Here is a 58,004-nt window from a genome sequence, read left to right as displayed (position 1 = left end):
CAGAAAGGCTGTAAAAGAGAAGAATGGAAGTGTGGCAATGATCGAGTCAAAGTCCAGACCTCAAGCTGACTGAAATGCTGTGGCGAGACCTTAAAAAAAGCAGTGCAAATGCCTGCAAACCTCAATAAAGTGAAGCAACATAAAGACAAATGAGCTAAAGTTGTTCCATAACAATGTGAAAGACTGATGAAGTCACATAGATAGTGATTGCTTTAAGTTGCTGCTGACAGCAGTTCTACTTGCAGCTAATTTATTTTTCACAGAACTGTATATCGTTAGTGCAAGAAAGTTTGCAGTAAGGATTGTTTTGATATTTTGTTCATATCCCATAATTTCCTATGACGGATTAGTCTGTCCATGACATAGGAGTCTTAAGTCTTGCGCGAATCAAGGGAAAGGGAAAGTCAGGTTTCTTTTTACACTGGTTTTCTTCATGTAAACCTACTATGAAGCGTGATCACTGGAGTGCCGGTTTCTGCAGCTGGTCTGATCCCTGGACCATGTCAGAATCTTTTATCTGCCTGTATTTATGATGCATGGTTGTCTCAACTGGAAATTTTGTGAGTTGCTCATTTTTAAGGAGCCAAAATGTTATCTTAGTGATATTAGACTGCATACTGATGTTTTGGCCAACCTACCCTTACATATTTTTTAACCTTAGAGGTTCTATATCACTTCACAGTGTATTTATACACATACTCACGCACAAGCAGCCATTCAAAGCCCTGGCCTGGCACCGGGAACAATTTAGGCTTCAGTATGTCCAAGACCAGTCTGTTTTTTGCTTGTTTGTATAATTAGATTCCTTACAGTGGAAAGTCATGCTACATTAGACACAACCCAGGCCAAAACAGGCCAGACACAATGCTTTTCTATTGATCCTCCAAGTTTGGAGAGGAGGTTTTCATCACAGAAGAGACCACTCCCTTCAGGAGAAGAATGATTCATCATAGGATAAAGGTGATATCTCAAAACAACTTTGTAGAATCTGCCTTTATGCCTCTTTCTAAGGAGAAAAGGGACCCAAACAATGCCTGCAAAATACCTCCAGAAGCATAACAGGGAGCAGCCTCTGACCTCCTCTCTGTAGATGTCAGGAACTCATCAGGTATAGATATATCCCTGTTACTATGCTACAAAAATGTAACAAAAAGGTTGAGTTAAACAATAAACAGCTAAATCGATAAACAGCTAAAAGATAAAAGTTCTTTATTCTGTTTTGCTATTGGGTTTCTTTGTTATTCCATATTGGCTGAGTGAATATCAGTATGATCGAATTCATTTGGCTGAATGCACTGATACTATCAAACATACCCATCATGATGATGTACCAGCATCATCTTGGTTCTTTTAAAGAGACAGGCACACTTCGTGCTGCCTCCCATCTCTTCCTCTCTCCCACTCTGAGCTTTTTTCCCTCCAAAGCAGTGCTTCAGTCTGCTCACCCTGTGCACTGATGTAGAGTGAGGCTGCATTAAGACTGGAAAGAGTGGCTCCCTTTTTTCACTCTGATTTGATTTAGGTTGGACTCCTTATGTAATGTAGATTTTATATAACAATGGCTTGAAAATATATGTCAGAGGGACACCATGGGCAATGCAATGCAGAGCGTTTATTAGTCGTTGAGGGACACACTCACACAGACACAGAGGCGTGCACACCCTCACTCTGTAGCTCCTGCAGAGATCTTCCTGCTTTGGCAATGCTGAGTCTGACTAACAACGATGCAGTTCTGCAGAAAGGTGCTTTGCCAGCCGTGTAGTGCCAGAGTCACTTCACCAGAGGAGGACATGGAATACAAGATGGGGAGCTGCATCGGAATCCCACACGGCAAGGTAAACAGAGGAGAGGTGGAAAACTGTGGGGCTGTCAGAGACTGGCTGCAGCATTGCATCCATGTCTGTGGGACTGAGCAGGGGATAGCATGGGAGAAGAACCATAGCAGGTTTTACTGGTCAAGTGCTGAGTCTTTACTGAGGAGAAAGCGGGGAGAGGGAAGGTGCATTCAAGTGTTGGAGGAGGGGCGATGTCAGCAGTAAAAAAGGAGCTGCAGAGACAGATCAGGGAGTAGGGAAAGGAGGAGCTGAGTATAAACGTGAGAGTGTGAGGCTGATCGTAGTCGAGGAAAGATGGGAGACAGACTGACAAGAGAAGGGATTGTTTACATCTGCAGATTCATTTAGTCCATAGCCTACAAATAAAGAAAATCTATAACAAGTGTGTTTGGTGAACAATGCGTGTACTGTTATTTATAGGGATGATGCTATCAGCACACACTGGGGCGCTTGGCTGAAAATAGCCTTTGAAGATGGCAGATGAGAGGATCCAAAAAACATTTAAAGCCTCTCTGTTGTCAAATCTGTAACTGGGGCTCCTGTTTGTTATTCTTCCCATCTGTCAGGTTGCTGTGTGAGTGTGTTGGTGTTGTCCTTACACGTCAGTCACAGGGAAATCTACAGGGAGGTGTTGGACTTAAAAGAGGACCACCAGACTGAAATCGAGGGGATCAGTAGATGTTAAGGTGTAGATATTAAAGGATGCTACAGGTGGTTTGGACACTTTAACGCCATCTGCAGCCTCTTATGTGACAAGTGAGGTCTGACATGCCGTCCTCCTCTCCATAACGTGTGTCTTTGTTTACAATCCCTCGGCCCACTGACTCCCTGAGCAGACATGGCTTCCCCAGCTCCAGTTCGGTCTCCTCCCCTCCCTCCCTCCCTTGATCCTGTCCCAACTTCTGTCCCTGTCCTGCGTCCAGTGCAAAAAATAGCAACAGAGGAACCGGGGCTCCTCAGAAGACAGGACAGAAACACTGGCCTTGAGTCTGACAGTAAACACAGGTTGGAGGGGTTTGTCAAAGCTGGGGGGCACACACTGTAGCAGAAAAAAGACTTTTGTTTGGCGTGGTGAGTAGTTTTTTGGTGAGTTGCAGCTGTGTTAAAACTTTGGATTATATTACGGTGACATTGTTAAAACCTGTACTGAGATTAGTGTGACTGTATTCGATTAAGTGTGAGTGTTTACGGTTACTGGTGGTGTGATGGTGAATATGGGTTTAATCACAAATGTATCAACTTTATATGCACATCAATGCTTTGCAAAGTTCTGAGAAATTACGTGTTGTGTTGTTTAGTTTGGCGGTTTGTTTGCCCGCTGATGGACAAACTCATATTTGTCTGACCAAAGACATTCATGGCTCTGAGCCAAACCCGTGAACTTAAAAGATTACTCACGTTGAGTGATGGTCAGGCCGTGATGAGGTGAGAAGAGACCTGGCAACAGCCTAATCACATGATTTCCCCTCAGTGCTTTCTGGGCTGCCAAAAAGCCCCGAAACACTGCTGCCACTTAAAGTGCACACGTGTCACTATAGGGGCTGAAATTACACCCCAATCACACAAATAGCAAGCAGGCGAGCAGGGCCGATAAGCTGCCGCAGCACAGAATAGGTGTGATTTAATATGTGAGGATAGGATGTCCATTTTGTCTTTTGTTTTAATGTAAAAATGTGAGACAAAAAATGATTTCAGGCCATGCTTTGACTGCACGGATGGACTATACGGCCTCTGCGTTCTTTTGGAAATCTAGTTTGTGTGACAAAATTGTGCATAAGACTGTAATAAACGTCAACAGCAGTGAACAGGGCAAATATCTATTTATAAAGTCTTGCATATTCAGGTCAGTGCTTTCTGACTAAACAGAGCTACCACGCAGTCCCTGCAGTCATACAGGGAATGCATTAACGGGCCTTTCCCTTTCACGGCTCAGCTGCATTACAGACAACACAAAAGTATCCTCACGAGACAGGGAGATGATTGTGAGAGAATATTTCTGCATCTGATGTATCCTCCAATGTGCTGATGCATGGATGCTCTGATGCTGGGAGTCCGTTTGTTTCATGTCTTTTAGACACGAGGTTATACAAAGTTACTGCAGCTGGAGATTAATCTAACTAATACACATTTCATGTTTAGAACAATTAAAAAAAATAATTCAACTGTCCTTCTACCAACGAAGCTCCAGCTTTCCCACATTTAAGGCCACATCAGCAGACTTGAAACCTGCACTTTGGTCTTGGTGTAAGGTTCTTGCATCAGACATCCCTAATCTCTAAAACAACACACACTTACAATTCCCCCTCACTCCACAGAAGTTTAACCTCATACCAAAGACTTTTAATCCTGTGACGCAGGAGTCTGTGACTACTGAGGGACGGCTGTTCAGACTCCAGGTCTCCTTGTTGACCTTGCTGTACGCTGATGGTGTCTCTGTTGCTAGTTTCTTACAGCCAGCTGATGTGAGAGGCTGTTGCTCTGGGCAGTTGTGGCCCTGCAGCTGGGTAAGCCATGGGGAACGAGAGCAGCATGACTGAGACATTGGTAAGGGCAAGCTTGCAGACGTTGGATAGCTAGGATCTCTACTTGCTGCTATGCACACCTTGAGCTCTTTTAACTAACACAGTCGCATGATTACTAACTTTTTGCTTCGGTGAAATACACGGGCTTTAAATGCTGAGGCTTGTCTAATGAGCATTTAGATAAGATAACATGGCTTGTCTTATTTTGTGATTTACCCTCGTAAAGCTGCGATAACGATAAAGATCAGATGTGTTATTTAATGACTCACAGCATGTGTCTTAATCTATGCCCATTGCTACACACCCTAATAATAATTCATGCCTTTATGATGTTTAGAAGGCCGTTGCGTGTCTCATTATTGCAATGTTGCTGTTGTGCACTTCTAATAACAAAGACAAACATACCAGAAGAAGGACACCTATAGAAAAACGGGAATTTAAAATGTGACTGAAGGACTTCAGAAGTGGAATTCTGGATTACCCTAATAGGATTAATTTAAACATTTGACTCATGAGCTATATGCTCCAGCACTAAGTACTCACAGACTGACTGAGCTTAACATGCTACTCCTCTTAAAAAAAATAGTGGCGAGTTGTTTTCAGTGCACTCTGCATGCAACTGCTTCTATCTAATGTAAAGTTGTTCCTTTAAAAATCTCTTTGTGAACCATTTCATTCCCTCGTTACAGCCAGAAGAGGGCGCTGCAGAAAATGTTGTTCTGTTGCCACCTAAGGAAAGTCAAAATGACTCCGTGCAGGTACAATGTGTGTGTGTACGTGTGACTGCCACTTTGATAATATTAGCTTGTGTGTGGGTACGATATTTGTAGTGCTCACAGGAACGGATGGCTGTGGCTTTTGTTCTTGTTTTTGCTTTTTTGTTTTTTTTGTTTTGGGGTGGGGTATTACCACTCAAACTGTGCCTGTTCGTAGCAACTTTCACCATAACCCATTCATGCCATGTGAAAGGTGAAAGTTGTTGTTTTTTTTTCATGGTAAAACCTTTAAAAACAGTGAACTGTCATATCAGTATGTTTAATCATGTGGTGATGACGCACGTGAACCTCATCGAAAGGTCATATTTAAAGCAGGAAGCTGCGGTCAATGCAGGAAGAAATTGTGGTGCACATTCATAAGTTTTTTTTAAACTACTCAACTATTATTGTGTGATGTGCAATGAACAATGTAATGAACGTTTATGCATATAAACATTATTTAACATGTTTTCAATAGAGTGTAATATTAGATGAAAAAGACAGAGAAAATGAAAAAAGAAAAGCAAGAATATCATAGCATTTATCATTTTAAAGATTTGATATAAAATTTCAATTTGTTCACGATAATTTGAGGCGTGGTTTCATAATTCTGCTTTGCATAAGAAATGTGGCTATACACAAAATAACATTACAGCACAATTAGTAATTTTTGTTTTATAAAATTAGGCCAAATCAGATTCTTCTTGGTTGTTATTTTTATATTTTCATTATTATTAAACTCTAGTCTTATGTCAGTCAGAGTTTTAAAATGAGTCTGTTGATTGAGTTTTTATTAAATTCTTGTTTTGCCTTCTGTGGAATAGTTTATCTTCTTATGGAGCTGTTGTTAAGTTTCTTATCCAGAATTGACATCCCTTGATTGACAGCGGGGTGAGCTGTGGCTCTAAAGGGCATACATGCCCACGTTTACGTGTAACCACAGCTTCCTAGAGCGTAACCTGATCCTCTCTTTGGGGGTCACTGCAGGCCTGACTCTTGGCCCAATTCCCAGCATTCACCTGCAGAGGCACTGTCAATGCTACCAACCACAAGACACAGCAGCAAGAGAAAGGGGGAGGAGGTGAATAGGGAAGGAAAGAAAAGAAAAGAGGGAAAGTTCTTAGACTAGGAGGAGGAGACAGAAGGAGAGCTGAGTGGAAAGAGTTTACAGTAGAGGGGGAGGAGAATGCTCAGCACTTCCACGAGGCCAGCACAAGTCAAGTTAGTCAGTCTCAGCAGCAGCAGCAGGTTTGGTAGTGTAGTGTTTCTAGAGACCACACACACACATACACACACTGGAAGAAACAGAGGAGGCTCATGGAAATTTAAAGGGGGAGCGGCAGTGACTCTACAAAGAGGACAGGGCTGTGGAGAGGAGGAGAAGGAAGTACAGGAGAGGAGGAGCGGGAGCGTCAGCAGCATGTGTTGCAGCATGTTTGTGTTCTCGACTGCCCTCCTTCAAAACACAGAGCCCTGCAGAGCCTGCCTGCACAGTGTGAGCATAGTATAAGGGTAGCAGAGAAGCTGCACTGCACTGTAGAGTCACCTTCAGGACAGTGGAGCACACTGCTGGGTAAGTGCAAGAGAGATGAAATGAGATAAAGCTCGTAGGACGTGCAATCAAAGGTGTGTTTTATACAGGAGGGTGGATGGAGTGGATATGTTGAGTCGGTTTTGTGTGTCTGTGGGTGAAGAGGGGACCTGTTCCTTCTTCAGCACTCCTCTTTAATGTTTACAGCAGTCATGTGTGAAGCATTAAGGCTTTTTTTCAGGGCTCGAGCATTGACGTTTTGAATAGAGAGTATTTGCTGCACAGGCAGTAATAGCCAGTCAGCCTCGCTGTCTCTCACTGTGGCTTTTCGTTTAGTTCCTGTGGGTTAAATATTAACAAAAGGTGCTTTCTGCGTAGGGATCGAACAAACAAAGAGCAGGTGTGATTTTCCACCTTCTTGACCTTTTAAGAAATGTTGAATGAGTGTTTGCTGTAAACTTTGGCGTGCTTTTCCTCGTCATTCTCTCATTTGAGAAAAGGTACGGGTTGTATGTTTTCTGTCTTTTGCATGACAGGCAGGAAACAGGAAACTCGACACATGGCAACATACAGTTTTCTCATGACTGTGCTGATCCCAGCGTGCATCACTGTTAAGGAGTGAAGGAACTGTTTTAACACCTGATTATATAACATTCATCCAGAAAATAGGAGCAGCAGGGAGATCACAGACATTCAGAGTGACACTCATACCTGCAGCAGGCCTTTTTTTTGCATCCGGTTTCTTTTAATGTTTTATCTTCTCTTCTGCAGCCAGTTGTGTAGCTGGGTTTTTTTTGCTACAACGAGAAAAAAAAGAATCTAAATTAGAACATTTAAAAATAAACTAAGACGGCATGACACCATTCTTGTGCAAATGTCTTTTAAAAGTCTAGCACACAATTTTTGTGTGTGTTCATGCAAGCACATTCTGTGCTTAACATGTCCCACAAAGGAGGCTCTTTGTGGTCACACAGGTGAGGCCAGTGACTCAGAGCCTGCAGCCCAAATTTATTTGTTAATGTGTCTCCAGTTTCCACATTAAGGAAATACAGCGCTAAAGCGAAGCTCCAGCGTAAGTTGGTGTTTTTCTAGTCGGTCTTGAATATATTTTTTTGTTTCTGGCTTGAAATAGTTTGCAGCATTACTGTAATCACATCATATGAGTGAAGACGCTAAAGCAAGTGTATATAAGGTCAAACTTGCTCTCGTGTAAGTGCTGCATTGAATTGATTTAACCTTCGTTTCTGCTTGCAATGACTGCACGCCAGCTATGAGTGATTCATAAATAATCAATGTGCTTTAATACTGAATCTCAGCAGATCCTCAAAGGATATCATTACCACTGTGTGGCTGTATCCATACTCACACGTGAAATCAACTCACTGGCTAAAATCAGGATCTCTGTGTAAAAAAGGAAACACTAAATATAACAGGCAGGGCTGTGTTAGATCTCTAAATCTGGACACGCGAAACAAATGAAGAGAAATAAGAAAAATAACCTCCGACTCTCCACCTCCATCCACAGACAAGAGCACCCCAGCTCTATTGCATTGCAGCTTAGCTGAGTGTTGTGCACCGTGAGGCTGTTATTGTCCTCATAGCGAGTGCTGTGGCTGTGGCTATACCCTTTCCAACTGACTGTTGAACAATCAGGAAATAAAAAGCAGATGAGAGTTCAGATTATTTCATTTACTGTATTTCAGGTTGCTTGGAAAAATGATTGGCTCAGATAAAGACACATCTGAAGCAGAAGATATCATCCAAAATACCTGCTCTTGTCTGTGCTGCTTAATTATGCTTGTCACCATCCAGCAAAACTGGTTTGGCTTTAATGATTATTATTTCAACACCTTGGGAAAAAATACATTTGTATTTCCTCAGAGGTGTTTGTGAGGTGGAAAGTACTTCTGATGACAATATTTTTCAATTCATTAGTTGTTTTTTGTCCCATTCAGAGGACATGCTCAAATGTGGGGTGTAAACAAAGCTGCAGAGATTAAACTGCAGTGAGCCGGGATAAATGCTTGGATTTAATACTGGAAATAATCTTTTAATAGCATAAGAAAAGCACGTTGAGAGACGTATCAGATAAGACGTCTGAGTGGAAGGACGTAGTTCAGCCAGTGTGGCCTTTACATTATAACAAACAAACACATGGGTGGAGTTATCTGCTCATGTGATGTCTGGCTTTGAGCATTAATTTGTGGGTGTTCCCGTGTTTGCCCGCGACATGATCACACTTGCTTAAGTATACACGTGTGTGTGTGTGTTGTGTGGCAGACTCCCTCGTGTAGCTCACTGGTATCCTTCACCGTTCCTGCAGGCTGAAGCTCGAGCCGAGAGTTCGACCCAGAGGGACGACGGAGCGCTACTGACCGAGGTTTCCACCAGCCAGCACAGCCTGCTGTCTCAGCCCGTGCTGCCAGACATCCCAGTCATCACCGGGGTGGAGGAGAGCCGAGGCACGGCCGCAGACCAGGAGGACAAGGAGGAGCTTGAGTTTCCTCACGACCTGCTGCCCAGTTTAGATTTCAGCAGCGAGCTCAACATCTGGGAGTCCTCACTGGGGTAAGTGGAGGGGTTACACACACATACACACAGACTTTTACACTTCAGAAGACATAACTTCCTGGATACTTACTCTAACCATAATCACTACTCCTCTAACCTGAAGCCCTGCACTCACCCTAAACAAAATCTTCCCCCTTAAATTGAATCTTTTATATAATTGGTGACATCTGGTGGCGTTACATAACAGATCTGCGCCCAAACACAGACTGTACTTGTAACACCACAACCATTTTGGGATGGTTCCAAGTTATGCCGATTTACAGAGGTCCTTTTAACTACTCTGACTTAAGAATTGAGGTAATGCTCTGGCAATTTGTTTTTGGCTTTATCATGCATAATCAGATGAGGATTATCAGGTTTGATTTGCTGCTACAAGTGGCAAAAAATCATTGAGACAGAGCTGATTCTTAGTGCTGGTGGCAGAATTGATAGTGCAAGATTAAACCTGGCAGTTTTGTCAATGTCATCATAAACATCAGTGACGATCACAAAATGAAGAAAGACTCATTCTAGAAAGACTCTTTAGTACTGAGGAATGTAAACGGCTACAATTGTTTGGTTTCTTTGTCTACTTGCCGATAAAAGTAAGTATTCTTCTTTTTCCATTAGTGACAAATAGGCCTCATAAATGACTACCCACGCATTTTTTTGCTGGCTTTGTGTACCGCAGGTGATTTTAAAGGCCTGAAAAATGAATTTTCCTTTTTCTCCTTCTCACGACTTGAACAGATTCGTGTGTTTGGGATATTTTTTTGTCATAACTTTCTGGTTTTTCTCAAGTTTCTCTTTTTCTAGTTTAAAGTGAGCAATACTGAAAACATATATCTCCGAAAAAAAGGATAGAAGTTTGGGAAAAATATCAAAATAAGCTGACATGTTAACATATTTTCTTATATTGCCAGAACTGTCCGTCAGTTGTTCCTAATACTTCTCATAATAAATATTAAATGTAGATTCAGTTTGCCCTTAGAGCTTTAATTGTCTGTGTAATAATAGACAGTTAAATATATACCCGATCAGAATGCTCTGTTAGCTGGAACATCTGCAGTTTCCATGTATTTCCTTCATCGTTACATTTTTTTACATATAAAGGGAAAAGGGGTCCAACCTAGACTAGCAAGGAGTAACTAATAAAGTGGCCAGTATGTGCATACACTAATAATACTGTATAATACGTTAAATATTACTTTTTTTATGGCTGTGAGGAAACACACTTGTAACAGTTTATTTAGTCAGAGTGAAAGCAAACCTGTTGTTGATTTGCTTCATGTGTGAATATGTCTGCATATGTGTGTGTGGGTTTGTGTTAGCAGAGCTAAAACCAGCTCAGGTGACAGGAAATGTGAACAGGTGAACCCCCTGCTGGCGGGTCTGCAGCATCACATAGAAGTCAGTCAACTGTTTCAAGATACAAGGTACCTCATAGGTTCAGCATGATGATGGCTAGACGGCTGTCCTCTGTGCTGTCAGCAGAAGGCGTGGTGATAAAGAGTGAAATTAGGGAGCATGGAGAGGAACAAGAAGTTGGCAGGGTGATCTAATGTTTCTAACTTATGCTCGAGCGTGATGGGTATGATTGCTGTGGCTCTGCAGCAATCACGCCTTAACATGGTCTGATGTGGTCAGTGTTGCCTGCTTTTATCTAAAGTTAAATGCACTAATTCTTCTGATGCTTTGATGTCTTCTGTCAACCAGAAGTATAAGTATCATTGCTTGATGTGAATTTGTAAAAATGTACAGGTAAAACAAGTGAAAAGCTTTGAATAACTAGAAATATCAAAACTTCAGAAAGGACAAATCATTTGAAAAAGCAGAGTTCCTGCTTTGTTGCGTAGTAAAACTGGACACCTGCACACAGTTTAGTCTGTTTTGCTTCTCCACCCTTTAGCAGAGACTGCCAAGTGAACATGTGAGGACAGACGCTGTGTTTACAAGGATCTGGCAGAGTCTTTATGCAGAAGTCATGTGTGACTGTGTTAACCAATCCCTCGTAGTGATCCTCGGTGATATTCCTACTCGCTTTATCGGAACTTCTTTAGAAAAGAATGCGTTAAAATAACGAAACTTGAACGGACTATGCTATGACGATTATAGCTTAATAATGATGGTTATTCTCTGTAGTCAGACAGCGTGAAAGATTAAAATGGTCCCTCATTTTCCTTTAATGCAGGTAATGTTTTAGCAGTGACTCAGCAGGTGCAGATGAATGGCATTAAAGTAGCACGAATGCTAAATTATTTAGGCTATAAAACTGTTTCCAATAACCCAGAAACTACCCATCACTGTAATCAGGATGAATGACTTGACACTATTTCTCATTATATATAATCAAACTAATGTATGATGAGACTACAGTAAATAATTTATAGTTCCAATAAGAAATTAAATCATTTTAATTAGATGATAAATTTCGCTAGGCTTTTAAGCTTTTGATACACACTGAAAATAAGAAAATCATACCAAAAAACTGAGATGCTGAAGGCGTGTTGCAGCAGGGTTTGAAATAGGTGAGTAAAACTGCACAAATGCTACTTACTGCAATGAATTTTGGAGTGCATGTCCATTAACAACCGTCTTGTATTCTTATAAACGGCTGATATTATTTCTTGTAAGAGAATCTGTATCTTAGAAAAGGCATCCCGGGTGCAGTTGTGTGTCATCTGTGCATGTCACAGAGTGCTGTGTCAGAGCATGGCCTTCTACTGGGCAGCTGTTTCTGTGTACTCCTAACTCTGTCACCCTACCCTTGCCTCAGGCCTCACGGCTGCGACCCACTTGTCGCAGATGTCCAGCTCTTAACTCAGCCTGCTGCCACACCTTACCCGGGTAACAGACCCCTGGCCCCTTCCCCATCCACATTCTTAGACCGGGAACTCCAAGAGGCCTTCCAAGAATGTGAAGAACAACTGGTGTCACTGGGCATAGTCACTCCCACTCAGCCTTGCAGCCCCGAGCCCGGGACGTGGTGCAATGAAGGGAATACAACCGGAAAAGTGATGGCTAACAAGTCCAGTGAGTCATCGTCTCCACCTCCAATCGTTGTCCAGCTAGGACATAGCAACGGGGGCCATGGAAACAGGAATGCACATGGAAACAGTGAGACAGCAGACAGTCAGAAGGATACAGTTGTGTTTAGTTTTAGGGATTACATACTAGGCACTGTGAATAATGATGGGACAGCAGAGACTGAAAACCTGAAAGCAGAAAAAGAAATTAAGACAGATGAAGAGAAGGAAGCACCCACGCATATACAATTAGAAATGCCAACATATTCAGCTGGAGAACAACCAAAACAGGCTGTGTTTAGTGATCATACAAACGATCTAAGACAGGGAAATGCTAATTCCAGTGCATCTGTGGGGGGGAGTAGCACTGTAGACTCTGATGTAGTGATTAGGAAGAAAGACACGGAGGCAAAGACAGACAAAGAAGAAAATCTAAGGTATGATTTCAGTGCTGGTGTTTGTTTTGAAACAAAGGTAGGTAATTCAGCTATGGAAACATCAGAGCGTAGCCCTCGTTTAAGGGATAGAGACGCATTACCAGAGCTGCAATCAAAAGGACAGACAGGAGCAGGCAAGCACACTGTGGAGCAGGAATCAGACCCATACAAGCAGAGTTCAGCTGGTGATAAACAGGCCGCCCAGAGCAAAGAGGCAAAGAAAAAGAGACACAGGAAAAAGAAAAAGATGGAGAAAAGCCCGGAAACTGGGCAGGAGGCACGCACAGCAGTGCAATCTGAAAATGAAGTCATAGATGCTGGAAATCCCACCGATTCACCTTCAGGTCCTGTGATTTGTGGGCAACACCCTGACAACAGGCTTGATTACAAGGAGCAGCTTGAAGGAAAACCCACATCCAGCTCCCTACTATCATCTCCTCATAGCAGTCAGGATCATCTTACTCCCTCAGCCTGTTCACCTGCACCCATGCGGGCTCTTTTGCAGAAGCCTCATCAATCAGACAACCACAATGATCCCCTAAGCAGCATAAATAAAAGCTCCAATGAAAGCCTGCAGTGGGGGCAACATGTAACCGGAGGTGAAACCAGCAACCAAAATATACCCGTGACACATGTCCAAAATACAGCGATCAATCAAGCTGCTTCTAGTGATAAGAGATCAGATACACAAACATGCCAGGCTTCAGTTACAGAAGCAAAAATACTCACACCCGAGAATCACGTCCCACTCTCCAACAGCCGAACTTGTGTGGGAGAGAGTTGCATGGAGAGCGTCCTTGAAGAGGCTTTAGCGGTGGTTACTGCGTTGCCACTGACAACACCCACACTGCCAGAAGTGATAGAAAGCGAGGGAGAGGGAGAAAGCGTGAGGTGTGATTTAGTGGAGAGAGTAGCTGCTAGAGCAGTTGCAGAGAGTGAGGAAGGAGTAGAGGAGAGAGGGACAGAAAAGTGCCTCATTTCTGCAGACGGAGAGAGGGACGAAGTCCTGGGCAGCCCTTCTCGGCTCGCGTTAATCTGTTCCCAGGCAAAATGCTCACTTGCATTGTCAGCCAAAGAGGGACCGGCTGCAGCTGAGGAAAGCTGCACCAGCAAAATGCCACACAACTCGGCCGAGAGCGAAATCAAGGCACCGAGAGAGGCGACCGCTCGGAGTTCGCGCAGAGAGCTGTCACCGGCCGAAGAGGGAGATGCAGAAAAGGAGCCACAGTGCTTAGAGGCTTTTATCAATACTTCTCCCCTTGGGCTACTTACTGGTTCTGATTGTCAGGATCACATTGCCGCGGGATCAAAGAGAGAAGGAGAGGGAGGAGGAGAGGAGGTGGTAGAGAAAGGAGGGCTGGTGAGAGAGCACAGTTCATTCAGCCAGCCAGAAGGCTCTGCTAGTGGGCTGTCATCTGCTCAGACTGAAAGGTGTCCGCCCACCGATGTTGCCGAGTCACAGCTGAAATCACAGAGCTGGAGGGAGTCGATCGCTACCATCACTGAGAGCATCTGCACCGAAGAGGAGCGTCTCTGTCGACCCCGCCGGGAGCACCGTGGCGCAACAATTTCACCTCTCCTCCTTGACGCTGAGCAGAGCTACAGTAAAACAAGCGGAGGCAGACGGGCCGATCTCGATCAGAAGTTAGTGTCAGAGGAAGGGCTGGCTCTGGGACGCACTTTCGAGGAGTCATCCGTCACAGAGACAAACTACAGTCGAGTCTTCCCGTCTTTAATCTCACGCCAGCATTTGATCACTTCAGAGCAAATCCCAGTTAAGCAACAAGCGAGCAACAATCAACAGGTTCAGCCTAGTAGCACAACAGAAGCAGAGACAGTCGAAAGTGCAGCCAAGCTTCAAGTCGAAGCCTATAGCCAGAGCAACAGTGGTAGCACCGCTATGTCTGAAGTCGGTGTGTATCTATGTGGCAGGAGTGGAGGTAACAGAGTTCACTTCATGGATGCAGAGAAGGAAATGGGCAGTTCCTCCGTGGATCTCAAGACCATGCCGGTGCCAGCCCTGGACTGTGCGTCTTTACCCCCGCTGACTGTTCACGAGCAGTTGCGTCATCCTGTTTTTGAGGCCAGCTATACTTTCACAGACTTTCTCAACTCAAAGAAGCCAGACATCCCTATGAATCCAGCTCCTACCAAGGATGAAGCAGCTGCGTTTTCAGAGGCACAGAAAGATGTCTGTTTGGCTAAAGGGGACACGAGGACTAAAGAAACAAAGGAGAACATTGCCACAGATCAATCACATAGTGACAGTTTGAAGACAAACACTGTAGATTCACAGTCGGTGAACAGCTCACAACAGCTTCCACGTCCTGCTGAGGAGACTCAGACTGGTAATAAAGGGTGCTTTGATGTTTTACAACCACCAGGAAGTGCCATCTCTGAGTCAAATCATCTGACATTTGAACTGGTCACAGCAAAGGCAGAGGCGGAGACACAGAAAGATGCTGCAATTGTGTGTTTGCCCAAGGAGGAGGAGGAGATTAGGAAGGTGGTGGCAGAGTCTAAAGGTACAGCTGACATTGACCAGCCTCAGGAATCACCTTTAAGTGCTACTCCTGTCATTCTTGAAGAAAACAAAGGGAACCAGCATAACTGTGCACCTTTAAGTGGTGTTGACACAAGTTCAACATCTGAACCTGTGACCTTGACTTGCGCAGCTCCTCTGCAGATGAAGCATTGTGACCCAGCTGATCAGCCTGTTATGCAATTAGGTGAAAAACCTCCTAACGAGCCAGTTAACCCAGATATTACGAAGGCTGGGGAAGGGCCCAAGTCCCCCACCGGCTCTGCCGATCCCACAAAGGACGCGTGGGTGACTTCAGAAGTGACGGCGTCTGACGAGTCAAGCACGTTTATCGGGCAGTGTGTCAGTAATCCTGCTTTTGAGCTGCAGCCTCCTGGCCCAATGTTGAGTCACCTAGAGTTCGTTACCGACTCTGATGCATCTGTCTCTGAAAAGGCATATAACTGCAGTGCTGATGGTGACAGCAGCAGTGACTCCAGAGAGGTGGATGCCCATAAGAGCCGAGAAGTGACACACACTTCATTAGCACAGCATGCTGAGATCGGCGATGTCTATGTTAACGCTAATGAGGTCTTGCCAAAATTGGAGAATTTAAATTTTGATACTAAAGAGTCTGCTGCTACCAGTAATGTAAATAGTCAGTTATCACAAGAGGAAAATCCGATTCCACCTCAGCCTCCCAGCGATGCAGTGACAAGAAATAAACCTGCTAATGTAATTCCTCTATCTCAAACAGTGCCAGACTCTGCTGGCATTAAACCTATTATTTGTGAAGCCTCCATTAGGGATGACATCACAAATGTCAGCTACCCATTTAACTCCGACCTGCCCGCCAACGAGGTTTATGATACAATTAAAGGGGACAATGTGAAAGAAAACCACACAATGGGAGATCAGACCGCCATGTTGTTTGAAGAGCAAAAGAAACAAGCTAAAGAGGCAGCAATGGATAATCAAAAGGAAGCAGCAGACAGCAGCAAGCAACAGACAGGAAAGACAGGCACAATGCCACAACAGAATAATGAAGCAGATAAAGAGACTATAGAAGAAATTGGAGCCCTGCAGCCACCACACGCATATATGGGACAAAAGAGTGAATTGTCATTAAAGGATGTGAAGAAGGAAAAAGAAATAAAGAACACTTTTGAATCCAAAAGCGAGACTGAAACTTGTTCCTCATCTCCCAGCAGATTTCCGGGATCATCCGAGGACGTGCTGCGTGCTGACTTAGAGTCTAGTAGCGAACCTCTGACTGTTTATGATTCCAGTTTGCGCCAAATTCCGACAGCAGCGCTGGAATGCAGCTCTGACTCTGCACCAGATTTGGGTGCAGCTCTTGGCCAATCACAGTCCACACCAGATCCAAATTGTTTTGCTCAGCAACAGGAGCACCATCAACAGTATCTGGGATCCAGACATCCCACAGAGGCAATGTCAGGTGGCTGTCTAGAGGGGGGAGAAAAGGCTAACGATCAGACCCAGACACTGGTTAAGGGAGTAAAAGGAGCCCCAGAGGAAGGAGACAGCTCTGCTGGGGATATTTGTCAGTCAGGAAGCAAGGATGAGTTAGCAGGTGATGCCAGCATGAGCAATGAAGGAGTGATAAAGTCAGTGAAAGGCGAGGATGCTTCACTAGAGGTTCATAGGTTGCCATCTTCCCTTGATTCAAATGAAATTGATGGGAGAAATGCTTCACCTGATGCAGGGATAGCAGCGGGTTACTCTCATGTAAGTGAGACAAGTCAGGAGACAGATGAGAATGAAAGCCCAGGGTTAGAGGGGTCAGGTAGAGATTTAATGCCAGACACTGGGTTTGTGAGTGATCTGAGTGATAAAGATCAGCAAAAATGTGATCTATCAGCTGTCTGTCAAGAGCAGAGTAGAAAATCCGAGCTGTCAGAGAATCTGGTTGTATCTGTTGAGCCTGTTTCACAGGAACACGAAAGCTCATCTTTTCATATTCCCATTTTAATTAAAGATAGCACAGCTAGTGATGCTATTCATGCAGATTTTTCACCAAGTACAAACCAGGCTGGTGAAATTTCTATGCACACATGCAGCTCTCTGCCAGATCCTGCCGCGCATCCAGAAACTGGAGGAGAGGATTTCAGTGCTGCTGTGGCTCTAAAAAGCACCGGTAGTGAAAGCGTTGCGTGTGAAAGTCAGGATACAGTGTCCAGGCCTCATGGGCTGCAAAGGCCCAATAAAACCTCAGCCACACAAAACAGCCCAATAGAACAAACACCCATAAAAGGGCCTGATGTTGAGGAGATGACAAAGGAAGATAAAGAAGCCTTGGATGAAGGGAATGTTAGCGAGCAGGGTGAGGAACAAAATTGGATAAAAGTCATAGATGGTGGGGCTTTGGGAAAGCAGGGGGTTGTGCATTTAGCAGGAAGTGATAAAGAAATGGGCTCGGGATCAATCACCGTTTTAGGCAACTCCCAAAGTGGGGAGGCACAGATTAGCACGGAGGTTGCTGTTTGTCACTCTGATGGCAACACCGGTCCTTGTAAGGCAAGGGAAAGTGACAGTGATGCAACAGAAAAAATGACTGCGGACGTGGACACAGGCCCATCTGTTGTTTCATCAAAATGCCTAGAAGATTTCGAAACTCTTACCCACTCAGAGAAACCACAAGATGTGGTGCCACTGTCAAAGCCCCCAGATGACACTGTGGTTAAACCCACTGCTGCTGCCTCTCGGTGCGAATCAGAATCACTCGATAGAGCTCCAGCCCGCCGCCCTCCTGCTGAACAAGTAGAAGTTGCTGAAGCAGACACAAACTGGATAAAAGCGCTCAGGGAAGCTGCATCCCATTCTCAAAGCGAACAAGTGAACCCAGTGGATGCCTTAAGGTAAACGAAAGAGCGTGTGCTTATTTAAAATGATCATATGAGCCAAATATGTTAGGAACTGCAGATCAGAGCAGCGCAGTCAGAACCTCACAGTGATACAGATGTATCATGTTGCATGTTAAAGCTCAGCATGAAAAGGCAAAGAAAATAGAAAGAGGAAAGGAACGAATTATGAACTGGACAAACAGCTACATTTTTTTTTTGTGTCTTTTACCAAAGATTTCTGGCATTTTGTTCCCCTAACTTAGCATTCAAGTAGCACCATGTTCAAGGCTTGTTTGAAGGGATATTACAGAGAGCAGTGTGACAATGAATATGAATGAGGAGGTAAACACAGAGCTGCACTTTGTATTAACTCGAGCTCGGGTCAGATGACTGTGCCTGTTGGAGTCTAATGGAAGTAATGCAGCCCTTTATATTCAAAGAGTGACATCAGCCGTGACATCGTCCCTGGTCCCCGGGGCAAGAATGAGCCTTTCTTACACAAAACACACTGCTCAACACAATACAACAACATACCTAGAGCACTTCACCCACACACACACACATTTTTGATTTGTGAGTAATTCCTTGAGCATGTGCTATAAACTAAACAACAAACCCCCCACCTCTTCTCTTCTTCTGTTGTTTTTTTCTCAGACCCTTTCCATCTCTGGAGTCTCCTCAACAAGAGTTTCTCACTCCGACTGAGGAGATAGCAGCTCCCGTGAGACAGGAGAAGACCCCACCACCAGAACTAGCAGCGGAGGAGACAGCAGAGATCCCACCTGTGAATCTTGTGAAGAAGCCAGTAGACCTTCCCAGACCTTTAAAAAAGGCAGGAGATCTCCTAGAATCAGCACATGAGATAGCAGAGCTTTCCAAACCACCGCAGAGTATAAAAGTAGAAGAAGAAGAAACGACAAAGGCAGAGCTTCCAGAAGCAGCCAAGAAAGAAGAAGAAGAGCATCCAGATGAGGTTCAAGAACCAAAAAGGAAGCAAGTTACTTCAACAGAAGTAGTGAATGAGGAACAGGCAAGAGAAAGGACAGATGAGATCCCAGAACCAACAGCTAATGATAATGAGCTCGTAGAACCAGCAAAGTATGAAGAACAAGAAACAACAAAGCCGACTACAGAGTCCCCACAGTCAGAGGAGAAGCCGGTCAGCGAGCTGCCAGTGGAGCTAGTGGAAAAACCTTTAGACATCCAGCCCGTGGAGCCAGCTGAAGTCCTAGCTGAGGAAACTGCAGCGACAGAGGCTGTTCAGGATCCGGCTGCAGAGCTACGGGACAGTGGGTGAGTGTTTTTGTCATATTTTTGAATTGATGCCCACAGTTTCCAGTGGAAACACATTTCACCGCTTTAAGTAAAACAGCCAACTAATGTTTCCTTAGAAACTCCTTTAACCAACAGACTCGCTCTTCTTCACACCGCATTCGGGGTCTGGATTCAAGAAAAGACGTCCATTTAACCCCCAGCTGATCTGAAGTTTTTCTGGTTTAGTGATTTCCCAACTGGAGATCATTTATAATTCAAACAAAGGAGATTTTGTCATAACATTTCCTTTGTACTGATCTATCAGATGCATTTCATTGGAGCGAAGATGTGTGTAAAATAGGGAGCTTTGGGGGACATGTGCTTTACAGGTCAGCTGTGCGTGCCACACATTTAAAACTGATTTCCGTGTGCTTGGAAAACAACCTTGGTGGATTTGTTTTGGCTTTCAGACACTTCAACGGTGTCTGGGTGACTGTTCTGTCTACAGAGGTTTAACAGTGCCTACGAACTAATACGAATCTCAGATGTATACTGATTTATATGTAGTTGTTGAAATTTCCAAGTTAAATAAGCGCTGTAAAGCAGTGTATCAGTCAGTGTTAATGTAAGCATTTCAGCAGCACAAGTTGGACTGACTAGTTCCTTTAGCGAAAAGCCAGATTTCTCACTAGAATTAGGTAAAAGCACAATGCTTTTCCATTTACCTCTCCGTGGGATCCATCCCTTTCGGCCTATCTTCATTAACTCAAATTCCCTTATTTGTCACTGTCTCCGACCACATGCCGTGGAGCCATCCCACATGCCAGATTAGCACTTGCTGCCTGTCAGTCTCAACACTTGTCCCATCACTGCTGTTGGATCCACACAGCATTGTTCAGAGCAGGAAAAAGGAAGAATGTTATTTCCCTGAGGTTTCATCAAAAGATACAGTTACTGTTGCGTACATGTGCCACAGAAACAAACGTGACAGCATATGATATATGATATGATACGCGTGTGTGTGTGTGTCTGTGTGTACATTGTGTTTTTTTTCTCTCCGCCCCCGAAGGCTGTCCGAGCTGTCAATCCTACTCAGTCTGTGCGGCTTTGTGAACTGAAGCTTGTAGTGGGAGGAATTTGGGCAGGCACTCAGCCCCACTGAAGTCATTTGCACAGACCAGACAGAGTGGAACAAAAGCCAGGGTTCAGAGAAACACTCGAGCATGTGCTGCGGTGCGAGTTTGTTTGACAGAGTTAGTCCGAGAGTCAAAGAGAGAGGAGAGGAGGACTGGGACGTGCGGTCATCGGCTCCGCTGTTTTGGAGTTCAGGTCATTTCCATCGCTTACTGTAATTACTGTAACCTCTGAAGTCGTGTGATGGCTGAAATCTGGGTGAGTTGACAAACAGTAGCTCTGGTAGTTTTATGTGTGCATGTGTGTGCGTGTTTGCGTACGTCCTTCCAGGTGGATGCAGCAGATGGTCTGTAGGTAACTAGTTCTAATTATGCTCTGCCTCTGTTGACCTCACCAGATGGGTGGAGGGGAGGGAAGAGCAGAGAGAGACGAAGGGAAGAGAAGGCTTTTCCAGAACTAAGTTGTGAAATGAAAGGTGCACCTCCTCCCATGTTAAAAGAAAAAACAGGTTAGAACACGTTATGCTTCCTTGGAAATCTCCTCAGTAATGGTAAAGATCAACACTAACAATCAAAGTTGTCCATAAATCCAGTCTAAATCATAGCTCTGTGATTTAATAAATGTTTTTGGGTCTTCCAGGAAACATTGAGGGCTCGTGACTGCATTACATAAAAGTATCATATAAATTTTTTTTTTCTAAAAAGCAGCACAGCTAGTTTTTTTCTGTTGAGGAACGCAGGAAAACAGCTGTGACTCTTTAGCCCAGAATGTGGGATATTTCTCAAAACAGAGGTAGGATGTCCTATAACCCACATTGTACTGTAAATAGATGTGTTGCCATGGTAATAGTAGGTTCATCTGCCTGTGCCGGCACAAGTGGAGTAAAAAAAAAACCCACTTTCATGCCTGCCTAATAATACTTTAAGCTCAGCATTGGCTAATGATTATGAAACGCGCATTCGTGTGTTCTTAAACAGTCATCCTTATAAACACTCATTAAACACACTCTCTGGACTTTGTGTCTTGTTATTTCTTGTTGGTCGCTTTCAACTTGTGTGCGTGTGTTTGGCGTGAATGCTGTAGTTGGCAAAGTCATGAGCATGGGCGTTAGAGGATCGGTGCTTTTTTCTGAGAATTGTCATATCTGTGCTCTCTTTGAACTGCCCGTGAGGTGCCTTTGAGTAATGCGCACAGCTGAATTACTTACAGTAAACTCTGTATTGAGCAGACTCCAGGTGTTAATGCCAACAGTAGAACTAAGCTGTTTGATGTCTGGCTGTAAATGAGCACATGTGCTCCATCTAATTTGTTCATCCCACTCTGGAAGGAGAAGCCTCTGTTACTTCATGCACGTTGGATCTGGAGGCAGAACCCGGCTGGAAATCGCCAGCTGTTAACCTGAGCGGGTCAGCTGATATTAGCTACATTTAGAAGGCAGCGAGTCAGAAAATACAAAATGTTTTTGTCTTCATGCCCCCCAGGACTGCTTTTGTCCATCTTCGGAGGCAGCAGTGAGCTTTATGACACTTTTATGCTTCTATTTTCAAACTGCATGTGCCAAGTTGGCCGCAGATGCTGGCACATGTATAGCTTTGGCCTTCTGGTGTAAGTTTCTAATTGTGGGTAAAAAAAAAGAGAGGAATGGGACCAAATTAAAAACAGAAAAAAAATCTGATTTGAACTCAGAGAACATTAAAAATCATGTATGCAGTGGCCTTGCATCAATTAGAAAATTCCCTGCTTTGTAGTGGAATGATAATAACCACATTGTTAAATGTAACCTGTAACTTGCTGCGCCCTTAAGAAAAGCACACACCCTCATTAAATGCTATTAAGTTCAGGCTTTGCTGCGGAGAGAGAGGGCGAATAACTGAGCTCTGTTTCAGTCTGACACGAGCTGGCAGGGGCATTTAAAAAGTGCAGCTCAGCAGATGGTTGAGCGTAAGCACACGATTCATGTGCTTTACTTTATGGAGGCATTGTGAAGCTCTATTTTCCAGAAGCGACTACTGGGATATTTTTAGCACTAAACAGGAGGCATGCCCCAAGTGGGGAACAGCTGCAAGGGCGTCCATCGCCTTGCCTGTCAGATTAGAAGAGCCTACCACTCCTGATAAGCAGGGCCTGGATCAGTGCCAAATCCACTCCACCAGGTGGCCGATGATGACAGAGCCGCACTCCCTCAAGTGGGCTACTTCTCCGTAGGGCAAGCATGGACTATCGTGTAAGGGGAGCGATGAGAGAGGTGACAAAACGTTCTTAGGATGGTTGGAGCGAGTCTTCTGTTTTTCAAGTCGCTGCTAGGTTTAAGTGATGGCACAGAACAGAGCGATCCTCCTTACATTTACTCTGCTCTGTGGTGAGTTTACTTCATGGGCCATTTGGATGGGAATTTGGAGAAAAACTGAGTGGGAACTCCAAATTTCCAAACTTGGCTTTCTTGTTTTGGTCTGTTTGTTGATGTTTTGTGTTCCCTCCCATGCAGGCCCTCCCTCGGTGACAAAGTAGAAAGCGGTCACCTGGCCCCCGCCTCTCCTCAACCACTACCCTCCGATCACCACCTCCTTCCTACTCACTTCCGAGACACCGCAGAGTTCCCTACCTCCGTCCCCACACTTCCAGAGGGTCACACACTTGAAGCCCTACCAACCCCGCCTGCGTCCCCCTGTCCTCCTCACCCAGCCCCTGCCTCCCCTCCTGCATCTTCTGCTGACCCCTGTGAGGATGTTTACCCCGCTTCTGCACCCTGCCATATCCCTTTAAGGTATGAACATGTGGCTGCTCCTGAACCTCTTCATCTTTTTGGCACTTGTAAAAAGGTGATGTGACTGTGTGTTCTCATTCAGTCCTTGACGTAGATTTGCTGACACTTGTCTCTTTAGCGTGCTTCACAAAAAGTAGTCTTCTCCTTATCCTGTTAACTGTCATTAGGTTCAGGTCAAATTACAGCATTAAACTGACATCTGGCACACTTGATTAACAAGTCTTGATTCTTAGAGGTACTAAACAGAAAACTAGTCAAAATCAATCATCTATCCTGTTCAAATATTCAAAGCTAAAGGACTATTTTAGCATTGTGGTTAATATTCTTATTATATTCTGTCTTCGCATATCTTTGTGTGCTTGAATATGTCTTTGGTGGCTGCACACTTTTTTCCAGTGAGAAGTAGACGCACATCAAAAAAGACACTATTATCCTTTGTGCAAACCAAGAAAAAAAAGATAAAATGTGTTGTTTTTTCTTGTGATTGGGGAGAACTGGGTTATATTTTGTGTCTTCGGGCTAAGTTAAGCTAACTAGCTACAAGCTCCTGCTTCATATTTACTATGAAGGTGGCATCAGTCATATCTAATTGTCAGCAACAAAGCATTAGGTGTGTTTGCTTAAATATTGATTTATTCCTATATGAAAAATTGTGACATATATTTCCTGACAGTGCTGGCCATATATAGATAAATGATACACAGCATTGTTGACATTTTCTATATAAAGAACCACAGCTATGTGAACACCCAGTCTCATTACACCACTGACAAAATTACAGTATACCATTGCTATGCATGTCCACCACATGGACTCAAAGAAAATAAGATTTGCAAAATGTGAACTTAGTGGTCATGGAAAGCCAAATGCATACTGTATAATTGTGGCTTGTTAATGGTGAAAATAGCAGAAACACCAAGACAAAATGTACCTATTGATGCTTAAACATTCCGCAGTTTTTACTATTGCAGTGCAGTCTAACCAAGTAGTCCTTTAATGTGGTATAGCACATATCTTGACCTTTAACTGGCTGTTTCAACTTAAGAAACATTATTTTTCTCACTGAATTACTTGACACTGTGATTACTATTTTATTGTTTCAAGTATAGTTTATTCATTTAAACATTCCCCCGCAGCCGCTTTTGGCCTTTGCAACTGTATCATAGACTTTATTATATTAGAAGGAATGACTCAGCCACTTTCCCTGTTGCAGTGTCATTTACCACCAGCAGAGGGTTTGCAGAGTCCAGTCTTCATGTTGTGTTGCCAGACTGTGTCTGCACTCTGCCGTCTGGATGCTGCAGTAACCTGGAGCACACATGAATACACCTCAGCTCTCCTGTGCCGGATTATGCACATATGCTCAATTAGAGCAAATGACCAAACCTGTTTTCTGCACATTTGGTTGTGGCAGATGTAAACTGTGTGACTGTTCAGCTTTGTGAGCATACCCCTCACTAAGAGTTGATTTTGAGAATGCAAGGCGAGCATATTGATGCTACATTATTTATATCTGAGAGGCCTGTTAGATAGAACTGGAGAGGAGTGGAGCACCAGTGCGGCAACATTGACTGAATATTCTGATTGGATGCTCGAGTTTCCCATTTATCTGCACGCACAGCAACAGTGCCAGTGCGGCTGTATATATAAATTTAATCTGTAGATTGCGTTTTGAGTTATGTGCACTGCAAAAACACCTCTTAAACACAGGTTATTATAGTATTAGAGTGCATGTGCCACACCCTCTCTGCTCCTAGACATTAATTTGACTTATACACTGGGCAGTATTAAAACTATTTTTAATTGAAAATTGACCTTTATAGCTATGAGGTAATGAAAATGCCAATACGTCAAAAAACAAAAACAAACTTATATTTTGTCCCTTTTTCATAAATGACTCATTGATTTTCAAGAGTAATAATTATATCACATTGAGATGAATGCAACAGAGCCAAAACAAATATTCTGAATAATTAATCCGTTAAAGCCTCCCACACATCTTAGAGACATGCTTTTTTGTGTGAAGTAAGTTCCTGACAGCTGACGGGATTCTGGCAAAAGCCCTCAAAACAAAAGCTCCTCCCATGCTGTTACATTAATTGGCAATTCATGTATTTCAGAATATGGACAAAGCAAGATTATAGGATTTAAACAACTCACGCTCTTCTTTGAAATGTGTTTGTGGCAAATGTGTTCTCGCCGCTATTTTACGTGACCACATGACTGTAATCAGGATACTAGACTGATGGCTATCTCAGCTCCAATTTAACAGCTTCTTTTTCATTTTGAGGTGCTCCACTTACTCGCCTGCTCTCGTCTTTTACTTAAACAAAAAGAAATCCCACTGAATCTCAAGGTGTGGTGGAGGAGTGTACTGTAAGTGCCAACCCGAGGAGTCAGTCCCACAAGTGATTAATGGGAGGAATGCAGGTTTTTCTTGGCATATAAGAATTAAAGCTTGAGACTACTCTGCTCAGTCAGCAGCTCTAAGGCAGGAGGATCAGAGGAGCATGTGTCGTCATCTAAAGTCAAGATTCCTGTAAGATGTATCCTAGAACTTCTTGATTTAATGGAACGAAAGCATAGCTATTCCAGTCTCCCTGTACTTAGGAGTTACACTACAAACATGAACAAATGCGGAGTTAGTGTCCCATTTTCGATTATTGCCACAGCTTTGTCACTGGTAACATATTTGTCGGTGACCCCTCGTGCACAGTGGATGGGAGCGTTGTGACCCGGAGGTGAACACTCCAATCAGGAGGCGAACTCTCAGTACAGCTTTGATTTGCAGTGACCCAGTGACCCATGGAAGCAAAAAGCCCCCTACTGCTTACAGAGCCATGGATCGTTCTACAGCTCACTGCTGAGGGCCAAATTTTTGTGGTCTCTTATGAAGTTTTTTTTTTGGTGCCACATTATTCGATATATAATTGGTTTTGTTTGTTTTTTAACTTTGAGACTTTACTTGCTCTCAATGTGGACCCGCTACACTGAAGTTCCTTTCATAATGAATCTTTCTACATCATAAAATTCTAGTTATGCTTTAAATGATTATTTTCCAACATGTCCTGCATTCTTCTAATCATATTTAATGCAGACAAAGCTGTATGTTGTGGATTTTTAATACACCTAAAGTTCATTTTGAAAGGACTTCAACAAGGCTATATATACATATTTATATTGTATATATGGATTGTGATGACCTGATTCTTCTTGAGTGGCGTTATGAATTTTTCAGATAAATCTGCCAGAGCTATATCTTCCAGTGCCTGAGTCTGCTGAATTTTTCATTTCTTTATTTTTTTCAGCGTGCAGTCGAAGCTCAAGTTTAAGGCCAGGCCCTTAAAGCTGCGACAAAAGGTGGATGTTTATGTCAGACATTCAATATGACAGGAACATGTACTCCACAAACAGCACTGCACTAGATACTACAGCCTGTATATGGAATCATCTAGAACTTGTATGTGCTGAAGTCTCAAAAGGAGTAGAAAAAGAATAGAAATAACATCTTCTTTTGTTTTTTTACTTAATTTCTCTGCACAGAGATTAGTTTCCATTTTCCAGATGTGCTAGGCTCTCTCCTCTTTTTTTGGTTTTACCTTGTGTGTCGACCATGTTCACCATGCTTCTGTCTTTGTGTAAAGCCTCTCCACTCTTCAGATGAAACATCACATATTATTCTAAGTGCAATAAAAGACCTAGTGAAGGTTCCACATAATGCCAGATGGGGAGACTTGTCTATACATGCTCCCACCCAGCACACCCAGTCTCCACCCACTTTCGTGTTGCCCCCCTTCCAAAGCATCCAATCTTGGGGGAACACTGGGCGATCAATATTTTTTAGAAGGGGTCTGTGTTGTGAGTTGTGGGTTTTGAGTTTGCTTGTCCCCTCGGGTCGTGGAATATCGATTGTCATGCCCATCAGAGTCTCAGATCACATCGATATTCTTTGTGAAAATCAGGGTTAATGGACTCCCATGTTTACATGCAAACACTTCCCCCTTTCAAATGCTGTGTTAGGTTTTGGGGGCGGAATTGGAGATTCCCCATTTCATTGTGTTTTTTTTGTCCTCCCAGGCAAAGATAAGATACCTGATACCTCAATACAGCAACTCACTGTGACTACCAGTCCCTCGGGCTCATGTTATTGTAGTGAGTCCTCAATTCCTCACGTTCCCATGAGTCTACAATGGATTTATTCTTCTCATATTTCCAGTGCCTCTCTTTCCTATTGCTCATTGACAGTCAGTAGGAAATATATTGTTTCTACTCTTATTTCCATTCTTTGTATGTCACACAGAAATGCATTAAAAAAAATTTTTTTTCTTTGTTTTTATAATTTGTGTTTTTTTTCATAGAGGCACTGTTCGACTGTCTTCAAGGGAAGACTATAGTGGAGCTGAAGTTGAATAACACACATTCACACTCACGCATAGTTTCTCAGAGTCTATTGTTTACCCCGTGCATCACTCTGGTTGGCTAAGCCGAGTGCTGGAAGCTTCCATTGTGTGAAAAGGAGGCACAAAAATGACATTTTCACTATGCAGCTCATTGCACGAGTCAGAGGGACCCTGGCAGGAGAGAGCCAAATTTGCAAGGTGCTGGTAATGCGGGAGTGAGGGACAAACAGAGTGAAGGGGAAAGCGTCTCTTAATCAGACTGGATTTGGGGGGAGAAACTGCTATTGTTTGGCTCCCCCATAGTTGCAGTAGCAGATGAAAAAAAGAAAAGAAAAGCTGCTTGTCTTTTTAAAGGCACAGGAGGCTGGTGTCAGGGGAGAGAGTGAAGGAAAGAGGGGGGAGGAGGCAGCGAGAGCAGCAACACCGCTCAGCGATCTCAGCAACCAAAGAGACAAGAGGCACCTCTGAGAGACTTGCATGAAAACAGGATTACACTTACATCCTTTTTGTTTTGCTTCATTCCCTCTTTTACATCCTGCTCTTGGATATTTTGTTCCCTCCTGTAGCTTTATTTAACGCCAGATGTGAAGCAGGAACATTCCCCGTCTGTAGAGGTGTAGAGGATCGGGGATGAAAAGTGAGGAGCCCTTAATCATCCCGTGTTTTGCTCCTGATGCGAGAAGCTCGCTCATCCTCTGCACTGCAGCACTGTACGCTCAGCCAGCCTCCGGTACAGGCTCCCTGCCTGCCTGCTTTGCAAGGATCACCATCAAAAGGAGGAAGGAGTTTTGGGGGTAGCAGGTGGATGTGGAGGGTGGCCGGAGAACAGGAAGAGGCAGGGGGGGGCAGGGGTGCTGAGCTAGTTGAGGATGGGAGCCAACGAGTCCATGGAGCAAGGACAGAGTCCCTGTCCCTCTCAAGAACACATGTGAGTGAACTTAACTTTAACTCTTGCATCGCTGCTCAGTGTGGCGTCTGAAGATGTTCAGAGGTGTGATCAAACCCATTAACAAGGAGAACAACATCATAGATCCATTGAGAACTGAGGTGTACTGACATGTGGTGTGTTTGTTTTCTATGAATTCATGGCTTTGCCTTAGTCTTTCATGCCACACGAATGCTCAGTGTGCCGTCACTTGTGACTATAGGTGCATACAGGGCTGATTGTTGGTTATGTCACTGATACGGCTGAGAGATGAAGGCTGAAGACAATCCCTGTGGCTCACTTTTTTGTTTCCCTCCTCTGTTGTTGTTGTTTTTGAAACCTTCCCACTTCAGCCTATTAGCTCTTCCCTATGCATTCTGCCCACAAAACCTTTCCAGCCTGTAACGCTCCTGTGTAGCCAGCTGAGGATGCCAGTATTGTTTTGTTGTTTGCTATTGTGATGTCAACAAGGATGAGGAAATCGGAGCACGTGTGCATGCAAATGCACATCGTTTTGCCTGCGACTACAGTACGGATGAGACCTGGCTCAGCAGAGCCAGAATACAGTGCAGCAAGTACTGCTGGGAAGCTGGTGGGGTGATGTTTCGTTCTCTGGGAAGGAGGACGCGTCTGACGCGCTGGGAGTGGGACGTGGTGACTGTGTTGAAATAGAACACGCTGCATGTGTGTGTGGCTGCGTGTGTGGGGTGGGAGGGAGTTACCACGGGAATATCAGTGGATGAGAGAAAGGGAGTTAGAGGGAGCGAGACGGAGCAAGAGTGCTCCACTTTGCTTTGTTTTATTTATAACTCAGACACACTACTGCGCCCGGAGGAGCAACAGAGGAGAGAGATCAGGGAAATGGACTGAACGCTGGTGTTTGTGTGCTGTAGAAATTAAAGATTAATGGCATAATAAAGTCATTTTTCATCTTAAAGTCCTACAAAGTCTAGGCCTCGGAGGACTGGATACTTTTGTATTAATATTCACAACTCACTGCTGTGAGCTTTTATCACAGGCTAGCTGTAATAAAAGTCAGCAGCTATTTTTCTTAAAGGTGTGCAGAGCTTTCCCAACCATTAATAGTACGACTTCTACTTTACTCCATCAGTTGTGGAACACTGTTTAAGGCACTAATAAGAAGCTTTCACACATCAAAACATTATATGTTACTAATCGGAGTGTAAGAAAAAAGACCAAATTACTGACTTTTAGTTCTTTTCAGTCACATTTTATTTTAAAATGTAAAACAAGAGTCCAAGCTCTTTAATCATTAGTTATTATTAATCTCTGGTTCTCATGTCCTGTCTTTCTCCCTTCATCCTTAACTGATTATACCAGATGGCTGCTTCTTCCTGAGCCTGGTTCTGCTGGAGGTTTCTTCCTATTAAAAGGGAGTTTTTTCTTTCCACTGTCGCCAAGTACTTGCTCATAGGGTGCCGTCTGATTTTGGGGGTTTTCTGTCTATTACTGTAGTGTCGTTACCTTACAGTATAAATCATCTAGAGGTGACAGTTTTTGTGATTTGCTGCTATGTAAATAAAATAGAATTTAACTGAATGAGGACTGGGGCATTGTCTCTCGCCTACCTTTGCTTTCCAAGGTAGGAGAACGAACCAAGCATCTGATCTCATAATCCAAATGGAGAGAGATGTTGCAGCCCCCTACTTGCCGATCACCTGCTTTACTGGCGTCAGCCTGGCCTGTTGCCTTTTAATGCGCCATCTGCTTACAGTCATTGGTCAGATTAGGCTAAGTGTGGTATTACTCATAAAGATTATCTTAGCCTGACATTCTATCTTAATGGCTTCCTTGTTCTGAGACTTTGGACAAATGACCCCAGATTACAGGTGATCGCTGATCAGAGTTGACGTCAGCCTGGATGGAGATGAGAGACGAAAACTTCAAACCATCTGCTGTTTGAGAGATTATTTTGATAGTGCAGGTTCAGTAATCATTTGCAGATGTCATAGTTGTTTGTTTTTTTTCCACTGTAAATCCTCTGCAGGCTGCTCCCTGTTAATCCCATCCTAGAAACTGTGCACGTGCTTTTGTAAAATGAAAATAGGTTGTAGCGTACAGTGGCTATGATGCAATATTTCATATTCAGCCTCATTCATCAGTAGGATAAATGTGTCGGCGCTCCCTCTGTTGGCCTCTGTAGTTAAACTATCTAGGACAGGCATAGTATGCCTCTATATTTCATTATGATGCCATATTTTCCTCTTCCTTCTCTGTTCCTAGTATAGATCAAAACACAGCGTTACCTTATTAGAAAAGACACTTTGTAAAAGTTGTGCCTTTTTCATTATCCATTTTCTTTGGTGATAATTAGTTTGTCACTCATAATTGCTATGAAGCATCCAACAGATTAAGATAAAGATTATTGCTACTGCTACTTTACACTGTTCTTTCCCTTTTTGTTGGGGGGGAAGTAGGTTCTTTGTTGGCCAAAATGCTAAAAGCAAATCACAAATCTGCCCGATGCTGAAACCCGTGCAGAGCTGAGAGTGGAAAAAAAATCGCTGGATCAGGAGCAGAAAACAAAGATGTAATGAATTGTAGAGGTTTAGCTTTGGGGATGTATGACAGTCAAGATTTGATGGAGGGAGTGTGCAGCAGCTAATCCTTTAAGGCTAATCAAACAGCAGCTTGGAGACCATCAGCCTGCCTCTAGTCCTCCCTCCCTTCTTCTCCCCCCCCCCCCCCCCCCCCATCTCATTCCATGTCTCCTTATTTCTCTCTTTAGTGACAATGGCAGATTTACTCTTTTTGCAAAAAACGGACGATTGCTCGTCTCAATTTACAATTTAAAATGTATTCTTTTGAGCCGGATTCTGTTTTTGTGTCGGTTTTAACCCTGCTCCCCGTTTCTCCCGGCGGCTCTCCCTCCAGCGCTCTGAAAGCTGTTTAGACAGACTGCGTTGGATTCGGTTGGAAGCAGCGACACAGCTGGCTGTCTGAAAAGCAGCATCTTCCTGCCTCACGCTGCAGAGTTTCTGTCTCCAGGCAGTCATCTCAGCCTGCGAGAGGCTGCTATTAACTGCTGCTCTCTTTGTCTCCGCTCGTCCCTATATTCCCGACTGCTCTCCCACACCCTGCTCATCTTCTTTCTACGTTTCATCAGCTGCTATGTAGCACAGGAGCTGCTGCTGATATGGTTGCATGAACACAGTGGGCATTCCCCGGTGATTATTATTCATCTTATTAATTTCCATGATATCCACATTTAATTATATAAATTCTGTCGGTGTTTGATCGAATAGATGCCAGTGGAATAAATTAGAATAATGATGGCCAATAAGGACATTTACTGGATTAAGTAATAGAGCAAAAGTAAATAGAAATTGATCATGTTTTTCCTAATGAGCTTTGAACAAAAGGATGCTGATGCAACAGCTGCTTACCTCTGTGTAGATCTACAGTGTGCATTTATAGCATTTCACGTATCATAATATACTTCACTCAGTCAGCTGTGGGGGCCTTTTTAGGTTGTGTGTGTATTTTCAACAGCGTGGATCCAGACAGCTTTTTTTCTTCCGTATTCGTGGAACATATGGCGCGAGCAACCTCTAGTTACCATAGCAACACTGTGTTTGCAGTTGCATGAAAAATGCTATCCACAAGGACATAAACAGAGCTCTGAAATGAGCCCTAATTACTTTGTTATTGCCTTTTTGCTTTATTTGCATACATCTGGAAAGTAGAAGCTTTTGAGATTTTTTTTTTAATTTATAAACATTAACTAGGCGGCTAAATTTCTTTTTTATCAATGAATTAACTGAGTGGCTTTATTTTGTACAGTAAACCTAGATCGGTGGTCTGTAAGCTTATTTGCTCTTTGCATATTACTCCCTGTAAGTGGGTCCTTGTCCTTGAAGCTGTCTGTGTCACTGCCTGCCTGACCACCTGAATGTACAAAGCAGTTACTAGTGACTGATCCAGATGGATTTGTAGGCATACCCGTCTTATCCTGCTGGGACACACTAGGCCCTCACAGAGATTACAGCTCTGTCTCACATCTAGACCATGTGCTGTCTCATCTGGCATCACAGCACCTTTGTAGAGTTAAGATAAAAAAAACAAGTATTAATTACGCCCACCTAATATTTGATATGCTGTTGGTGTATTAACATTCATGTTTTAGATGCATGCGATATTGTTACAGCAGTATCTGCTGTTGCTGTAATGTAATGCTACATTACTGCTAGCTTGCTTGGTTTCTATTATTGACCACATTGAAGGCTTAAGTGGTGTCCCATGTACCCTTCTCATTCATGGTACACATTTATTTCAGCCATTGAAAGCTTTGGAATTTGCCTGGGGGGTAAATCTCTGTGTGTCTTTGCTTGAAGAAAAGCAAAATTTGTTGAATTCAGGCAGGAATGGACAGTATGAATAGAAAAAGATTAAAGGGTGCTGTAACATATATTACATGCCAGTTGAAATGGTGTTATTGCAGTACAGTATAATATACAATCCAAGAGAATGAGGTTTAACTGGCTGGTGTGTTTTAGACCTGTGCAGTGTGGTTATAGCAAAGATTTTCAGGAAAAAAGGAGGAAGGGGTAGAGGGATGGAGGAGTGAGAGAGCGAGAGAGAGCGAGAGAGAATATAGTGTACTGCTGGAGGTGGGCTTCTGCAGGCGGTCGCATTTAGATTGGGAGACAGCATTTCCTACTGAACAGGAGTGGAGACAAACTGATATGGCTACAGATGACAAAGAAGAGCAGCATGAAAGGACTGTAGATTAGAGACAAAGAGATCTGGATACTAGACGACAGAGAGAAAGAGACAAGGCAGAGGGAAGGCTGCATCCAGGATCCTATCTGTGGGCTCCTACCTGTGTGTCAGGCAGTAGCTCTGGTGCGGAGAGGTGCAGCCCACCAGCAACCATGGCAGTGAGTGCGTGGCAGGCTCTGTCTCCACTGCAGTGGGCTCGATGGGGCTGGGACACTCTGCTGGGTGGGGCAGGAGACGGGAACAGCCCAGACGCTGATCCGGCTCTGGGGCTCCTTCGCCGTCTCTCCTGGGGCTCACGTCATGACAGCATGATCAGGGCTGCCAGGGAACCGGTCAGACAGAGGTGAGACAGGATGGGGGACCGGAATCATATACCGTCAGATAATCCATTGATCAGCATAGCATTAAGCTGGGTAGCCAGGCTATGTTTCCAGCTTCGCTGCCACTTGTGTACTTGATTGTGTTTTGCTGAGAATGATCAGATGTACAGACTTTATTTGCACGCAGAAAGCTTTAATTTCTCATTGTTTTAATTCAGGTGTTTCCGTATTTCCTGTGTATTTCCTGTATTTTATAGCTGTCATATCTCATCAAGGCTCTTGAGGCTTTCTGGTATATTTGAGTCTTAGTGTGTGCTGTGCTGTGTAAGGTAATGCTTTGTCTCAGGCGTGTCGTTATCTGTCACCTCACTGCAGATTCAGCATTCTCATTGGAGCACCTAGAAATGAAAACATAAACTCATCATAGCCTGGAGCTTTTTAAATTTTTTAAACCATCACACATGACAGGAAATACTCTTACTGCCATTCCCACATGATGTACTGCAAGCGTGTAATAAACTGTGTAGCCTCTGATTAAAAATACCTCCAACATACCGTGACATAAAGAATAACATTAGAGCTGCACGACTGGAAAATAATTCTGTCCTTCGTGATGATATTATCTTTCACCTTTTTCTTGAGATGGATGGATATTTATGTTAATGAGCCTGATATGGGTCGTTATAGTCCAGTGGGTATCGGCCTGCTTCACAGCACCTTTCACTTAATGTTTCCTCATCTTTTATTGTAGGAGCTCAGACTCTGATGGTGCTTTTGAGACCCCTGAATCTACAACTCCAGTGAAGGCTGTTTCTCCAGCTGAGCCTCAGATAAAGCAAACAACATCTGACGAGAAAGGTACAGCAGGACAATTATTTCATGACCTTTGCTTAGTTTTATACCGATTTAAGCTGTTTCACTATTGAAAAAGTGTTGTTACTGGATGGATTGTTACACCACCTAGTGGAATGAAGTTGTAATTTAAATCTGCCTTTTTTTTTTTGCCGTGTCAGCCTACAGCGCTCAGAGCTACATCTCTGGGGACACTTTATTCTCTCTTTTATGTGTTTTTTTTCATGCCTTTTTGTCCAGTTGGGACATTCATTGAATTATTTATAACACATCCATCTCTAGAGTTTAAAGTGTCACACAAAGACAATCACAGAGCAGTTAAATTCTACCATAATCTACAGTACTGTGCAAAACTTCACCCCTCATTTCTTTATATTTTTCAGAAAAGCAGGAAATAGGCCCAGCAGTTTATTAAAATATGTGCAAATACAGATGGGAATAAATAAAGCTTTTACAATTCTACTGAGCTTAGTCAATATTTGGTATGACCATCTTTATTTTTCAACACAGCCTGAACTCTTAGCAAAGGTTTCGTGCTGAAAAATGAAGCTGTTGCCATTCAGATGCTTACCAGATGGTACTGTATGGTGGATCAAAATCTGACCATATTTTTCTGTATTCATAAATCCCATCAATTTTGACAAGATTATCAAGAAAAGGCTAAAACGCCTCCCCATAAAATGATAGGGTCTTCACTGTACTTTATTCTTTGGCAATCACCTTGCAAAAATATGATTTCATGCATGTATAACTGTATCTTTGGTATTTTTCACTGATTCGAAAAAAAAAAACAAGCAAGAAAAAGCATGTTATGTTCGACTGAATGGTTGGATTAGTTAGACTCTAGAAATCTTTGTCTTATGTTCCACATCTTTCAATCTCCTTTTGCAGTAGAAGACACCTCAATCACTGATCCTACATCTGACTTCACTGCAGCCGAACTACCATGCCATTCTGCGTCAAATACTTTTGATGAAAACAAGCCCATCGCTGCCAGTGGTACATATAACATTGACTTTTTTGCTGCAGAATCAACGACTCACACTCTAACCCGTTCTCTGAGCCTCCAGGGAGGAGAACTAGATAGTTCTGCTCTGTTGGACGGATCACCTTCAGGAGGTTTCCGTCCACACTCCGAGTCTTTCAGTGTAGGCACTGAGAGTGCCCCAGGGACACTCCGCAGGCCCAAGAAAGGTCGTCCTGGGTCTGTAAAGAAAAAGCCTCTTCTCAGACAGAACTCTAACCCAGAGAGCCCAAGGCCAGACTCATCCAGCAGCACCCCAGAAATTAAGAAGCGGGCGAAACCTCGAACAGCCAGCCCTCTCCAGGCTCAGGAGGAAACTGAAGGAGGCTCTGCAACACCGAGTCCTGGAGGAACGCAGCGAAAAGCCAGAAAGACCCGTGTTGAGACTCCTCCTCCCCTGCCAGAGGAGACCAATCATACCACCCAAGAGGAGAGCCTTATTGTTCCTGCCTTACCTTTATGCCAGGAGGAGATACCCCTCCCTGAAAGTCAAGCAGACAAAGAAGAAACCCCCATCCCTCCCAGTGGCTCCTACAAATGGGATCCAGACAACTTTGAGAACATCAACCCCTTTAAAACCGGAGGTAGTAAAATTGCCAATTCCCCTGTTTTGGGTCGTAAGGAGCCTGTGTGTGCCCCCATTTCCACCCCTCTAGAGAGTCCCCCCGTCCCATCTGAGGAACCACATTACCCCAGTCCACCCGCTCCTATTAGAGAGCCAGTCACGAATCCTGAGGAGCAGCCAATTATACCCAAGCGTCAGTCACTAAGACTGGAGTTTGACTACTCCGAGGAAAGTGGTGAGGCATCACATCAGGCCTCTCCTCCACCTAAGAAGCTAGGCAAGAAGCCAGGTGCCAAGATGCCTCTGAGGAAACCAAAGCTGGGGCTGAAAAAGGCGCCTCCAGCACAGACAGAGCAGCTGGACAACATTCCTCCGGCATCTCACAACAGCAACGAGGATGAAATCCCGGCAACTAAAGCATCTTACACCTTTGAACTCGACAAGTATGAAGATCCAAACTTGAATCCATTTACTTCAAGGAAAAGTATCACCAACTCCCCCAAACTATCCAGGCCGCCTTATAACTTTGATGACTCCATAGACCCTTTCAAAAGCTCCAACAAGTTGGCCAATTCCCCTCCTAAGACTTCTGCCTCATTTGAACTGTCATCCAATGACAATGATACTGAAAATGACAACCTCGGGGAATTAGAGGACCAGAACCAGAACAAACCTGCCAAGAAGAAGAAAACTCCCATCAAATCGTAAGTTCACTCTGTATTACCAGAGGATTGTCTATTCACAGAAAAGTCTGCATCAGTCTGTGAGGATTTTAGGTTAGTCTGTGTTTGTATGTGGTTCTCTAGCCAGTTTTGCCAGTGTCCTCTGTCTGTCTGTCTGTCTGTCTGTCACCTGTGTCTGTGTATTCTCATATGTCACAGGAAGTCCAGGGGTGTGTCTTCTCTATGTTGTTTTTTGTAAGTACAGGGACAATACAGCCATCCACCCTTTTGCCCTCTAATTCAATCTGGCCCTCTTTGAACCAGCATGTTGCCCTGTTGTCCCTATTAACAGAAACATCAAAATCATTTGCGCTCGCTATTAAATCACTGAAACTCATCAGAAACGTACCCATTTTAACTGGAGTATCCATGCCAGTTTAAATCACCCATAATCCCTCCAATAGAAGATCCAGTTAGTAAATTAATGCTATATTTCTATTGACTTATGGATGGATAGTGGTGAAAAACTCTCTTGTTTTTTGTTATTTTGCTTTCCTTTTTTACACTGAAGTATCTGCAATAATTTTGTTCATTTGTATCCAGTTGTAAGTGTTTAACAAAGAAGGTGCTGGTGCCCCCTCTGGTGTTCATTGTTTGCTATTGAGGAAAGAACGAAAGCTACAGTGTATCAGCGTGTGCCAGGATCACATACAGTTTGAAACAGGCTGGACCAGAAGCTACCTTTCTTTTAATGCAGTGAACTACAACTTAGTGATAATATTTAATCAAGGACCCAGATATCATAAAAAACATGTACAATGTCAACAGTATGTTTTATTGCATGTGAATTAGAGCAAATTTGGCTCAGACCACATACTGTATCTGATACTACTGCTATTTAATATATTTTTACAGGGATACATAACCCTTTTTATTAATTCAGGCATGCATTACACATTAAACACTGAGCATAAAAACAACAGGGTCTATGCAGTCCTGTGAAAAACTAAGTACATCATTACTGCTTTGATAAAAATTAAGGGGGTAAGTAGTAGCCAGGTGCTGCTAATGCACCTGATTAACTGATCATCACTGAAGCAGCACTGTAAAGAAAGGTTGGTCAAAATTCCTCCACAACAATGTGAGAGACTGATAAAGTCTGAGAAAAAAGAAAACTGCATAGAGCCGTGTGAAAACTTGTTTTTGCACGTGACTGTATGTATTTACAGTGTAAGTAAGTGTAAAATTGGATAATTCCTTCTAAAGGTTGTTGCAAAGTTCTAATAATTAAGCTACAGTATTGTTTACCTCATCATCATGATCACTAAACCTGGAAAACCAAGCTGCTCATAACATAATATTAATTTTCCATTACTCTTCACTGTCCAGTTACTAACTATAGATTCAGCCCTCTTCAGAAGCATTTACTGTTCTATCCATTTCAGCCACACACAGTAAGCAGCACTGTTGCACATGTGGAAATGAACTATGCAAATTAATGTTTTTTGCAATGATGATTTTATGCAAAATCCAGTCTTTCCAACTAGCTCATATTTTAGCATCTACGACTACACAAATGCTATATAAATGTGCAGCAAATGCAGAATTAAATACAGATAATGATTGACTCTAGAGTTTGACGGTGGATCTTTTTATATCCCCTCAGTAATACTTTCAGAGTGAAGAGGTCGCCAAAGAAATCACCCTTATCTGACCCATCACAGGTATGTATCTGATATGCAATCTCGCTTGGCTCTCCCGCTTTATCTATGTGCATTTCTCCCTCTTTCATGTGTCATCACTCTCTGCCGCCTTTTTTTGTGTCGCAGGATCTTATACCCGCAGATGAACCTTCCTCCCTTCACCAGCAGGATGACCATGCCACAGATGAGGAGAAACTAGCCTCCTCCACCAGTCATAAGTGGGCAGCCCTGCACGACATGGATGGAGATTTAAACTCTGACCAGCAAGACTTTCCTCAACCGTGCGACCTTACATCCTTTGTTAATGAGAACAGCCTTCCTAAGGAGACTCCAGGTGAGGCATAACTGTCTGACTCTCTGTAACTCTCGGTAATTCAGAGCTTATGTCTGGATAAATCCTTACATACTGTATATGAATCAGAAACTTTACCTTTTATTCATACTTCTGTGTTATTGATTTTTCTTGTGGCAGCGATATAAGTCTGCTGGCCCAATTCTGTACTACCCTCTGACCTTACGCAAGAGCCAACGCTTCCCAGAGGCTATCTGGTTCACCCCATCTGGGTCAGAGATGGGAAAACAAACAGCCCTGCTTCGTCCTCTGAACTCGTCAAACCAGAGCTCAGCACACCACTGATGCGTCTCTTCATTTTGTTTACTGTATCTAATGCTTTGTTTTGCCTTTCCCTCTCAGTACAAGACTATGAAATTGAGTACATGGAGAAGATTGGCTCCTCTTCCCCAGTGAGTATTTAATATTACAGAGAGATTGTATTTGAGCTTGTCTTATGGTCACTACTTTTAGTATTTATAGCATTTATTTTACATTGTTTGTGTGCTATATGATATTTTAGCTTTTAAAAGTAGATAGTCTTCGTTCTTGTTTTTAACCTTGTGTGTCTTTTAGCCTCCGTCTGCAAAGAAGCCATCTTTGTACTTGAAGTTGGACTCAGTATCTGACAACTTAACCAAAAATACATGTGCGCATGGATCTGAACCCAGCTCCCCCTGCACAGGGTAAAATAGTTTACTTGTTACGCTTGCAACTTTGTTTCTTTGCTGTACTACGTAATGGTTTTGTTAACGTATACTATGTGAGTTTTACACTGCATTTTTAAGTCCCTTTCTTATTCTCGTGTGTGCTAAGTGTACACCACAAATAATGTATAATGTATTCGTTTCAGCTCCTTCAGCAATGTTTTCATTAATGCTGTCATCCATCATCTGCGATGCATTACATGCCGTGCCTTTCCCCGCCTCATCTCCTGTTGGGTTTTTCTCATTCTGTGCAGGAGTTTTGAAGAGATGGAGGCCCAGATTACAGCAGGTATGAAGACACCGGTGCTCAGCTCCCGGCCTGGCCCCGAGGGCTCTGCTGCAGACAAGGGCAGGAAGAGAGAAAGCGAGGTGCTCAGTCGAACACAGAGCACCGAGATGGAGGAGCAGGTAAGTCAAGTGCCTTTGCGGACATTTAATTACAGTTAATTTGTTGTGCATAAATGTAATTTACACTCATGTCTAGTCATTACCATTTAAGGGGAAACTGTCATGTTTTTTGATTTCGGAGCATTTGCACCATGCTGTTGTTTAGTCACAAGGGGGAGACAGTGCCACGCTGTAAATGCTTTGTCATAGGCTGTGACTCAGCCCTCCAAAGTGAACACCATCAGTCACAGGGATTCTTATTAAATCCTTGTCACTGATAATGAAAAGCCAGTCAGTCACACTAGGTTCCCAGCTCAGATTCAGCAAACCACCTCCCAATGCTGCCACTCAAAAAAAAATCTCAGCGCTTGCTTTGCCATGCTGTCCCCCTGCCCCCTCCTCCCTCCCCTTCTGCCTATACCTCCTGGTGCCCTTGAAGCCCCCTAGCCAGGGCCCCGTGGAGGCACTTGCGCCAGCCCTGGCCATGCCCCTGTTAGACAGGCTGTCTGAGTGTGACGACCCCCTGCAGTACCTGGAGCCTGACCTGGCTGAGACCAACCCCACAGCATTCGCCCAAAAACTGCAGGTGTGTTGAGAAACCACACAAGACCCTACTTGATAAATTTGCCGACCCATATTTGGGCCTTGATATTTGTCTCTGTGTGTGTTTTTGTACAAAACATTATTCCCCGTTGTGTCACTGTGTTACATCCTGCCTTTTCATTTTCCTATTTTTTCCTCCTCCTCCTCCATAAGTTGCAGGGTTTTTTTTAGCTTGCTGGGTAAAATAGATTACTGGTGCATAAAATGTAGATGGCAGATCAACTCAAATTTCATGTGTTTCCCTCTTACTCTGTCATTCTTGGGCTGCAACCTCTCCTCCCTTACCACTGAAATTCGGCCCTCCCAATGTGTGCGGCCAAGGAGGAGCTGGTGCTTGCTGCCCTGAGGATAGAGGCTCTGCAGGTAGCCAAAAACATCTCTCAGTGCCCCTCCCTCTCCACTGTAACCCCCCAGGTACTGCGCTGAGTCAGCCTGCACCTGCTGTATGCAAGTGTGTGTGTGGGTGAACAAGTGTGTTTGCAAGAGCAAAAGATGCATCTTGAATGAGGGATTAGCGAAACGCAGGTGTGTGTGAAATGCACATGTGCGTGACTGTGTGTGTGTGTGTGTGTGTGTGTGTGTGCATGAGTGTGTCTCAGCCTGCCTCTCCCTCCCCTTAAACACACCATTTTGAGTGTGACTGTGAATCCATGGCCTTATCAACATGGTGGCTGTACAGCTGCATCCACAGTCCCGCCACCTTCCGCGTCCCCACATTGGACTCTAACATGGCTTGATGCGTCCCAGCTCCCACCCTGACTACCAGCGAGCTCCATTAAGCCTTAGGAACCAAGTGCTGTGTCTTAGTCCCTTGCGTTTGTGATGCATGTTGGGCAACATGCATGTTGCCTGTTTCATGAGAAACTTACGTCAGCATGAATGTGACTGGGAATGTCTCACATTAGACTCGGCAGCTGAGGAGTTACATATTACGGTGCAGATCTGTTGACGTTTCATGATCACCTCCCCAAATCCCAGGTCACATTCTTGTTTTGTGATTTGGTCCATCTATTTGACTAACAGTACTAACAAAACAGCGTTAGGCAGGGTAAGTAGTACCTGGGAATTTGCTGGTCCAAATTCTGAGGCAGGTGCTGAACTTAAACTCTTGCAAGAGTTGGAGCAGGGCACGCACTTCCCACCTACGTCTTTCCTTCCATGTCTCATTCTGTTGTCCCACGCATTTTACAGTCTCGTCTCAAGAAACCCAGTACTCGCCGGTGGAATATCAACGGTTCACCCTTACTCAAAGTAAGCGCAACATAGTTCCCCCTGTGATGTGTTCACGTCCACCCATAGCGCAGTCCAAGTACTTCATTATAAACACATAGTTTTAATGGCTCAGTATGTCAGCAGACCAGATTAATGTCCTGAATATAAGCTTTAAAGGTGATTAAAGGTGTTCACATCTGCACTGGTTAAGAATTATAGCTTACTTTTTTGTAAAACCAAGATAAGGGCGATAAACGCTATTATTCATAGAGTTTGAAGGTAATTGCACTCCAATTATAGCTGAAATTCAGCACTTTAGCCTCCTAGTAATGGACTGTGAAGCCAAAACTGTCATCCAAATTCTTGCAGACTCCACTAGATTGTCTAGTCTAATAGATCCATAAGTTACAGAGAGTCCATTAATTTGCTGCCTACCAAAAGCTCTTTGTGAGCTGTTATGTGCAGTTACAGCTATGTAGTATGTCTGTTGTAGCCTTTGTGCATCTAATAATCAGTCCTCTCTGTCTTTGGGGGATGTGGCTTCGACTTGTGTTTTTGGGTCTTTTTTGTTAGCATTAAATCTACAATTAAGGCATTTCGTGTAAAGAGAGGTTAGATTTCAGTGTGCTCACCTTGTCTGTGTCTGAAATTGCGTACTAATGTGTTATTTATTATGCTGATATCATGTGTGTGTTTTTTAGCCAGTCCAAAACATCTTTGCATTACCTGTAGTACATGTAGTATATTACATGTAGTACCTGACGTGCAGACTGTTTCTGGAGGATTATTAGAGTGTGCCAGCAGAAAACACATCTCACAACATAACAGACATTGCTCAGTGATGAGTAAGGCAGCAGAAATTAAACAATCCAGTTTATTTTCCTTTTTCTATTTTTTAGTCATTACTTTGTGCATCTCAGCTGAGGTTGGGTTACCATGGTAACTCATCTCCAACTTGAAACCTGGCTCTCACTTCAGTAGATAAACAACAGTGAACATTTTGAGTGTTTAGTTCATGGCATTTGGCATGGTATTTCAGGTGCATCATTGAGGCTTTATAGACGTGAGTCTTTCCTCGCAAAACAAATACAAAGCAGGTTATCGTTAAAAATCTGAATCCTGCATGTTTTGTCCCATGCAGTACAGTCAGTGCTGTTAATGAAAAGTCTGTGACATTTGCCTGAAGTACTACTAAACGAAAAAAGCTCTTTATTTAACATGTGATTCAGGATGATTTACTAAAAGGGGCTTTTTGTTAGCGGATTCTTGCTGCAGCTTTACCAAAGAACCACAGGTTTGATTTGTTTCCTTAAAGTCTCTGAACCTGAACCTTTCTGTATTGGTAGATAAAAACCTAATCAGTATCTGACTGATGTTTGTTGTTATATGTACTTGACCGTTTCTGTTCAGAGAAGTAATGCAATTAGCTGTACAGCCGGACCAAACACTTAACTCTTTCCAAAGTAGCGGTAGACCTCTCCTTGTCTCCTGTGACCCCCCATCATCAAATCCTCCTGTAATCCCTATCTACCAAGGATAGCTAAATCCTTTTCAGAGTTTTCAGGGACCCAAACGTGGTACTAGAACAACTGTATTTTAATATGATAAAGTGAGGAGGCTTTTATTTATTTTGTCATAGGTTGCAACGGACACTTGGAGATGCATTTGGGTTTGTAGTGTCTATACTTTAGATCCAAAGTCTGACTCTTTCTAATGATTAACCCTGAAGATTTTCTGATTCACCTTAGCCCTCATCACATTACAGTCTCTGTAGCTGTAAAAAAATGAGTTAAATCCTGTGATTCTAGGAACAACGGGTAAGACCTGTTAACTATGCTCTAACATGCTTTAACATTAGACTAACATATCTATCCCTTGCTGCCCAATCTGCCCCCCCCTAACCTCCCTCTCCTGTATACTATCAGCTGCTGCCCACCTTCCCCTCTGTCTTGCTTGGACCCAATCACATTCAAGCTCTTTCAATGAGCAGTTGACCAGGACTGCTCGGCTGGGGCCAGCATCAGCCAATAACACGGCTAATACTGTGGCAATGAAGACTGTTTCATCCAATCATGTAGCAGCTGACCAAGTCTTCAAGAACATCCCTGGCTTGCCTCATTTTGTATTGTTTTTGCTGTGTGGCACATTTTGATATAGTTTGACGCTGCCTAGCAGTTTGGTTCAGTCCAGAATGTGCGAGTGACCCTGAGGGCGAGGGTGTCCTGCGGTTGCCACAGCCTCGTTGGTAACAGGTTATGTTTGCGTTCCTTTCTCTCCTCTCCTTTGCTTTCCGGAAGCAGCACAGAGACGTGTCATCTTCACTAGAGAGTGGCGTGTCCAAGAACTCGCTGTACTCCAGGACCACGGCCAGCTACATCGAAGGGGAGAGTCCCCACTTGCCCAGAGAACTGGACCACTCTTTGGGAATTGCACGAGAGGAGGTGCCCTGAAAATATTTCTTGTTCCTCCGTAAGTCATTGTTTGTTCCTTTAAGTCTGCATCTCACATTTAATGAAATGATTTTGTCTCCATCCTCAGATTGTGACAAAGGAGAAAGAAGTGCTGGAGTGGCAGAGGAAGTATGAAGACAGTCGACAGGAAGTGGTGGAGATGAGGTAAGAAGAGACACCTTGGGTTGTTATCGCTTTCATACACCAGGATCCCACACGCAGACACTGAAGCATGAATCTAACACCTAGCTGTGTTTCGGACTCCGCCCATTATCAACCGCCGAACCTCTCAAGCGGTTTATCTCGCTTAAGGTGTCAGACAAGGCCATGATTAACGGGAGACTGGATAGCCATTTAAAAAAATCAACACCTCGTCCTGTTGGCAAGGAGTAGAGATAAATAGATGGAGATCATGTGATGTAAATGTAGAGGTTTTACTGTTAAAAAGTTATATGTGAGAAAATATCCTAGGTTATGCTCAACTGAGCTCGTAACTAGCAGTAGCTACACTTGTTTCATGATGATCAGTCTAGGTTAAATTCATAGCTTCCAATTGGGGTTTTGGGAAAGATGTACAGTAAAGAAACTTTACTGTGTGTCAGCTGTCTGCTGCTCAGTTAGTGTGGATAAGTCGGAGCTTACTTCATTTGAATGATTAGACTTTGGATAAGGAGAGGCTAAGAGGCTAAGGGGAAGGCATGGCTAATCTATCCTCTTACCTCTGGAAACTTGCTTTTAAAAAGACGAAGCTTCGTACTGGGTCCTGTTGCTTTTCTACTAGTTGTGTCGAGACACTTCAAACAACAGAAATTCAATTTGATTTTGAAAAGTTGTGCAGTAAATTTTGGAGCTAATTCAAAGAAAATTCTCCATTTCCTCTAAATACGGCGCATTTACTGTAAACCTGGACGGCGATAAGTAGCTTACAGGTGTTTGCTGGAAGGGTTCGAGCAACAGGCGGGTGGTGCAGGGCTGCACATGTCAGAGGGAGAGATGGGAATTTTTGGAAAAAATAGACTTCTTGGTATTCGATGTGAGGAGTCTTCTTTTTTGACTTTTTATGTGACATATACTGAAGATTTGCAACTTCTCATCCACAGGAGAATTGTAGCTGAGTATGAGAAGACAATTGCCCAGATGATAGGTGAGTTCACGTAACCATAAGCACGCAAATTTCATTTTAAAGCTGCTATTTTTGTTTCCCGTACTCTTCCACTTTATTTTACTCTTGTTCATTTGCAAACTGATCTGCTATAAGGTCCTTGTGAGGCCTTACCCAGTGCTACTGATCACAGATATTTGAATCTTATTTGAATTTTTTTTCTGTCCTTTGCAAAATTTCGCTTTTCTCTGTGTTTGCTTTCATATTTGAATGACATGAACTGAATCCTCATGTCAGTGGAGGGGACAGCACTCTCCTTTGCCCGCTCTTGTTCAGCTTCTCTGGACTCATTAAATTTCACCGCAGGCTCACACTCCTGCATTATTCCTGCTCTCACCCACATCTTCCTTTCCACCTTTGAACATCCCCGAAGATTTGATTTTTTTTCTTTCACTGCGACCGGCTTTTTCTTTTTCCTACTCTCATTAAAGCACTGTCGCACACAGGAACAGTCTGCCTCTGCTAATGTCTAACACTCGGCTCTGTCACGTGTCTTGCCCTCCCAGCTTGACTTAACACAGTCCCTTCTTTTCTGTTCTGCTCCCATCTTTGCCCCCCTTACTATTTGATAACCCTGACAGGCATGCCAGGTGAGTAACGAGGAATTGTCTTTCATTTGTTTGTGTCAGCTCGCATCTCTCCATCCGTCCATCAGAGAGGGGAGCAGCTGTGCTCAATTTCTTCATCTCATTCAGAGCCATTCATTCATTTGTTTGGTTTTTGGGGGGGGTTTGGCTTTCACCCTGTAGGCTGAGACTAGTTTTTAAAAGAGAGACAGGACTGAATCTAATGAGTTTTAAAAAATGACTTTGTTGTTGTTATTGTTCATGTAAAGTACAATATTATACATATTCAGTCAGATGTAATACACACTGTAAATCTGTACATGAACACGTGCACTTCACCCATGACTGGCGATGGCTGTGAAGTCATTCATGCAGATTTGGTGAGTTAACCGAGTTGCTCATCGATGGGAAATGAAAGGGATATTTGTAGGCTGAAATAGTGTAGGCACATTGATATTTAACACTGAAAGGTCTTGAGGCCACTCTGATGTTTCTCCTCTGTTTTTCTTTTCTCATTGTTCAGCTTTTTGTGTTTTGCATGCTACACTGGTTTATCAGAAATCCTCATATAGTGCAGTAAAACATCTTGTTGAATCATACTACCACAAATACATTTAGATATATTGTGAAAAATGTCAGAGAAGTCTTTTGTGTGTGTGTGTTTGTGTGCTGATTGGGGTCTTTTAACAGTATTTTTACCCATAACAGCAGTTTCTTCACCTAGTAGACTCTTTATCTGCATCCTCTCTATGTGTGTCCATCAGAGGATGACCAGAAAGAGAAATCTCTTTCCCATCACACCATCCAGCAGCTCATCATGGAGAAGGACCAGGCACTGGCCGACCTTAACTCTGTGGAGAAGTCTCTTGCCGATCTCTTCCGTCGTTATGAGAAGATGAAAGATGTGCTGGAAGGCTTTCGCAAAGTAACACAATTTATTCCCAGGTTTTTATCAATATGAACATCTCGGTTGGTCATCTCAGATTTTTTTTACTTGCCCCCTTGTGTCACCCACATACAGAATGAAGAGGTATTGAAGAAATGCGCTCAGGAGTATCTTTCAAGGGTTCGCAAGGAGGAACAGCGATATCAAGCCCTGAAAATTCATGCAGAGGAGAAACTAGACCGGTGAGTCTGTGCATATTCTTATTATGTCACATTTTCTGCAATAACTGTGTTATTTTCGCCACCACACTATCTACACTGTAAATGCAGTAAATGTAGTACAGTAATGCAGTGTCTTATGTGAATGCAAGTAAATGCTGGTGCTTTTTAAAGCTGCTAATTTTTTCACTATGTGCATTTCAGTTTTTCTTACTTCCTGAGCACAAAAGCTCATGAACAATATAAATTTTTGACTTCAAATACTTTGGTTTAAATGCTTATTTCAGTTCTTTGTAGTCATATTTTATTTATTTATTTTTTCTCGATATGTGATGTGATTTCTAGCGTTTGTGGGACTGAGAACAGTGTTGAAGTTTAGCTAGCAGTGAGTCTCCATAACATTGGTACTTTCCTGTACCAAAAACTGTTCTTTAAGTGTACAGCATAACTTATTGTCTGAGCTGAATTATGTTTGTATATGAGTCAGTGTAATTGGAAACAAGTCTAGCTAGCTAGCTAGCAATGAGTCTAGCTAACATTGCTAGCTGAAGCTAAACCAGTATTTACAGTGGCTCGTATCGAAACATATTTCTATAGATTACATATGATCCATATTAACTCTTTGTTGACTTTTATTTGCTTTTTAGATTTTATAGGCTTTTGTGAGTTGCGAAGAGGTGATTTCTTGTATCATTTGTGTGCCTCCAGGGCCAACGCAGAGATAGCTCAGGTGCGGGCCAAGGCCAAGCAGGAGCAAGCTGCCTCTCAGGCCAGTCTGAGGAAGGAGCAGATGAAGGTGGACTCTCTGGAACGCACTTTAGAGCAGAAGGTCAGTTTTAGGATATAAGAAGATATTAAATTAAAATTTTCTAAAGTTATCCAAGTGTATAATTTTTTGTTGCTAACTGTTTTACAGAATAAAGAGATCGAGGAGTTAACAAAGATCTGTGATGAACTAATTGCTAAGATGGGGAAGAGTTAGCAGGCCACATCACAATGAAGCCAAGCAGAAAATGAAGAGAAGCACTCCTTCTCAAATTGATGGACCTCTAAGACCAAAGTGGTCTTGGGGTTGTATTTCCTACTGACCATGTGTATACATCATCCACAGGATTGGCTTCCTCCTAATTACTCTGTATATTTTTGATGTTTCAGTGTATCGTACTGTATCAGGGGGTCTGCTTTCAAGTTTTATCATATCACTAATGAGTATGCCTGTGTGCGCGAGTGCGTGTATGATAATGAGAAAGTGCAAGCATTGTTTATGGGTTAAATTATCTATTATGATGTTGCCATGACAGCCACTGAGGGAGAAGACTGTTTACCCACTCCTGTTATTGTCTCCTCTTAATAAAGAGAAAGATAGACTTTGAAGATGAGAACCAGATTGTTAGAGTTATCCATAAAATGGTGATGCACCACTAAGAGAATACAAGCGATCACTATAGATTCTTGCATGTGAGAGATAAAGAAGAACTTGTAATGTTAATGTTTGTATATACTGTAGGAAACAACAAGACTTGTGCATTTTTGATAGTTATTCTGTTGTCTTCAGCCACTCCCCTCACATAACATTGTAGATATTTGTCATACTTGTCATAGCTTTTTTGATGAAATTGTGGAACTTTATTTTTGGGATTTTATTTTGATAAAAAGCAAACTAATTGTGACTGTGTTCAGTTGTGACCAGAAGTAATTTAATTTTGGATGAACCTGTCCTAGTCCTGCAATGGTTGTTTGTCACACTGAGGAATAACTTCTCTGCACAGCTACTGTACAGCATCTGCTTACAAAGTGCAATAAAAGATGGCAATACAGCATGCTGAGTTTAATTTGGTTCTTTTTTCCTCATTCCCCATTTTTACATCTTTTATATTCCTCTATGTGATATCCACCCATCTTAATAGTACCATGTTGTACCCCTTCTTTCCCTTTAGAGATTTTGGCCCATATTGACATGACAACATCACACAGTTGCCTCAGATTTGGTGGCTGCACATCCATGATGTGCTTCCAATAACACCACATCCCAAAGGTGCCCTACTGATTTAGATCTAGTGACTGGAGGCCATTTAGGGACAAATGGCACATTATCATGTTGGGAACAGGAGAAGAAGTTTACACTGTGCTCATAAACATGGTCATAAACATGATCTACATGGTAAGCGTGAAATAGTCAGGCTTGAGTGTTTAGTAAGGTGGTAGGTAAGCAGACACAGCAGAGATTTTGGATTCCCAGTGAGCTCTGTTATACGTGAAACATAAACCAAACCTCCCCCAAATTAACTAAAAAAACAAAAAGCACATGGAATAGGACTAGCCCCCAATCATAATGTCATGCATACAGTGCCCTGCAATTAACACTATTAGAATATGCTGCATGCAAACATATCCAACCCTTTTCACTATAGTGAACTTCAATTCAAATCATGTACACTTTACAAATTTACTTTCAAATTCAAAAGAATTAGTTGAATGACTTGTTGTAATGCTTAAGAATAAATCAGATTGAATACTCACAGATTTGATAACTGTGGACCCCATAGTTATCAAATCTGAGACACAGTATCAATCATGTTGATTACAACTTTCCAGAAAGTTGAGAAAATACTTAAATTAGTAAAGCAGGGAAGAGGTGAAAGATGCACAACATTGTTTTAGCCTCTTAACCATTTAGAGGCAGTCCACCAAATTATAAAGCAATTAAGTAAGTAGTAGCATTCAGCAGACACATAACAATCACAATGCTACTCCATGCACGCTGGACAAGAAGCAAGCTGGTAAGAGAGCTGCTTTTATATCAAGCTTCTCCAGTTTATACAAACCCTCGCTTTGTGCAGGCTCATCACAGGGCATCATTTTTTTTTATTTTAATTTTGCTAAACTTTAGTTTTTCCTCCTAACTTCTGGCAATCTGCTCACTTTGTTCTTCTCTCAGTCGTCACTCTCTTCACGCTCCTCTTTTGCACCTAAAATCACATATAAACATATTATATTTATCAATAAATTGCCATAAAAATAATTTAAGTTAAATGATTCTAATTGCAGGCTGGGGATGTGTGTTTGATGACGTCACTTTGACTTATTACCTTGACTTTAACTGCATCCACTGTCCATACGTCCATTGTGTTTCATTTTGCTGTGTCTCCTTCTCTTCCTGTCTCTGTCTTTGTGTTGTAATCCAAAAGGTCAAAGTAAAAGTGAAACCGAATTTATAACCTCAATAACGTTTAGAACTACACTCAAACTGAATGTGGGGTGCTGCTGGCCATGTACAGGAACATCCATCTAAGTTGCTCTCACCTGGATCTGAAGCTGTACTGTAATCAAACACAGAAGCCTAATTCGACCAGAATAGGCAACTTTAACGAAACTAGACAGTAAATATCGGCTCCTTGCCTGGCAACTAGTGATAGTGCCAGCAGACTAAGAAAGCTAAAATTAGCTAATAATCTCTGGTGAGCTAGCTGATGTTAGCTAATGTTTTGGGTGCTATTTAGAGAGCAAATATATACAAACAGGCACTTTTTAAAGTCACATCAGTGACCCTGTGTTATCAGAAGAAGTTTCCCTTTTGCTTCCTAATGTTTCAGTAACCTGTGTTTTGAGCATACTTGTGTCAGGAAATTATCTCTTCATCTTCTTCTTTCTGCTGCAGCACCACAAATCTTCTCTAATAATGATAAGCCACTGCTAGTGAAGCACACAGATGATGTAAAAAAAAAAGAAGAATAACATGTAATGCTATTGCTACTGTTATGGTTATTTTTAGTGGTGCTTGAGCACTCCTGAAATGGGTTTAAACTTACCAATGGTGGCCATTCTCATATGATCTATGGACTCAACAGGGCACTTTCAACCAAATAAGTTTCGCTCACAGGATATTTTCTCATTTTTGGACCATTCTCTGTAAACTCTGGGGACGGCCGTGTGGGTGATCTACAATTTCTGAAATGCTCAGACCCGACAAATATGGCAGGAGCAGTCATGCTCTGGTCAAAGTCACTTAAATCAACTTTCTTTTGATGCTCATTTGTAACTGCAACAGCTTTTTCCTCACATGAGAAATGCGAGTTTAGACCAGGCAAAAAAAAAAAAAGTATTATGATGAAATACACTTGCACAGCACTTCTTGTTTTTGAAACTTTTAATTTTTCAAAGATGTAAAATGAGGGATACATATAACTCAGGGTTTGTTTTTGCAATCAGTAAAAGGTATGTGAAGACATGTTGATTAACTATGCTTTGATTAAATAAAATAGACAAATTTGGGTTCTGCAATAACACGAAATCCCAAAAATAGAGAAGGGGAAAACCATTAGAACTTAAAAACAACCAACAAGAAACATCACAGGGTGGAATAACGAGCACACCAGGAAGTGATAAGAACTGCAGGGCACAACACAGGTCTGAGACTGGGGTAAGTAAACCTGAATACTAAACACACGAGACAAGTGGTTGACGACTTAAAACAGTTAGTAACTTAACAGGAACAACTAACCTAAGGATTAAGGTTAACCACAACACAAGGGAAGTGGAAATTATGACGAAACCTTAAACACTAAACTGAGTGAAACCAATGAATCTTGTTTAAAGAAAAATTATGCAAAGCTCCAAACACTGTGCGAAGGAAGAACAACTCAACAAAAGATAAATCAATCTACACCAGTAACCAGAAATAAATACAAAGGAATATATGATGGGGGAAAACTAAACTGCGGACAGAAGGCATTTGAGTTGTCCAAAATTTAGTCAAGCTTGAAGGTGCTGATTTTGGAGCAAAGGCTTTTTTTATTGTTCAACACCCTCTTAAATCCATGGTGAAAACTCACCTAATTGTGGGCAGTGGTGCAGGTGTCCCAGCAGTTTCCACTGTATGACAGTCTCAAACCTTCGTTGTTCTTCAGTTGTTCATGAACATCCTTCTTCTTATCTGAGGGTGACAGTTTGGGGCTTCTTCCAGACTTTGACAAAGTGAAAATACATCCAAAAAAAATTTGATACAATTGTTTGAACTGATTATCTTGGAAGATTATCTTAGAAATGGCTCCAAGAGACCTTCAAAGGTTGTCTAGATCTGCAATTCTCCTTCTTAGATCTTCACTTGGACTTTCCCACTGTTCTGAGTATTGGTCAGTCTAATGAGTGCTGTGAACCAAATCCTTGCTTTGCTGGCAAAGATGAACTACCACTCTTCACTCTGGCACAGCTGGCTGCCGGCAGAGCCCGCGGGCACACCATTGCAGCCCTCCCTGGCTTCTTCTCTGTGGCTGCTGGGTGACCCCTCGTCTGGGGCTCTCCACAGCTCTTACCGGGAGGGTGGCAAGGATGCACCTCCGATGGTCCTCCTTGGGCTCTCGCACTCTGGGTCCTCTGGATGTCTGGGGCCTGGATCTCCTCCATGCGCGCTTCATGCCCTGGGGGACAGGCCTATGGCTCCCTACACCCTCTAGCAGATCATTACATGGAGAAACCTTTTGAATACAAGCACGCTCATCCACACAGGTGTGCACGCAGGTGTACACACAGGTGTTCACTGTTCTGACACAAACTACACCTTTCTTGGCTGCTACCTCAAAGCACATTGAGCGCTGTCAGTCCTGCGTGTTGCACAACAACGTTCATTATTTAGTATTTACTGTTATTTACACTTAGCTGGATTAATGCAATGGTGTTGTGTTTATTATGTCGCTTTTTTGCTTGTTTTCTCTTGATCCGGGAGATTTTTTTTTCTTTTTGTTGTTGCCCCTACCCAACACCTGCCATACGTAAGTACTTTGGCACGACAACCAGCAGGGACAAGAAAGCAAAGAGCCAAACTCAGGATGGGTGTGGCCTCAGCAAACTGTTAATGCGAGAGAGTCAGAATGAAATCCATTATGTGTCCTCTGTCCATCCAGGCTGCAGAAGCAACTGTTGTTGTTTAAGACAGAGTGGTGGGCCCCAGTTGAGGGGCTAGTAATCTCCTGGCTAGTACAGGAAGGAATATCAGCTCATCTGATAGCTCAGATTAAGCTCAGGGGGCTTTAGGAGCAAACAACCTGCTTTTCATTGTGTAGTCGGGACAAGTGAGGACCATCAGCGCCATGAGAGCTGTCCACTATTGTCTGCTGCTTCTGTTTTCCCTGGTCCTGCTAGCAACCACCTGTAAGAACTTTTTCTTCTTTATGCACCTCTGTTTGCTGGTTAACTGTTTGTCCATCTTTCATTTCATCTCGCCTCCTTTCAGATACTGTACGTTTCAACCCTTGCATTATAAATAATAGTTTGTGTTTAGCGTTTAGTGTATTTAATGTGTTCCTGAAGAGTAAGACCGTGTTAAACAAATAACTAAAATGAATGGCTCCACTGTACATTCTGACTTAAGGAGCGTAGATGCTGGACATGATGGACCTACAGTTATTTCTCGGGAAAAACCTGACATGTTTCATAACTTCAGTAGGATCATTAAACATTAAGTCCTTTTACTGACCTTATACTTTATTTATGTCATGTTCACTAATTGCTGTCTGCAGTGATTCTGATGGGTTTCGTGTCGCTTCAGTCCATCACTCTCCACTATACACCCAAGAAGCACGCACTCCCTGCAAATAATCTCTTAATAGGCCTGGAGGCTAATACTTACAGCATGTGTGTAGAGCGACAATGCCGCGGGGATAGATTGGGGCCAACTGCAAACAACAGAAAGTATTTATATACCAACTCAGTATACGTGAGAGCACATGTGCAGAAAACGGGCCGATTATGCAATTTCTTTGTTTCACACGTGCCTTTGTAGCTTCGCTGTTTATTTGTGGTTAGGTTTTGGTAAGTTATTAGATAATTTAGCTGGTTTCATTTAAAAAAATGCCACATCTTGTTGTATATATGGAAAAAACTTCTCTTTTTAATATCTGTTTCTATCAAAACTTAATGATGACAGACCTATCCGGAGTTGAAGGAGGTTATTTTGATGGCCAGTACAGGAGATATGCTGCTGCAAAGTATGTTTGAAGCTTTTGGTGACTCCAGTTCTGATCCTCTTAGGAAGCAGCCTTAAGTTTGTCTGGAATTTAGGAGATGGATGGAGAGTTTCAAAAGGAAGCCTTTAAGTATTTCAAAGGTCAGTTAGTTTTCAAATAACAGCTCCCTCCTCGGGAGAGCTTTAGAAAGATATTTAAGTGTTTTATGTGCTGAAGTGGGCTCTGAGGCATTAGCTAAAGTTTAGAAAGATGTATTTTTTTAAATGTGTGGGCACTGGTGAAACACTTTGGTTGATTTGGGAAAATTCATATGAAGGAAGTTAATTAATTAGTGCTGTTTCTCTTCATATTCCCTCTGGACCCAGGGAAAGTCACACATTTATAAGCCCTTCATGCACTTGCCAACCTATAGATCCTGTGTAAATATGAATTAGAAATATCTAAGCTTCGGACACTTGTTGGCACTATCCCATGCAATCATCTTCAGTTATCTAAAGCAAACATTTGTGTCCTATGCTGTAGAGGTTTTTCACCCTGACAAGATATGCATGTACAGCTGACTCTTTCTTATATAGTAGCGCTCTGTTCCCTTTCAGGTGAGACTATACGATGTTATACATGCATGGGCTCCAATAACGATGACTGCAACCGACAAGGCTCCAAAGCTTGTCCTGGCTACTCTGATGCCTGTGCTGTAGTGGTGGGCCATGACAGTGAGTCCAACAGTGACAGCGTAGTAGCCTTTCTTTTTACTAGTTTAATTCCAACCTTCCACCAAAAAACTCCATTTGTTTCTCTTGTATATGTGCGGGTGTGTCTTTTTTGTGTGTTAAATAGACGACAGCCTGCTCTCTGTAGACACATCTCGGGCAGCAGGGGGTCTGAGGCTTTTAAGGGAATGAAGAGATTTGCTACTCCTACTCAATGAATGTCCTTAATTAGGACACCATGTGTTCATGGCACCAAGACAGATTTACCAAATCTCAGCCAGCAGATCTTTTTTTTAAAAATTTTTTGGCTGTAGATATGATATTTTTATTTTAATATTTTATAATCAATAAAAATCATTTGGACTAAATTCTTAAAAGGTGGTAGGTTTAGCATTAAACCTGCAACTTGTAATATTTCAGCTGGGAGTTGTTTACTCTAATGCTGTGTTTAAACCTGCATTAAGTGTTTCAATGGTCTGCTGTGATGAAAACAACAACAACAAAGAAATCGCTGAAAGCAAGACTAGCCAGGAGAGTTTCTTAAAGCAACAATTTAGCATCGACTTATATTGATTGGACGATGGCGGACAGCTTCTAAATGAGAGTAACTGGCTTCATTTTCTGTTTGTTAGGTGGCGTGATGAAGTCATGCTCTTACAAGTCCTTCTGCAGCCAGGCCAACAGTCAGGGCTACAGGGCACCAGGTGTCAGAGTTCACTGCTGCTACAGCAATGACTGCAACGTAACAAGCTTCGCCAACCAGCTGCCTGGACTTACCTACTTACTGCTGTTTTCTTCCATTTTCCCACTGCTTTTTTAAGTAGACGACTCAATCAAGCCCGCATGTATCCGACTGCCAAATAACACTGCCAAATTCCATATTCCATGCCATCCTTGTTACCATTTCACTTTGATTTACCTTATTTATCTGCTAGATATGACTGTGTGGATTATATTCACCGTGTTCCACTGAATCTATTAAAAAGTACTCAAGTGAATGTGTCTTTCAATGGATTTCACTAAGCCAATAAGTAGATCCTAAGGGAAGTGCTGAAATAACAGGCAGATATATATATATTTTTCCTGCATTGAAGGGGAAGAAATAGCATTTGAATTTTGAATTTCTCATGTTACTCATCCTGGTTCCATGCAAACCCTATAATTTTTTGAAAGTGCAGGAAAAAAAGAACTAGAGTAAGTTTTTACCAATCATCTGTCAAGATATTACTCCGTGCATCTTTCAGGCTTCACATACCAATACAACCATGAATGTCAATGTAGTGTGTCACGTACAAATGCAGCACTAAGAGTTCACGCCACTGGTGTGTTGTTATATTATTAGCCTTACCTCTCAATCTCATGGCTGAGCTGTGTGAAATATGAAAAGCCATATAATCCTTTTATATGGTGGTGGCCAGATGTGTTGCTCTGATGAGGTTAATCCATGTTAGAGAAAGGAAGTCTGGCCACACTTTAACAGTGGATGGTGAACAGGTAGATGCTATATAATAACTATCTGTGCTGTCAATTGTGTCATTGCTTTTAATTTTATTACCAGCTTCTTTCCAATTTCATTGTGATGTACATTAAACTGGGCTGTTGATATCTTTATGTATTTTATTTCGATCATTTATTTTAATATAGTTCCTGTGTCTTTCTTTCTTTTTTTTACATTTAAAAAATACAATTTAATCCTCTTTGAAAAAGGGGATTCTTATCCTTTCTGTGTGGTGTATATACTATGTTGTAAATAAATATATATTCAACTACTGAGTGGTGCAAATGTCAAATGTAAAGATACATTTATCTTGCAGTAATTCTATAACTACAACCATTAAAAGAAATCTTTTGTGAAAGTCGCTGGGTTAACGTCGTTTTTCTGTTCCCAAATATCAAAACAGAATGAAAACTATCTTCTTTAATCAAGTTGATTTATGTTTTTGTGTTTTTCTAAAAATCCTGCTGATTTCAGCGTCAGACTGAATAACTTAACCTGATTGCTGTGTTTTTGCCTTCATATATTTTTTAAAAGGGTTATTAACTGGCTGGCTTAAGCTCTGTTTCTGACACAACGCTGGTCAAATAATGGATTGTTTGTTGTGAAGCACCTTTTTACTCACTTGCACACTCAAAGGGCTTCCTACAGCAAGTCTCATTCATCCAATCAAACACAAACACTCACTTTCATACAGCCCTTTTATTCATGCCTGAGCACTTTCTAACATTTGTGCACACACTTGCACTCCGATGGATACATCAGAGGTAACTCTGGGTTCAGTATCATGCCCTCGGATGCTTCGGCATGCAAAATGGAAGGGTCGGGACTGAGCCACTGACCTTCTGGTTGGTACACGTGAGCCACAGCTGCCATCATTATTCTTCCATTATTATAACATCACTGACTGTCAATCTCACGCACAGTACCCGAGGAGAAATATGACTTCCTTTTTCAAAGAGCAAAAATGTATTAAACATATGACTGTGTTAATACTGAGAGATCTTTTATTTGACCAAGACTTATTTTGTACAGGAATAACACTCCAGCACTCCAAGGTTCTATGTGAATTTGGCACTAATGCACCATTTACGTGAGGTATTGCATTTAAATGTGTGCTGACACATTTAAATGCACCAAATATTTGCAAACCAAACAGTTGGACACAACAGCTGCTGTAAGATTGATGCTAACACTCTGCATTATGTTCATACGTGGAGAAGCTATAACACTGAAATCTGTTGGACTGATGATTCCCGCTGGTTATAGCAGAGCTTGTTGAAATATAAAGAAACTTCTTGTGTGTTAATATGAATGCTCGTTTATTTCCTAGCTTTGACCACACAGTGAGGGTCACTAGGAGGACAACATGATATAAATCTCTGTATTCATTTGTGTGTGTGCTCACCATAAGTTCCTGCTCTGGTACTTCTCAGTTTCTCCACTGTGGGGCAGTCTGGCCACACTTGTGACTGCAGCCGAAGCCATCGAATATTACTGCAGTTCATATTGACCAACCACGCCTCATGGGTACTGCTGAATCAATAGTGATAATAATTATACTGTTTTATTGCTGTCTGATGGGGACTGTGCTTTATTTAAATGTGAAAACACCCCAAACCCCCCTCACGCTTCCTGCTTTCAAAGACTCGCTCTCTTTTTCCGTTATGTTTTTTTCTCTCGTGATGTCCTGCTGCTCTCTCCTTTGACAGGTAGGTGTGAGAGTGTGAACGGATTGCCCCGGTGGGGGATAGACACTGACCCCAAACCGTGAGTCTCCAGGACTGCTCAGCCATAGCATGTTTTGGGTATTCACGTCCACAGAAGGCTAAAAGAGCGGCCCCACGTCAGCCCCCATCAGCTTCATTTGAAAGGCCTCTTTCACCTTAATTAGGATGGGAGGTGAGGGTTTGCCTAAACATGGAGGG

General features: G+C 42.7%; 2 protein-coding genes across 17 annotated transcripts; both read left to right on the top strand.

Annotated features, from left to right (window-relative positions):
• Nucleotides 1-1,426: 1,426 nt before the first annotated feature.
• tacc2 (transforming, acidic coiled-coil containing protein 2) lies at nt 1,427-48,729 on the top strand. Of its 16 annotated transcripts, none has more exons than XM_086259876.1 (27): nt 1,705-1,835; nt 4,279-4,379; nt 5,047-5,115; nt 8,967-9,211; nt 10,528-10,629; nt 11,970-18,056; nt 18,696-19,334; nt 22,915-23,193; nt 34,333-34,439; nt 35,325-36,726; nt 36,904-36,939; nt 38,351-38,408; nt 38,514-38,721; nt 39,082-39,131; nt 39,295-39,404; nt 39,680-39,833; nt 40,252-40,398; nt 40,737-40,778; nt 41,607-41,666; nt 43,267-43,296; nt 43,928-44,068; nt 44,166-44,242; nt 45,178-45,221; nt 46,570-46,730; nt 46,827-46,933; nt 47,618-47,738; nt 47,826-48,729. In XM_086259876.1, exons 2-27 carry the CDS (start codon nt 4,347-4,349, stop codon nt 47,889-47,891), a joined length of 10,575 nt encoding a protein of 3,524 aa, XP_086116002.1. In that variant the 5' UTR covers nt 1,705-1,835; nt 4,279-4,346; the 3' UTR covers nt 47,892-48,729. The 16 variants fall into 16 exon arrangements, with proteins under 16 accessions (XP_086116000.1, XP_086116015.1, XP_086116005.1 ...); XM_086259875.1 differs by lacking the exon at nt 1,705-1,835 and adding an exon at nt 2,747-2,906; XM_086259874.1 differs by lacking the exons at nt 4,279-4,379; nt 5,047-5,115 and having other exon boundaries at nt 1,427-1,835; nt 35,328-36,726.
• A 3,698-nt stretch (nt 48,730-52,427) lies between these two features.
• ly6pge (lymphocyte antigen 6 family member pge) lies at nt 52,428-56,407 on the top strand. Its single transcript, XM_086258136.1, has 3 exons — nt 52,428-53,056; nt 54,468-54,584; nt 55,214-56,407. The coding sequence occupies exons 1-3, from the start codon at nt 52,996-52,998 to the stop codon at nt 55,399-55,401; spliced, it is 366 nt and encodes a 121-aa protein (XP_086114262.1). The 5' UTR covers nt 52,428-52,995; the 3' UTR covers nt 55,402-56,407.
• Nucleotides 56,408-58,004: the final 1,597 nt, after the last annotated feature.

This window comes from Aulonocara sp. 'chitande type north' Nkhata Bay, linkage group LG13 (genome assembly GCF_057382095.1).
Source record: "Aulonocara sp. 'chitande type north' Nkhata Bay isolate Kocher_YH1m ecotype deep benthic linkage group LG13, A_spYH_male_GT1.1, whole genome shotgun sequence".
Lineage (NCBI taxonomy): Eukaryota > Metazoa > Chordata > Actinopteri > Cichliformes > Cichlidae > Aulonocara > Aulonocara sp. 'chitande type north' Nkhata Bay.
Note: the sequence above shows the minus strand (reverse complement) of the source record. Positions and strands in the feature narration are given on the sequence as shown.

Excerpts from the sequence above, each read along its gene's own strand:
- tacc2 (XM_086259873.1), top strand. The coding sequence starts at position 1,725 with ATGCAGTTCTGCAGAAAGGTGCTTTGCCAGCCGTGTAGTGCCAGAGTC. Across the intron at positions 19,335-22,914 it reads GCAGAGCTACGGGACAGTGG|GCCCTCCCTCGGTGACAAAG; the intron begins GTGAGTGTTTTT and ends CCTCCCATGCAG. Across the intron at positions 41,667-43,266 it reads ACGGTTCACCCTTACTCAAA|GTTGCAACGGACACTTGGAG; the intron begins GTAAGCGCAACA and ends ATTTTGTCATAG.
- ly6pge (XM_086258136.1), top strand. The coding sequence starts at position 52,996 with ATGAGAGCTGTCCACTATTGTCTGCTGCTTCTGTTTTCCCTGGTCCTG. Across the intron at positions 53,057-54,467 it reads GGTCCTGCTAGCAACCACCT|GTGAGACTATACGATGTTAT; the intron begins GTAAGAACTTTT and ends GTTCCCTTTCAG. Across the intron at positions 54,585-55,213 it reads TGTAGTGGTGGGCCATGACA|GTGGCGTGATGAAGTCATGC; the intron begins GTGAGTCCAACA and ends TCTGTTTGTTAG.